Source organism: Elephas maximus, chromosome 13, assembly GCF_024166365.1.
Source record: "Elephas maximus indicus isolate mEleMax1 chromosome 13, mEleMax1 primary haplotype, whole genome shotgun sequence".
Taxonomy (NCBI): Eukaryota; Metazoa; Chordata; class Mammalia; order Proboscidea; family Elephantidae; genus Elephas; species Elephas maximus.
In genome coordinates, this window is record NC_064831.1 from 59,098,596 (window position 1) to 59,170,684 (window position 72,089).

The following is a 72,089-nucleotide window of genomic DNA, read 5'->3' on the forward strand; positions in this document are numbered from 1 at the left end:
AGAGAAAACTGACTTGTAAACAAAACATAAAATACAGTAATTTAATGAAATAATGGCTATAACATAGTATGATAGAAATATAGGATAAAGGAAGGTACAATACATTCAAATTAGAGGAATGGGGGCCAGGAAGGGTTCCCAGTGGGTATGACATTTGCGACTTGAAATACAAGACTTTTGAGGCCTAGAGGTTGTGGGGAGGACCCTCTTCCTTTAGGTTGGAAGATCATGAGCTGTCATTTATTTACAGTTTACTGAGCACCAAGAAGGTGCTGTGTGGGATAGAGAAGCATAAGAACTTTCCACAATGGGTGGTAAAACACATCCCTAAGGAAAGAAGTCACGTAGTATTAAGAGATACTGTGTGATTAGGTAACAGAGCAGTCTGTAGCAGTCAGAGAGGAAGCAGAGATGCAGCCTAACTACCACTTCGAAAGTATTTCGTTGAAGTCAATAGTGGAAAACACGAGCTGCAAGATATGTGTTATTTCTACTTCACTCCTCCAAGCTTCTAGATTTTCTAAAGGTGTTTTTATTTTGAATCACATGAGCAATACAAATGTGCAAGGGTTCCAAAACTGAAGTGCCTGGCACGCCTAGGGTGGCTGGCTCAGGTATAGGTCTGACTCCATTTTGTGACTTCTGCTTCTGCATTTCTGAGAATGTAACTTTGACTTCTTCATATGCATATGGCCTTAGGCCTCTGGCTGGGGGGGACCAGCAGACTGACCTCTTCCCATCCATATGCATATGGCCTTAGGCCTCTAGCTAGGTGGAACCAGCAGATCCTGGCCCCTGTCAATCATCTTGTGACCCCCCCCAACCCCAGCTAGCATGTACTTCTGCAATTATGTGAGTGTACTCAGTCCCCTTAACCCACGTATACTCTGTTAACCAATCCCAACCAAAGCCTTGCTTTGAGCTATTCCGCCTTCCATTTTACTGATGGCCTGTCTACCAATCAGAATATCGTAAGCTAAGTTCTTGATTCAACTCTGTAACTATACCTGTGTGACTGCAGCTTTTCGGAGAGCCATTTTCACTTTGTGAGATCTAACATGTCCGTGACTCTAGCTGCCTTTGCTCTCAATAAAGTTCCTTACTTTCATTTTAAATAGTATGCATCGTCACTTGATGACACACAATATATAATATAATCTTATTTAGGAAAATTCGAGAGGTAAGACAAATAGAGTAAAAGTAAAATTCTCCCTTCACAATACCTCTGTTTTCGCCCCAATCTCTCTTCTTCCCAGAAGCAAGCATTGTCATCAACCTACTGTGTTTCCTTTCTGAATGATTTTTGGTGAATTTATGTAAATATATAACTGTGCTGTGATTTTACATAAATAGATATGTGTTTTTCTGCACTCTTTTTTGACACTCGACACCATTTTTGGAGATTTTTCTAGGGTGGTAAATAGATGAGCCCTGCTGGTGCAATGGTTAAAGTGGTCAGCTGCTACCCAAAAGTCTTGGCAGTTCGAACCCACCAGCTGCTCTGTGGGAAAAAGATGTGGCTGTCTGATTTCACAAAGATTTACAGCCTTGGAAACCCTATAGCGAGCGTCGCTGAGTCAGAATTGATTTGATGGCAGCGGGTTTGGTTTTTTGGTTAGTAAATAGCTATCACAGGGTGTTGGGTGCTGATGAGGCAATTTTTAACTCATAGCAACCTCATGTGACAGAGTAGAACTTTCCCATATGGTTTCCTAGGCTGTAATCTTTTTGGGAGCAGATGGCCAGGTCTTTCTCTCATAGAGCCACTGGTGGGTTCGAACCTCTAATCTTTTGGTTAGCAGCTGAACGCTTAACCACTGCGCCATCAGAGCTCCTCGATCGTAGTACATATAGAGTTAAAATTTATTCTTTTAAACTATAATTCCACAGTAAGGCTATTCCTTGGCTCTTTCACCATCTCCATTGTGCTAGACCACTAAAGCTCTACCTGAGTTATATAAGCAAACAAGAGAGCAAAAAACAACCCCAATCCTGGGCGTAACAAACAAACATCTCACTTGAATCTCTCACAGCCCCTCACTTAACCTGACGTGAGTCAGTTTACAACTCAGAGTCTCTAAAATGAAGGCAAAGCTGGAGAACCCTAAGGAAGAATTCAGTAATAATATCACAAGTATGTACTGTGGTTCCTACTCCTACCCTTCCCCAAAGGGACCAGAGTTCACCTACAGGTAGATATGAACCAAAAAAAAAAAGAAAGAAAGAAAATCCTGGTCCTCTGGGGTTACCAAACTCTTCCTAAGAACTATACTAACTTGTGGGGATCCAGAGTGCCACTGTACTTCATTCACTGGTGTCATGGATTGAATTGTGTCCCCCCCAAAATATGTGTCAACTTGGTTAGGCCATGATTCCAGTATTGTGTGGTTGTCCTCCATCTTGTGATTGTAATTTTATGTTGAGAGGATTAGGGTGGGATTGTTACACCACCCTTACTCAGATCACTTTCCTGATCCAGGTAAAGAAAGTTTCCCTGGAGTGTGGCCTGCGCCACCTTTTATTTCTCAAGAGATAAAAGGGAAAAAAGCAGAGAGTTGGGGACCTCATACCACCAAGAAAGCAGCACCAGGAACAGAATGCATCCTTTGGACACGGGGTCCCTACGCCTGAGAAGCTCCTCTACTAGGGGAAGATTGAGGACAAGGACCTTCCTCCAGAGCTGACAGAGACAGAAAGCCTTCCCCTGGAGCCAACGTCCTGAATTTGGACTTGTAACCTACTAGACTGTGAGAAAATTTCTCTTTGTTAAAGCCATCCACTTGTACTATTTCTGTTATGGCAGCACTAGATGACCAAGACAACTGGAGTGAGGTGATCAAAGGGATTTTAACCTGATTCCACCTTACAGTAAGCTCGATGGGACCCTGAACACATGCTGTGGTTACTTCTCCAATTCCTGAGAATACAGTGTTATACTGAGGCACTGGCAGAATCTTCACCTTGGTTTCCTGACCTTTTTAAAGAGGGTGATTATAGTAGAAAAGATTCAGTGGCAACCCATAGAGCTTTCCTCCCAATCAGGACCTTAAAACAGAAGTTATATGAATCCCTTGGAGAAGAGCTATAGTAAGTACCACCATCAAAGATTGCAAAGATGCATTTTAGTTGCCAGTTTGGTTGGTGATGAAAATGTATGATCTTGAAGAATGACTATAAACTCAATCAAGCAGTATACCCAACCACAGGTACCTTCCCAGGTGTGACTTCTTTTTCAGAGCACATCAACAGAGGCCCCGGTACACAGTAGCCACTGATAAGGCAAGAAAACCTTTTTCCCCTTTGCCTAAAGAGCAGACATACTATAAACAATTGCAGTGACTGCAGAACACCTGACTTGGTAGGCTGGCTCTCCGAGGGTCTGTGCCGCAATTTATCAAGCAGGGCTCATGATCATTTCACCAACCGCACTGATCCACTAGGTGGACGAGTTCTTGCAGATAGGACCTGAAGAACTAAAAGTAGTGGGTGTCCTACTTACAGTGATAAGACACATGGAAGCTGGAAGGTGGGATGAAATATACGACAGTCCAGTGATCTGGAAAATGTTAGGAGAACGCTTTCAATGAGAAGGAAAAGCAGTTCAACTTTTGCTACTGCTACAGATTGAACTGTGTCCCCCCAAAATGTGTTAGAATCCTAACTCCTATACCTGTGGATGTAATCCCCTTTGGAAATATGGTTTTCCTTGTTGTTCCAATATGGCAGTATCAGTGTAGAATGTGTCCTAAACCTAATCTCTTCTCAGTGATAATACGGAGCAACCTTCTTACAGGGGTGGGCAAGCAAGCACAAACAGGGAAAGTTAGATGCCACGTGGAGATTGCCAAGGAATTGAGAAATGCTGGGCCTAAGTTGAGACAAGGATTTTCCTCCAGAGCTGAGGGAGGGAAAGTCTTCCTCTAGAGCCAGTGCCCTGAATTCAAACTTCTAGCCTCCTAAACTGTGAGAAAATTAATTTCTGTTCTTTAAAACCACTCACTGTGGTATTTTTGTTACAGCAGCATTAGGAAATGACAACCAGCAACCGTCTGGATTTTACAGACGACACATTCCATTTGGGGTATACCATTCAAATTTATTTACTATGGGCCCCAAAGGGTGCCAAACTCAAATGGACTCTGAACATACTCTGAAAGACGGAAGGCCTTCTAGGTATACCAAGCTGCAGTAAAAGCTGTTGCTACTTGGCCCTTATCACTCAGTGGGTTCAGCAGTGTTTGAAGCGTCTATGGCAGAGCTGTAACAACCCCAACAGGAGAATCATAGCACAAACCCTGAGGGTTATAGAGAAAAGCCATGCTCTCTTTGGCAATTAATTGCTTTCCTGTTCAGAAAGTGATCTTAGCTTACTACTGGGCTCTTGTAGCAGTTGAAGTGCTAACTATAAAATACCAGACTATCATGTGACCCAAGCTGTCCACAGTAAACTCGATGTTTTCTTATCCACCTAGCCATAAAGCTGGCTGCCCGGTAGCACGCCATTATTAGAGAAGTATACACGTGTGCTTTTCACTTGTCTGTTTGCTCTCAGCTCCATTCCCCTCTTCCATGTTCTTCTCTGTTAACAAGGAGGCTAAAAGCCTACGAACTACATTTCCCAGACTCTCTTGCGAGGTAGCTTCCAGTTAGGTTTTGACAGTGAAAGGAATTACATGGGAGAAGGGAGAAGCCATATTTATTTTGTGTGTGTGTGTTTTCCTCTTCTTCTGGCTGCACCTTCAGGCAGCACTAGTAGTGGACAAGAGTGGCCTCCTAGGTACCTGTGTGGTTCTGAGATGGCAGTAGCAGTGGGCACTCAGGCAGTCTCAGTACAGAGTGTTCCAGGGCTCTGGCTGTGGTAGGAGCAGCAAAAGAAGCAGGTGTTTTCAGGTCTCAGGCTCCTTGTAGGCTTCCTGCAACATCATAGCAGCGGTGGTTCCAATGGTGGCACTGTCAGCAACTGGTCCTCCAGCAGCATCACCTGTGCAACGATCATGGGCTCTGGATAACACCATTCTATCAGTCACGTCCTGATGTATAACAACGAATATATATTTTCTCACAATTTCTGTGGGTTAGCAATCTGAGTGCAGCTAGAGGATGTCTCTGGCTCAGGCTGCAACGAAGGCGTTGGCCATGCTGCAGTCATTGCCAGGCTCACACTGGGAGGATTCGCTTCCAAGCTCACTGACATTATTGTTGGCAGTCCTCAGGTCCTTGCTGGCTGTTGGCTGGAGACATCAATTCCTCAACATATGGGCCTCTCCATGGGGCAGCTCCAACATGACAGCTGGCTTCCCTCAAAGTGAGTAGGAGAGTGAGAAAGCATGCTATGAGGGAAGTCACAGTCCTTTCATGACCTAATCTCGGAAGTGACATTCCAGTCCCTGGGTGATGCAAACAGTTAACACACTAGTCTGATAACTGAAAGGTTGGTGGTTTGAGTCTACCCAGTGGCATCCTGGAAGAAAGGCCTAGCAATCTACTTCCAAAAAAAACCCCAGCTTGGAAACTCTATGGAGCACAGTTCTACTCTGACACACATGGGTAACCAGGAATCAGAATCGGCGCCACAGCAACTGGTTTATTCTTTAAAAGTAAGTTAGGAGATCCAGTCCACACTGAAGCTTACATGTACTGAGTACTTACTAAGTGCCAGGTCCATACTTTCCGCTTCTCTCTGGTCTAAGCTCCAGGCCTGTCTGAGCTTGCAGTCCTCCTGACCTGTCCACCTAAGTACTGCTGCCAACTGCTCTGGCCCCATGCTGGGCACCCATCATATCTGAGAAGTTTATAGTTTCCCTTAAACTCTATCCTGGAAGTAGAGGCATGAGTCCTCTCTGCAACCCCTAAAGCCTACCAGAGGATGCCATCTGTAAAATGCAAGCCCTGTCCCACTCCCAGAAACTTCAGCCCAGGGTGGGTAAGGCACCTTACATTATCCTGGATCCTCCCCATCTCTATGGTTTATGCTGTTCTGTCCTCCAGTTTCTTGGACTTGTGATATTCAAAACCAAGCTTTTTCATTAAAAACACAAATAAAACAAACAGACAAGCAGCAAATGAAACTTTCCACCTACGCAACAGCTCTTACAAAAATGCTTTGATTTTCAATCCTAACATAAATTAAAAAAAAAAAAATCTAGTACCCTACTTGATTCTTTGTTCAAGATTCTAGCTGTTCTTCCCTGAGGCAAGTGCATTAAGAAGGTGACCTAATTTAAGTAAATAACGATAATAAAAAGGTGATCACTGATGTCTCAATGGAGGAAAGAAGGGTAATGGGAGAGGGAAACCCAGGGACCTCACTTAATACCTCAAAATCTTAGCCACTACAACATAAGCATTTCCCCAAATTAGATATTTTATGAGCATCATTTTAATACTTGCTCAGTTTTCTAGCCAACAAATATAATTTACTATTCTCTTACTTTGTATTTTGTTTCCTTTCATATTGTAGATAATCCATTATGGTTATCTTAGGACATAAAGTTTTTCCTGAATATATATAATTTATATCATAGTATTTATACTGTTAAGGCATTTGTTACATATTCCAAATTGCTTTCCACACAGTTGTAGCTGCTTGATTCTAGAATGCTGCCATATTTGATTAAGTACTGGTACCCAAAACAAAAACAAACCCAAATTAGTTGTTGTAAAGTCTGATTCTGACTCATAGCGACGCCATAGGACACAGCAGAACTGCCCCATAGGGTTTCCAAGGCTGTAATCTTTATGGAAGTAGGCTGCCACATCTTTCTTCCAAGGAGTAGCTGGTGGGTTCGAATCGTCAACCTTTCGGTTAGCAACCAACTGCTTCAACCACTGTAGTGACACTAAACCTTCTGCACCAACCTTGAAGAGGTTGTCTGTACTGGATGTCACCATTTCTTCACCTCTTACTTATTCCTCAACTCATTGTGGTCTGGCTTCCGCCCAAGCCACTCCAGTGTAATTGCTTCTGCCATGGAGCCAGTTGCTAAACGTCAGTCCTTATTCTGTTTGACTTCTCAGCAGCATGACAGTCCTGGACTCCCTATTTCCATGAAGCTCTCCTGCTTTTCCTCTCCCCAATTTCCACCTCCTTTGCAAGTCCATCCTCTTCTGTCTAGCCTGCCCATGTTTCCCAGGGATCTCTTCTAGGCCCAATGACTTTCTCACTCTAAAAACTGCCCCCAGGAAACTTCATGTATCCCCAATTCTAGATGCCAATGCCTCCTAAACCTCCACCTCTATCTCAGCTCTCTCCAGGACCCCACATCCATCTGCTCACTGGATAGATCAATCCAGTAGGAGGTCCCAAGAGCATCTCAATGTAACAACGTTGAACACTAAACTCATCATCTTCCTTCACCTCCATAAGTGCTCTGTGCTCCTCATCTCAGTCAATGGCACCACCATACACCCAGGTGCCCCACCCCAAAATGTGGGCATCGCCTCCTTCTCCTCCTCCCCACAGTCAATCAATCTCCCAGTCCTGTTAATTCTAGTTCTAAATGTCTCTCATGTCTGTCCACATGTCCCATGCTCTCTGCCACTACGAGTCCACCTCTTATTAGCTCATGCCTGGATTACTAGAACCACCACCTCACTTGGCTCCCTGCCTCCAGTCTTGCTTGCCTCCAGCCCAATCTTGATGCTTCAAGGAGAGTGAGCTTTCTGAAATGCAATCACAACCATTCCTGGCTCAAAATCTTGCAGTAGCTCCACACTGCCTCAGAATAAAATTCAACCCCTTTAAAAAGCCTTGCTGGCACAATGGTTAAGCGCGTGACTGCTAACTGAAAAGGCTGGTGGCTGGAACCCACCAGCGGTCCAACAGGAGAAAAAACCTGGTGATCTGCTCCCATAAAGATTACACCCTAGGGAACCCTATTTAAAAACAAAAACAAATCTGTTGTCTTTGAGTCGATTCTGACTCATAGCGACCCTACAGAGTAGAACTGCCCCATAGGGCTTTCAAGGAGCAGCTGGTGGATTCCAACTGCCAACCTTTTGGTTAGCAGCCACCGTAACTCTTAATCACTACACCACCAGGGTTTCCCTATGATACCAGGGAACCCTACAGAACAGTTCTACTGTCTTTTAGGCTCGCTATGAGTCAGAATCAACAACAAAGCGACTTTAAGAAACCCTGGTGGTGTAATGGTTAAATGCTTGGCTGCTAACCAAAACATCTAAGGAACCCACCTGCAACTCCTTGGATAAAAAACCTGGTAATCTGCTCCCACAAAGATTACAGCCCAGGAAACTCTATGGGGCAGTTCTACTCTGTCCTGTAGGGTTGCTATGAGTCGGAATCAACTCCGTGGCACGCAACAAGGTGATTGTAAAGGCCCTGCCTACCCCTCCCTCTCTCTCCTCGTTCTGCGGTCCAATTAGAATAAACTACTTTCAGTTTTTGGAGACCTCTAAGCTTTCCTCCTTCTAGGAAACCTAACCCGCTTCCCCCAAACTAACCCCCACATACAAGCACAGACACCAGCTGGGTGGCGGAGCTCCTTCTCCGTGCTCCACAGTGCCTATTACTTCCCCCATTAAAGTACTTCCACGCGGCTGTAACTGCCAAGTTATTCGTCAGCCTCGTCATTAGACAAAATGTTCCTTTGCCTTAGGACCGCGTTTCAGCCACGGCTGTATCCTCAGCTTCCGGGATGGCCCAAGCGCCACGGCCGCAGGCAGCACCACCTCAGGAGTCGTCGGAGCGCCTTCGCCTACACCTTTCGAAGCCCGCGCCGGAAGCAGCGCCTCGAAGGCCAGCGAGCACGCGCACGGGGGGCGGGGCGACGCGCGGTAGCTCCGCCCCCTGCGCGCGGCCCCCGGAAGGGACGGCCTTTGCCGCTTGCGCTCCCCTCCCCCATCCTCGCTGCGCTTGCGCACAGGGGACAACCGTTGCAGGGCGCCCAGGGCTGTAAGGTGGGATCGTCGGCTGCCGACACCCCAGTTTCGGCCCTGAGGTACCGGCCCGGTGGGCCCAGGACGTTCCAGTCGCATGGCGGAGTGCTTCGGACGACGCCCATGAAGTCCTTAGCCCTTCTAGTTGCGCTGTTGCTATGGCCTTCGTCCGTGCTGGCATATCCGAGTGAGTGACTGGTCTGAGGCGACAGCGACCCAGGGGACACACCTGGGGAACTTCCCGGGCTCTGGGGCCTGTCTGAAGCCCGGCTCTTCCTTTTCCCTCAGCTTCCCTGGTCGTCCCAAACCCCACTGTCCAGGGTCCTGGCCTACCTGCGCTCAGGTGTGTCCCTGTCTTACTCGCGACCTCCTCCGCCCCGAACCCGCAGACTGCCCGGCCAACCAGGAAGAGCAGTGACGCGGCCTTGGTCCCAAACGTGAGCAGGGATGCGCCTGTCTGGGCAGATTGTGCTCGCGGACACCCTGCTTGTTAGTTAACCTCATCGTCTTTTAGCAAATGTGCTGCCTAGGTGATGAAGCAGGAGCCCCCAAACCAACGGCCAGCGGCCAAACCTTTTGTATGGTTGGCCTGCTAAGAATGATTTTGACATTTTTAAGTGTAATATTTTGTGTCATGTGAAAAAGCATGAAATTCCAGTTCTGTTGTTCATAAATAAAGTTTTATTGCAACACAGCCACGCTCATTCCTTTATGTTTTGCCCATGGCTGCTTTCCTGTGCTGTAACAGCAGAGTTAAGTACTTGCCACAGAGACTGTTGTTAGTTGCCGTGCTTGGTGACCGCATGTGTCCCAGGGTAGAAGTGCTGCATACCTCTTCTTGGATGTAACATTTGTGGAAGCAGATCACCAGGTCTTTTTTCCACAGCGCCGCTAGGTGGGTTCGAATTGCCAACCTTTAGGCTAGCACTCTCTGGCCCTTTATAGAAAAAGTTTGTCTGACCCCTTTGGTAAAACCCAGAGAGCATATGGATTCTGGGTAGCCTTCTTATGGCACTCATGTGACCCTGTATGTAATTCTACAGAGCAGCCTCTGGATACACAGGATTCAAAGAGTTAAGCAGAATTACAAATTACTACTTGCCAAGGAACTCTTTGGTCTCTCCCCAGTAGTTGAAAACCAATAAGCCAAATTCAGGGATGCTAAAAGTTTAGTATATTAACAACAACCATGTGGACAGCTTGAGGTATTGAAGCATTTGAGTCAGGTATCTGGTATTTGAAATAGGACTGTGAGGCTTGTCCTTCTAGTCTGACTGTTGTTTAGTGTAGCATTTAGTGATGTTGGGATTTGGTTGAACTAACTAAATAACATTTAACAGATGTAGAAAAAAATAGTAACATAAGTATATCTGTTGTTCTTCAGTCGATTCGTACTCCTGTGGCCCTATAGGACAGAGTAGAACTGTCCCATAGGGTTTCCAAGGCTGTAAGCTTTATGAATCCCATGGAGTGGCTGGTGGGTTCGAACTGCCAACCTTTTGGTTTGCAATGGAGTGCTTAAACCACTGTACCACCAGGGGTCCTTAGTAGCATAATTAGTGCTTGCCAATTATATAGAGCTATATTTCAGAATTGTTAACAGGGCATATTTAAAAATTAGATTTAAAAAACAGAAAATAGAACACAACCTAAATAATCATGAATAGTGGTGGGAAAAGTGCTGGATAAAGTATCCTAGACAACTCAAGTTAGTCCTTTCAATATTAGCACTTGTCATGTTTAGCGGTTTTTAACAAAAATCTTTGTAAAATTTTTCTTCCTTGCCTTAAGAGACTAGAACGTCCTGAATGTGTTATCTCTTCTTGATGTCTGATGGCCGTTATTACTAACACCAGTTATCGCACTTTAGTGGTTGTGGATCAGGAGGCCACAGCTGACTATGAAATACGCAGATTTTAGTGAAGGTGTTGTTAATACTGTCACACAAAGTACTCTGGGACTCCTGCCCACCAGCCCCTGGATTCTCAGTTAACTCAGTGAGATTCCTGCCACCTGTTTCTTGCCCCTCTCCATAATTTCATGGCCTGTTCTTTTTCTCTGCACCCTCCTCCCTAAACTTTCCTAACGCTTCTAGGAAATGAAATGATACTTCTCAGAAAAAGGAATGCTTTTGTGTGGAAAGTATAGATGATATAAGACATAAGGGTAATATATACATGTCTAAGATCATAGAAGATGTCTTAGAAAATCTGTTTCCTCTTTTCCATCAAAGTGAATTAAGGGATATGTAAGGCAGTGTTAATATGGCTACTTTCTCTTTTTTTCTCTCTCCCTTCTTCTCCCTTTTTGTCTCTCTCATTCTATTGCTCTAAATCATTTTAACTGCTTTTTTTTTTTGAATAGGTGTGCAAAAGAAACTGGCTTATCATTTTGTTTGATTTAAATCATTTATGTAGTCTTTATTTTATATGGGTGTGATTCCAACAATTATTGGCAAGAGAGTCAAATAAAAAATGGTCTCTCATGCCAAAAATAAGTCAGATAGTTTTTCATAATGAAAGTAAGCCTTGATTTTTTCCTAGACTACTAAGACAGTTTTGAGGTTATTGTATAAACATCATAGGCATTTTGTATAAAGCAGCTACATTTTTTGAAAAATCTCAGTACTTTTTGTAACTTCCCATACACTTCTAATGGGCTCAACCCAAGTTTAGCTAGTACCAGTATAATTTAAATTCAGTTGATATGAATGAGATTTGGGTGTATGGAAAACTACACTCACCTTCATATACATACATCCTGGTGGTGCTGGATAAACACCCTTTTACTATAACGTTAAACGTCTACGCATTCAGTTAATTTCCTTGTATGTGATCTTTCCATAATTTTAGTTTTAAATATTTTCCAGTTTTCAAAACATGCCCTTTAATGTATCTGCACTGTACAACTTAACTTTGATTCTTAATGAGACTTCCTTTTGCTTTAAAAAAATTTACAAACTCCAAAGTAACATGAGGAGCCCTGGTGGTGCAGTGAATGAGAGAGATCGGCTGCTAACCGAAAGGTCGCAGTTTGAATCCACCAGATGCTCCTTGAAACCCTATGGGGCAGTTCTACTCTGTCCTGTAGGGTTGCTATGGATCAGAATTGACTCGACAGCAACAGGAACACAATAGTAACGTATGTAAATAATATTAGAATAGGAGCTCTGGTGGCACATGATGTAATTTGCCTTTTATAATTTAAAGTCATTTAATACTCATGGGCCTGAAGCTAGGTGTTTGGTTTAAGTCAGGTATCTGGTATTCCAGATAGGACTGTGAGTCTTGTGCATCTAGTCCACCAAATACCCACTGCTGTCCAGTCGATTCTGACTCATAGTGATTTTATAGGACAAAGTAGAACTGCCCCATAGGGTTTCCAAGGCTGTAAATCTTTAGGGAAGCTGACTACCACATCTTTCTCCCATGGAGCAGCAGGTGGGTTCGAACAGCCCACCTCTCAATTAGCAGCAGAGATCTTTAACCACTGTACCACCAGGCTCCCCCTTTTTTTAAATACATGGTGAATAAATTTTTTTTTTTTCAGGTCATCTCTTTGGATGTTGTTGTCGTTAGGTGCCATTGAGTCCGTTCCGATTCATGGCAACCCTATGTACAACAGAACGAAACATGGCCCTGCGCCTTCCTCACAATTATTGCTATGTTTGAGGCCATTGTTGTAGCCACTGTGGCAGTCCATCTCGTTGAGGGTCTTCTTTTTTGCTGATCCTCTATTTTACCAAGCAAGATGTCTGTCTCTTTGGATAGATTAGAACAAACAGTTAATGGTATAGGATTTTTTAGGCCAGGATAACAATACCTCTTAACTTATTTCTCTAGAGTGATACTAAAGGCTCAATATGTGAGCCTTTGGCCTCCATCTTTGTCCTTAGGATAGACTTTGTCCATATGGGCCACACAGGGCAAGGGAAGTTCAAAGGCAGCAACCAGGACCAATTGTTCAAACATATCAGCAAATAAATTCAAAGAAAAAGCAGAATTCTTTTATTTCAAGTACACTTTAAAATTCTCTTGATTTTGGTGTTGCAAATTTATGTTGTTTCAAAGTCCAAGGGTGTAGCAGTTGGGAGGGTCTCTCAAACTTGTGAATGGAATATCATGACAGACTTCATTTATGTTTGAGATAATGAAGAGCATGTCATCTAATATGTGAATGTCCAGAAGGCGGCCTCTGGGAGAGTAGCAGGAAGTCCCATTTCTGTTCTTTTGACCATAAAAAAAAAAAACCAAACCCATTGCCATCGAGTCGATTCCAACTCATAGCAACTCTAGAAGACAGAGTAGAACTGCACCACAGAGTTTCCAAGGAGCACCTGGCGGATTTGAACTGCCAGCCTTTAGGTTAGCAGCCGTTATGCTTAACCACTATGCTTAACGACTACTAAATATTAGCCTTTAAATAGATATATTTTAATCTGATAATATATGTGGAAACCCTGGTGGCATAGTGGTTAAGTGCTATGGCTGTTAACCAAGAAGTCGGCAGTTTGAATCTGCCAGGTGCTCCTTGGAAACTCTATGGGGCAGTTCTACTCTGTCCTATAGGGTCGCTATGAGTTGGAATCGACTCAACAGCAGTGGGTTTGGTTTTTTTCGTTTCGATAATATATATACAATTACACTCAAGCAAAAGTCTTCTTTTTACCTGAATAAAATGAACCCAGTATAATATTAGTTATTAAAAAAGATTTCCTTTTTTTAAAAGCTTATTATAAATTTGTGACTTTCTAAAAAAAAAATTTATTTTACTTTAATTTTTTCTGAGTCTTAAATGTTCATCTCTTGGCCAGTTGGAGCCACCGTGAACTGCCTTTTGTGTTCTTTAAAAAAAAAAATTGTAAAAATATATGCAACATTGCCAATTCAACGTTTTTCAGTTGTACAATTTAGTAATATCAATTACATTAATATTGTTGTGCAACCATCACCCATAATCATTGCCAAATTTCCCATCACCATAAACAGAAACTCACTGCTTTCCAGTCATATATATATATGTTCTTTAAGCACAAAGACCAGATATATCCCATGGAACTTTTTTGTTTTTATATGAAAGTTTTAAAATGTGTCTTTCCCTCTTTACTGAACCATCAGGTTTCTTCCCATTATTTGCAACATTTTGGTACTACTTTTAACTTACCAGCTATTTATTCTTATATCAAACCATGTGTTTAAATTACAGTATTATTTAACTTTAAAACCTTAGTTTTTTTAAAACCCAAATTTATTTAAGCACATGATTATGTAGCACTCATTTTACACACACATTTAGAGTTCCATTTTGACTTACATTGTTTTGGAGTGTATCTCTTTATATTGTGTTATGCACACTTGGAATCAGAGACTACTGCTATCAGCATTTTACTAGTTTGAGTGAAGAATAGAAACCTCACCTACATTTATGTCCTTTTACCCTCCTGCATTTATAATTGTCTTGAATGTTTCTTTTACATACATGGAGAACCACATCAGACAGTCTTGTAATACTTGCTTCAACTGTCTAACGTAAGTTAGAAAACTCAAGAGCAGGAAAGTCTATTGTATTTACCCATAGTTTTGTTCTTTCTGTTATTCTTTCTTCCTTCCTTATGTTCTAAGATTCTATCTTTTATCATTTCCATTCTGTTTAGTGAATGCCATTTAGCCATTCTTTTAGGGTAGGTATTCTGGCAATAACTTATTTGTCCTTTATCTGAGAGTGTGCTTTGATTTCCCTTTCATTCCTGGAAGATATTTTCCCTGGATATAGAATTCTAGATTGATTGTTCTTTTCCTTAAGAACTTGAAAAATGATTGTGACATTTCCTTCTGACCTCCATGGTTTCTGATGAAAAATCTGCTGTCATTAAAAATTGCTTTTCCTCTATAAGTAAGGTGGTGTTTCTCTCTCATTGCTTTCAAGGTATTTTTTCTTTTTCTTTGGTTTTCAGAAGTTTCACTATGCTGTGTCTGGGCATGGATTTTTTTGGTTCATTCAGTTCGAAGTTCACTTAGCTTCTTGAACCTATAAGTTCATATCCTTTGCCAAATTTAGGAAAATTTCAACCATTATTTCTTTGAATATTTTTTCAGCCTTATCTTCTTCTCCCCTTCCAAAATTCTGATGGCTATTAGATCATTTTGTTATAGTCTCTTAGGTCTCCAAGGTTCTGCTCAATTTTTTTTTTTAGTCCATTTTTCTGTATTGTTCAGAGGGGTAATTTTTATTGTTCTGTTTTCCAGTTCATAGAGTCTTTCCTCTGTCCGCTGTCCATTTTCCTGTTGAGCCAATCCACTGAGTTGTTTGTTTTTAATTTCAGTTATTGTATCCTTTAGTTCTAAAATTTCAGTTTGGTTCTTCTTTATATCTTCTTGGCGCTTTGGTGGCACAGTGGTTAAGAGCTCGGCTGCCAACCAAAAGGTCAGCAGTTCGAATCCACCAAGTGCTCCTTGGAAACCCTATGGGGCAGTTCGACTCTGTCCTATAGGGTCACTATGAGTCAGAATTGACTTGACAGCAGTGGGTTTTTCTATCTTCTACTGCTTTGCTGAGACTTTCTATTTTTTCATTTGTTTCAAGCATGCCCATAATTGCTTTTTGAAGTATTTTTATAATGGCTGCTTTAAAATTGTTGTCAGATAGTACTTACATCTGTGTCATCTCAGTGTTGGTGTCTGTTTGTTGTCTTTTCTCATTTAAGCTAAGATTTTCCTGGTTCTTGGTGTGATGAGTGATTTTTCAATTGAAACCTGGACATTTGGGATATTATATTGTGTGACTCTGGATCTTATTTAAATCTCCTGTTATAGTAGCCTCCTCTGATACCACTTCAGTGGGGAAAGAAGGAGTTGCCTTGTTAGCACAAGGTAGAGACGAAAGTCCTGGTTTCTCACTCACCCTTCTCTTACTTGGTAGTGGCACTTCTCTAGAGTAAGAGAAAGAGAGGTTGGGGCTCCTTATTACAACTTGATGAGGGTAGAAATCTACATTCCCCACTTAGCCTTTGCTGGAGGGAGTGGGAGTGTGGCCGCAGGTTTTCTGTGGTGTTTGGTTGGAGTGGAACAGTTATTGTTCTTGAATCTTGGCCTGAGAAGTGATAGTTTCTAAGCTGCATAAAGGGAAAACAAAACCACTCCCTCCTCTTCTTTGATAAAAGAATAGAGAAAAATAGAATTAAAAAAAATATATAATTCTAAATTTGGCAGCTTTTATTCCTGGTCCGCTGACTAGAGAGAGCAGGCTTTTCTTGGAGTGTTTTTTTTTTTTTTTTGTCTGTACCCATTGGTGTATCTGAGCTGCCAGCTGCTCCAGCACCAGTCTGGGATATATGAAGCAAAAAGGAAACCCAGGGAGCTCACTGGTATGTCATTATTTAGATCTTGAGGTCTCTAGCTGGCCTGCCTTCTATCTACCTTTTATAGTCTTCTTATGTTTGTTTTATATATAATGGCCAGGGTTTTTAGCTGTACTTAGTAGGAAGTAATAGGGAGAAGTATGTCTTCTCTGTCTTCTTGGAAGTGGAAGTCCTTTTAACCATTTTATTTGGGGCTTTTGGAAGAGATGATGAGTTTTACAAGTAAACGAAAGTAGAATGTACATAGACGTTATATGATGACCTGTTTCTATTTTTAATTTTGGTCAAAATATGTTGGAATTAAGTTTACAATGCATTGGTCTATATTGCTTTCCTGTTTGTGTGTAAAGTACAGGTTACTGGAAACATGAGATAGAAGTCTTAATTGACGCTCAGGGAAATATCAGACATCTGTCTACCTTATTTTGTCTGTAGCGCCATGTTGGCTCCGTGTCCTCTTCTACCTACATTATTTTAATAGAGTTTTTTTCTGACTAGTGAGTCATGAAACTGTAGATAGAGAGAATATAAATAAATTCAGTATTTTGAGAGTTTATCTAAAATTCTTTAACTTTTCATTTTTTATAGCTAAATAACCAGCGTACCTTAATTTACTAGTGACATTGTTTTTAATTCACAAGTAGTTTGATGCCAGACTTCAAGTTTTTTCCTTTTAAAAGTCTTTAGATAAATACATATGTTTATTAACTTAAATACATATGTGTATTAACTTAAAATTATTTTAGTTACAGATCCATAGTTAAGAATGACGGAAAATATAACCAAGTTAACGCCAAAATATAATCCGTCCTTAAGAATTATCTGAGAACTATAGCACTTAAAAATGTTTTAATGAAGTAATTCTATTGGCCCTACAATATTGTATAGGTTTTATAATAACCAATTTTTCAGACACCAGGTATTTGTTTTATAACACATTTCAAGTGCAATCCCATGTTTACATTTTATATATATATATATTTTCCTTCTTCAGTATGGGTCACAGGAAGTTTATTAGCTGAAGTGCAAAATTTCAAATTCTACTTGGATTTGGATATGCCATATTTTATTTTCCAGTTTTGTATTCTGAGATAACTATACAACCACCACAGAAATGAAACACACACGCAAAAACTTAAAAAAAAAAAAAGTTTAAAAAAAAACCCTAAAATGTTCTTTTGAAATTTTAATCATATCAGACAAGGAAATCCCCAAAGAAATTTTAAAATGTCCCATTTTTATTATAACCCTACATTTTATTACCCTTTGAAGTATAGATATTTTATATAAAAGTCCCCAAATTTGGAATTATGTACCTTTAGAAAATTATATTTTGCTCTGTTTTATCAAAGAAAAGGTGAGAGTGGTTTAGTTTTCCCAATACGCAGCTTAGAAGCAATTGCTTCTTTGGCCAAGATTCAAGGTGACACGTTTTTCCTTTTCTTAAAACCTTAGTCTTGGAGGAGGAGCTAGATTTTATTACTAGTTTTTAATGTTAGTATTTTAATTACTATTGTTACATTTTAGTGTAATTTTTGGCATCCTGTCACTTCTTGGAAACCCTGGTGTCGTAGTGGTTAAGAGCTATGGCTGCTAACCAAAAGGTTGGCAGTTCAAATCCACCAGGTGCTCCTTGGAAACCCTATGGGGCAGGTTCTACTCTGTCCTTTAGGGTGACTATGAGTTGGAATCGACTGGATGGCAACGGGTTTGGTTGGTCACTTCTTAGGAGCATAGAAGCTAATTTTTTCCATTTTGGGTATAAGGTTTTTCTGAAAAAAAAAAAAAGTTAAAACAGTTTAATTCAGTATAACAGTTTAACTTTGTTGTCATTGCTGAGTGCTGTAGAGTTGGCTCTGACTCATAGTGATTCCGTGTGGCAGAGTGGAACCGCCCCATAGGGTATTCTTGGCTGTAATCTTTATGGAAGTAGATTGTCAGGTCCTTCTGGGTGGGTTAGAACGGCCAACCTTTTGGTTAGCAGCCAAGCACTTTACCGTTGCACCACCAGGGTTCCTTATTTTAGCTTTACTGATTAGGGATTTTTCCTGAAACAGATAAAGATATAGTATTTTTTAAAAAGCACACTCATATATATTCATTGTTTTAAGCAGGCATTGTAAAAAAAAATTTTTTTTTTTACATCTCATACCAATTTAAATTTTATGTGTGCAATTAGATATTTTAACTGTTTGCTTAAAGTGCATTGTTAAGACCCTGAGACTACACAAATATTTTAAAAACTCGATTAGTTTACGATATATTTGTATAGATAGTAAAGCACTAAATTTTCTCGGGGCGGTTTGTTACGCAGTTTCTTTAAAAATAAAATACACCAATTAATTTACGTGTTAGAACCATTATTCATAGTTAAAAATGACTGACGAGATCTAAAAGTTATATTTGAATTTCTAAAAATTTACACCATCTTTGGTCACAGAAACCATAGTGTCTCAGCTGAGATAAGGAGAACTAACCTACTCCTTCCTACCTCTTTGGCAGAAGAAAAAAATCTTATGAATTCTATATTGAGATACATAATCTTAAATTTAAGAACTTTTATTTTAATGTTCCTGGTTCAAAGTAATGAAATTATGCTATCATGAAACTGGGAAATATAATTCTTGGCTTATAACTTTTTAATTAGATCTACTTATTAAAATGAAGATAACATCGATTGGTAAAATCAAGTTTTTGTAAACTCTAATTCTTTAACAATGTTTTTTTAATCTCTGGTAATTTCCAGTAACCATAATGCAAAACTGAGTTACACGCATGACGTTTTAAGCATGTATCATATAAAGTGCGTAAATCACAGGTGTAACCAGTGCCCAAATCAAGACACAGACTATTACTAGCCTAGACTAGTTCCTCAGCACGGTGTATGTATATGTATATATTATTGTGGTAAAAATATATTATCGTAAAACATTTGCCATTTCAACTTTTTTTGCATGTACAGTTAGGTAGCATTAATAACGTTCATCATGTTTTGCAACCGAATTTTCCATCACCCTTAACAGAAACATAGTGCCTCCTAAAAGCAATAACTCCTCCTCATTCTCTCATTCTCTCCCTCCCACCCCAAGTAACCACTGATAAACTTTGGTCTCTATACATTTGCCTGTATTAGGTAATTTATGTAAGTGGAATCATATTATATTTGTCCTTTTGTGACTGACTTATTTCACTTAACATGTTTTCAGGGTTCATCTGTGTTGGAGCATATATCAGGACTACATTTCTCTTTATGGCTGAGTAATATTCCATTTATGTATATACCACATTTTGTTTGTGCATTCATCTGTTGATGGACATTTAGGTTGTTTCTATCTTTTGGCTACTGTGAATAGTGCTACAGTGAACACTGGTGTGTACATGATGTATCTGTTTGCATCGCTGCTTCCAGGTTCCTTGGATATACACCTAGGATTGGAATTGCTGGGTCATATGGTAGTTTTGGAAACCCTGGTGGTATAGTGGTTAAGTGCTACAGCTGTTGACCAAAAGGTCTCCAGTTTGAATCCACCAGGTGCTCCTTGGAAGCCCCATGGGGCATTTCTACTCTGTCCTACAGGGTCACTATGAGTTGGAATCCTGACTCCACGGCAACGTGTTTTTTTTTTTTTTTTTAATGGTAGTTTTATGTTTAACTCTTTGAGGAAACACCGAACTGTTTTCCACAGTGGCTGCACCATTCTACAATCCCATTAGCAATCAACGAGGGTTCCAATTTCTCTACATTCTTGTCAACACTTGTTGTTTTCCATTTTTCTGATCACAGCCACCCTAGTAGGTGTGAAGTAGTATCTTACTGTGGTTTTGATTTGCATTTCCCTAATGACTAATGACACAGAGCAACTTTTCCTGTGCTTGCTGGACATCTGTATATCTTCTTTGGTGAAATGTCTATCCAAGTCTTTTGCCCATTATTTGATTGGATTCTTTATTTTTCTGTTGCTTAGTTGTAGGAGTTCTTTATATATTCTGGATATTAAACTCTTATCTGATACATGTTGTGTTGTTGTGTGCTGTCGAGCCGATTCCGACTTATAGCGACCCTATAAGATAGAGTAGAACTGTCCCATAGGGTTTCCAAGGAGTGGCTGGTGGAGCAGAACTGCCGACCTTTTGGTTAGCAGCCTGAGCTCTTAACCGTTTCACCACCAGGGCTCCATCTGATATATGGTTCCCCCAAATTTTCTCCCAATCTGTAGGTTGCCTCTTCACTTGTTGATTAAAGTCCTTTGATGCCCCCAATTTTCTGATTTTGATGAAGTCCAATTTACCTATTTTGTCTTTTGTTCCTCATGCTTTTGGTGTCATATCTAAGAATTTATCAAAAACTGCATCCTGAAACATTACCCCATGTTTTCTTCTAAGATTTGAATGCATTTTGTTATTACATTTATGTCTGATGCATTTTTGAGTTAAGTTTCATATGTAGTGTATGGGTCCAGTTTCATTCTTTTGCGTGTGGAAAACCAGTTGTCACGGGACCATTTATTAAAGAGACCATTCTTTCTCTATTGAACAAGCACCCTTGTTGAAAATCAATTTACTATAGATGTATGGGTTTATTTCTGGATTCTCAATTCTACTCCATTGTTCTGTATGCCTATCATTATACCTATTCCAGACTGTTTTGATAACTGTAGTTTTATAGCATGTTTTGAAATTGGAGAGTGTGAGTCCTCTTACTTTGTTCTTCTTTTTCAGCATTGCTCTGGCTATTCAGGGCCTCTTGCTATTTCATGTGAATTTGAGGATCAGCTTTTCCATGTCTGCAAAGAAGGGCTTTAGAATTTTGATGGGGATTGTGTTGATTATATAGGGTGCTTTGGGTAGTAATGACATCTTAACAATATTAAGTATTCCAGTTTATGAACACAACATCTCCTACCATTTATGTAGGTCTTTAATTTCAGTGATGTTTTATAGTTTTCACGGTATGAGTCTTTCATTTCCCTGGTTAAATTTATTCCTAGGTAGTTTATTCTTTTACATGCTATCGTAAATGGAACTGTTTCCTGAATTTCCTTTTCAGAATGCTCATTGCTGATGTATAGAAATCCAACTGATTTTTGTGTGTTGACTTTTGACACTGCCATTTTGCTGAATTCATTTATTAGCTCTAACAGCTTTCTTGTGGATTCTTTGGGGTTTTCTATATATAGGAACAGATCATCTGCAAAAAAGAATAGCGTTACTTCTTGTAAATGTGATATTTTAATGCATGTAAGTATTTAAAATCTTGCATAAAAACTTCAGTGACTGAAATTTTCTAAATTTCTTACATTTACAAAAATGGGCTTATCCAGAAAGAATCTATGTATAGAAAAGTTATTCATGTAACCACACAGTGAGTCATTAAGGTTAACCAAATGAAATTCTTGTACATGACAAATCAAACTCCTTATATTTTACAGTCTTCTCATAAAGTGTACTAATAAAGAACAGATTTCCCTTATCCTCTAGTATTGTAACGCTGCTACCAAGAAAGAACCATCAGTTAAAATACCAATACTCTCAAGTCAAAATTAAAGAATTTAAATAGAGAATTTATCAGATAAGTGTGTTTGTAATGACAAAACAGTTTTAAAAATTACAGATAGTTCCAAGCAAGATAATTTAACTATTCATTAGTTTGGGTAGAATGTAGTCCGATGGTTGTCGTTGTTGTTAGGTGCCGTTGGGTCTTCTCCGACTCATAGCGACCCTGTGTACAGCCGAGTGAAACACTGCCTGGCCCTGGGTATTCCCAGTGATCGTTGTTAGGCTTGAGTCCATTGTTGTAGCCGCTGTGTCAGTCCATCTCGTTGAGGGTCTTCCTCTTCTTTGCTGGCCCTCCACATAATCAAATTATACAAAGGCAATTTTAATGTTCAACTTTGTCATTCAGTCAGTACTTTTACTCTAAATTTTAATATTCATAAACTGCTATTTATTGACAGAACCAGTAATTATGCTAGTTTTAATCAAGATTTCTGGCTAAGGTAATCATTGTCTGGCTTATATTACAAAAAGGAATGCAATTATAGTTTAAATGAGGGCTTAAAAGTTCAGGTGGTTATACCATAAATTTTAAGGAGCCCTGGTGGTACAGTGGTTAGGTGCTTGTCTACTAACCGAAAGGTCAGCAGTTCGAACCCACCAGCCACTCCGTGGGAGAAAGATGTGGCAGTCTGCTTCCGCAAAGATTACAGCCTTGGAAACCCTATAGAGCAGTTCTGCTCTGTCCTATAGGGTCATTATGAGTTGGAATTGACTCTACAGCAATGGGTTTGGCGTTTTTTTAATACCTTAAGTTAATGTTAAAACTTAATTGGAAAAGATCAATAAAAATTATGTCTTTAAATATATATCTTCTAAGTCTGTTGACTGAAATGACCTAAGAACAAAGTCACCCCACAATACAAGTCTTGATGTGCACATCTAGTCCTCAGATTTTAATCTCTAATATTGTTTTCCCCTAATCTAAACTATAAGGTCTTAACCTTTTAAATGTGCTTAAAATATACAGAATTCTGCTTTTTCCTTAACTTTATTTGCTTGTTGATGAATTTACCAGTTGTTACGGGTTGCTACCTTAACTTCTCTCCTTGCTTTATATGGTCTTTGAAAGGAGTGGAGGGACAGAGACCTTTCCAAAGACAATGTTAGAAGCCAACAACTTACCCACCAGGTCTTCTGTTTTCCAGGCCCAAAATAACACTGTTATATAAATCTATTTGCACCACTTAGTCATAGGAGATGAAATGAGAAAACAATTTCTTTGCATTGCTTACTCCTTAGATTAAAAAAAGAGATTAATGTTCCAGATTTTTGGATTTGTGGTTCCAAGACCAAGAAAATTTAATAATTTAAAAATGTATAAGGGGTATATCTAAAAAAAAAAAATTTTTTTTAAGCTGATCAAATATATAGGGTGTTTTTTTTTTTTTTTAGTATGCTTCTAGTTAAGAAAATACATTATATATAATCTGGAAGGCTGTTAAAAATGTGTAGGTTGGCAAAACTCCTCAAACTGATCCATAGATTCAACACTAGCCATATCAGAATTCCAGCTGGTTTTTTTTGCAGAAATTGGCAATCTGTCCAAAATTCATATGGAATTGCAAGGGACTCAGAATAGCAAAACAATCCTGAAAAAGAAGAACAAAGTTGGAGGACTCACATTTCCCAATTTCAAAATTCACTGTACAGTTGCAGTAAAGATAGCACAGTGCTGGCATAAGAATAGACAGATCATTGGAATAGAATTGAGAGTCCAGAAAGAATTCTTACATTATGGTCAAATGATTTTCAACAAGGGCACCAAGACAATTCAATGGAGAAAAAATATTCTTCAGCAAATGATTCTGGAACACCATGGAAAAGAATGAAGCTGAAACCCTACCTCACACCATATCCAAAATTAACTCAAAATGGATCATAGACCTAAAAGTGAGAGTTAAAAGTATAAAACTCTTAGAAGAAAACAGAGATAAATCTTCATGACCTTGGATTTGGCAATTGTTTCTCAGATAATGACATCAAAGCAGAGGTGTCAAAAGGAAAAATATACAAATTAAGTACATAAAAATTTTGTGCTGCTAACGGTACCATTAAGAAAGTGAAAATATCACTCACAGAATGAGAGAAAACATTTTAAATTATGTATCTGATAAGGAACTGGTATCCAGATTATATAAAGAATTATTACAACTAAATAATAAAAAGACAAATAATCCAATTAAAAAATGAGAAAAGGGTCTGAGTAGACATATTTCCAAAGAAGACATTGAAAAGCCAATAGGCACATGAAAAGATAGTCAACATCGTTAGTTATTAGGGAAATGCAAATCAAAACCAAGATGAGACCACTTCACAACAACTAGGATGGCTATCATAAAAAAGACAGACAATGACAAGTGTTGTGGAGGAGGTGGAGAAATTGGAACCCTTATACATTGCTGGTAGGAATGTAAAATGGTACAGCTGCTTTGGAACTTCTTCAAAAGGTTAAACGGAATTACCAAATGACCCAGTAATTCTGCTACTAGATGTATAAAACCATCTAGAGGTATACCCAAGAGAAATGAAGACATTTGTCCATACAAAAACTTATACATGAATGTTCAGTACTCACAGTCACCAGAAAGTAGAAACAACCCAAATGTCCATCAGCTGAGTGGATAAAACATACCATGGAATATTTTTCAGCTATAAAAAGAAATGAAATACTGAAACATTATGCTGAGTGATAGAAACCAACCACAAAAGAACATGTATGATTCCGTTTATATGAAATTCAAGACTAGGCAAATCCATAGAGACAGAAAGTTGATTAGTGGTTGCCTCGGTCTAGAGGGTAAGAGCAGTGAGGGAATGGATTTCTTTTTAGGGTGATGAAAATGTTTTAAACTTAGATTGTAGTGATGGTTGGACAACTCTGTGAATATACTAAAAAGCATCGAATTGTATACCTTAACTGGGTAAATTTTATGATATCTGAATTATATCTCAGTAAAGATGCTAAAAAAATATAAAAGATAAATTATGAAAGTATTTTAAAATTATTTAAGATTGTGATTTACTTACGCTAAAGATTATGTCAATAAAATGTTACTTTAGAGATTGGTAAAATCCAATAAAAGAAAAAAGTACTCAAATTCGTTAAATTTATGTGATAAACTTGTATTGAACCCGTTGCTGTCAATTCCGATGTATGATAATCCTATTGGGCAGAGTAGAGCTGCCCCATAAGGTTTCCAAGGCTGTAATCTTTAAGGAAGCAGATTGCCACATTTTTCTTCCATGGAGTGGCTTATGAATTCAAACCCCGACCTTTTGATTAGCAGCCTAGTGCTTATCCACTGCACCACTAGGGTTCTCTAAATTTCTATTAAACCATTTAAAAAACCAAAATCAAACCCACTGCCATCAAGTCAATTCTGACTCAGTGACCCTATAGGAAGGCCATTAAGGAAGAAGCAATTACAAGAAGTATAGGGGCTTTCTGAAAATTGGAGCTGTTTAACTGCAATGTTTATGATGTTTTAGGTAAACTTCAGAGTTAGACATTTAGAAAAACATGGTTAAAGCTGTATCTTTTATTGTTATAAAAAGCTGCCTGCATTGCCTGAAAGAGGACTTTTTTTTATTGCCTGGATTTAGACTTTTAGCCAAAAAAAAAAAAAAGTCTTTATGCCAGCCGACCTTCTTTAAACTAAACATGAGGTTTAGTTTTCCTCCACAAGCATTCTCCACGTTCTTCTATAGAAATTTTTTTACTTATGATTATTTCCTTAAGATAGATTCTTGGAGATACAATTAAGTTGCATACCTACCAGCATTTTGTTCTTTCATTCAGCAAATAATTTTTGACTGTCTCCTATGGCCTTAGGCACTGGCTAGGACATGAGTATTTTTAATCATATTACCTTGAATGTGGCCAGACACAGATCAAGAGAGAGAGACCATGAAAATTTTAGTTTTTATTAGATTCACAGTTCCCTGGGGGGAAACACAGATGCCATCATGAAAGACCACTCAGGGGTGTACCTGGGGACAGGTAACAAGAAGATGGAATTGTGGGAGAGGGCTTCTGTATGGCAAGCAAAGTGGGGTTAGCTAGGTTTCCCAGGTTTCCTAGGGATTGGGCATTTTGAATAATTCCACGGGCTCCAGGCCATAGGGACTATCCCTAGTTGTTGGGTACCTGGTTCCGGGTCAATTAGGGTAGGTGTACGGGGGCCCAGGAGTGTGAGAGCCTGATAAGAGGAATGATTGAGGAGTGAACTTAATCACCTCTGCAAAAAAGGGCCAAGAACTTAATCAGCTGTTCAAAACCAGGTCAAGACAGCATTTTTTAGATATTATGTATATTATAGTACAAAGGGCTGTGGTGAGCAATGCAGACATGGCCACAGCTCTCAAAGAGCTTACGGTATGTAGCAGTCTTCAGTTAACAAATAAGTTCTAATGATTCAGAGTCCTATAAAGAAAAGATCAGAGTGCTTTGAGAGAGACTAATGAGGGACCTGGAGATCGTAAAGGAACTTCTTTTACTAAGAAAGTACCATATATACATGCCAAGCCTAGGTTTTATCATTTAAAAGAATATTTCTCTACTTGTTGGGCAAAATAAAAATTGCTTTAATTGCATTTCTTTTGTTAACGGTGAATTTTAGCAAGTTTTCATGCTTATTGGTTTTTCTTCATTTCTTATACTCTCTGCTTCTTGCTTTAAAAAGAAAATCTATTTCTATGAAAAGGAAATACATATTTAGAATGTATTGTTTGTCGATGGAAATTTCATGTTTCATTGGTCATTTTAACTCATGATTTTATTATTTTCCTCAGAATAAACTAAAACTAACTAAATTGCCTTTTAACTCTGTGAAGCAGATTTATTATTATTATTATTTTAAATCATTGGCTCTCATTTCCCACTCATACTTTGTAATCAGAAAATATATTAAATTTGGCCAAAGTATTTTCAGTAAAACAACCAAACCACACCCGTTGCCACTGAGTCGATTTCGACTCATAGCAACCTTTTAGGACAGAGTAGAACTGCTACATAGGGTTTTCAAGGAACAGCTGGTAGATTCAAACTGCCAACCTTTTGGCTAGTGATATTTCCTGCAAAATCTCCAACTCGTTTAGCAGATAGCCATCCTGCCTTCTGGGGACACTGGAGAGCAGCATCACGGTTTCTCAAGCTGGAAGAGATTTTTACCTTTGCCACTTTCTAGGACATTGCTGTGTTTCGTTGGATCACTAACTGGTAAAAATAGAGGGCATGTTTCAAAGTACAGCAAGTGTAGACTGTAAGTACTCAGGCGGGGTAGTCTGATTTCTGCAAGAATTTGAACTTTGCTCTTCTTTTTAGTACCTCCTGAAGAATGGACAAAGCAGGTGTTCGTAGTGGCCAGGGCCATCTGTAGAGTATATGAGGCTTGGCTCTCCTTTTTACTACCTTTCCTGCAAATATTTTTACAAAGATTAAAATGATTGGCAGGAGCAGTCCTTATTAGTAGAATTTCAGAGGTCAATATGAAATATGTAAATGTTTAGGAGGACGAAAGCAGGAGGTGGGAGTTTGTGGGGAGAGGATGGATTTAACAACAGAACAACACGGAGTCGAAGGGTACATGAAGAAGGGAAGAAAAGAAGGTACATGGTCTGTTGCTAGGCAGTCAACAACAGGCATTTTAGTGTTGCCTGAGTAACAGGAGAAGGGCATAATGAGTACTTCAGGTTTTTTAAGGAAGGAACTAGTAGCAAATATCTTCTTCTCCTATGTTTTGACACCCTAACTCACTTAATAGCAGCCTGGTCTCCTAGTTATTACTTTAAGAAGAGACAAGCTGAATGATTTAAAAATTGTTTAGCAGACTATAACGGCAATGTCTTTTAAAAAGCACTTAACCCTTTGTTGGTTGCAGATTTTAGATTTGCTTATGAATAGTTACTCAGGATGGAAATCTTTCCAAAGCAGATTTTGAAAAACACTTTATTATGGAAAATTTAAAATATATACAAAAGTAGAAAGAATAGTATAATAAGTCTCCGTATATCTATGGCCAGCTTCAGCTATTATTAACTCACGATCAATCTTGTTACAACCAGAAGTACAACCAGAATGCTCTTTGGACATGTTATCAGGAGGGACCAGTTCCTCGAGAAGGACATCATGCTTGGTAAAGTAGAGGGTCTGCAAAAAAGAGGAAGACCCTTAAAGAGATGGATGGACACAGTGGCTGCAAGAGTGGGCTCAAGCATAGTGATGATTGTGAGGATGGCACAGGACCGGGCAGTGTTTTGTTCTGTTGTGCATAGAGTTGCTATGAGTCAGAACCAACTTGACGGCACCTAACAACAAACAACAACAACAATTTTGTTTCATCTATGTCTCTACCCACATTCCTTTTTCCCTCACCTCCTTATTCTTCCTCCCCTACCCCTGGGGCTTGGATTGTTTAGAAGCGAATTTCAGACTTCATATTATTTTATCAGTAAATATTTCAGTATAAAGCACTAAAATGTAAAGACTTACACACACACACACACACACACACAGAGAGCATGCCATTTTCACACCAAAGAGGTTAATACCATTAGATAACAGGACAGTGCTCAAACTTTCCTGATTCTCACTTCCTCTTCCCTCTTTCTGTCTTTATCAGTTTGCTTGATTGAACTGGGATTCAAATAAAACTTGTAATGTAATTGGTTGATATTTCTCTTAATTCTCTTTTAATCTATAGCCCCCCTGCCGTCTCTCTATATTTTTTTTACCCTTGCAATTTAATTGTTGAGGAAACTAGGTCATATGTCCTGCAGAGGTTCTGACAGTCTGGACTTTGCTGGTTGCATTTCCAAAGGTATAGTTTAATATCTTCCTATGTTGTCCCATGTATTAACTATATATTGCTAGTTAGATCTAGAGAGATCTATTGGATTCAGGCTTGGCTTTTTTTCTAAGACTACTACATAAGTTGTATTGTGTTCTTCAGGAGCCATGTAATGTCTGATTAGTTATCCTTTTATGATGTTAGCAGTCATTGATAATCATTGAAAAATGGTCATATCTAATTTTAAATGGCTTCTTCATGTATTAACTGGAATTTTTATAAATTGAAACTTTCCCTTACCTTGAACTATTTCTCCATATACTCTATTTCTGCATTTTTCTATTCTGTTTCATTCATCTGTGTAGTCATGTTCCATTGCTGTAATATTTTTCTAATAGAGGCTTTATATTTTAATAACTGGAAAAAAATTTTTTTTCTTTTTTTAAAGCTAGCCCCTGGTTTTCTTGGCTATTCTTAATCATTTGTTCTTCCAAATGAACTTTATAATAAATTTTTCTAGCTCTAGAAAAAGTGGTATTTTTATTAGGAGCACATTAAATGCATAAATAACACAGGGAGAATACAACATCTAAGCATCTTATGATGTTGAATCTTCTTGTTCAAGATCATGGTATATCTTTCCATTTGTTCAAGTTTGCTTTACGTCTTGCAAAAAAAGATTTTATTATATTCCTATATTAGTTTCCTATGGCTGCTATAATCAATTACCATAAACTCATTGAGCTAAAACAACAGAAACTTATTCTTTCACGGTTCTGGAGGCCAGGAGTTCAATATCAACTTCACTGAGCTAATATCAAGGTTTTGGCAGGAGTGTGCCATCTCTGGAGGCTTTGTGTTCCTTGTCTGTTCCAGCTTCTGATGGCTGGCTGTATTCCTTGACTTGTGGCTGCATCGCTCCGATCTCTGCCTCCATGGTCACATTGCCCCTCCTTGTCTGTGTGTGTGTTAAATTTGTCTTCCTCTCTCTTCTAGGAAAACCTGGTTGCGTAGTGGTTAAGTGCTATGGCTGCTAACCAAAAGTCAGCAGTTTGAATCCACCAGATGCTCCTTGGAAACTGCGCAGGGCAGTTCTACTGTCTCCTATAGGGTCGCTGTGAGTCAGAATCAGCTTGACAGCAACGGGTTTCTGGTTTCTCTCTTAAAAGAACACTTGTGACTGGATTTAAGACCCACCTGGATAATCTAGCATTATCTCCTCATGTCTTGATCCTTAACTTAATCACATCAGGGAATACCCTTTTTCCTTATAGGTAACATTTACAGGTCCCTGTGATTAGGTCTATTAATCAGGCTACTACGATTACTCATATAGGTTTTGGGCATTTCTTTTTGAGTTTATAATGAGATATTTTATCATATTATCAAAAACGATACCTTTCTTCTCGCGTCTTCTAACTGGTTTATGTTTGTAGGTATGAAGCCTACTCTTTTTGTATACTGATACTGCAATGTGTTATTTGCAGTAGCTTTCCAACTGATTCTTTCGTGTTTTCTAGATTTATACTTATATCATCTACACATACAGATTGTTTTACCTCTTTCTTCTGAATTTTCACATCTCCAATTATTTTCCCTTATCTAATTGCATTGGCTAATACCTCCAACATGAAGTTAAATAGTGTTGGAGGTAATTGTTTTTTGTTGTTGTTAGCTACTGTCGAGTCAGCCCGTGCTCATAGCAACCTCATGTGTAGAGTAGAACTACTCCATGGAGTTTTCTTGGCTGTAATCTTTATGGAAGCAGTTTTCCAGGCCTTTCTTGTGTGGAGCCACTGGATGGGTTGAGTTAGCAGCTGATTGCAAACCACTTGCTCCACCCAGGCTCCTATGGAGATATCCTCATCTTGTTCCTGACTTTACCAGAAATGCCTCTAGTGTTTCATACTAACTAAGATCCAAGATATACTTTTTAATGTTCTCCTTAGGAATTGAAATTTATATTTTAAATGAGAAATGTAAGCAGTTATCATTCTCGAGAATAACATATAGTGCTCTGTAGCTTTTAAAGTGATTTCAAATATTTAATTTTTTTGGTTCTGTGAGGTGAAAGACCAGATATAGTGTCTTCATTTTATACTCAGTAAATGTCCAGAGAAATTATGTAATTACTTAAAATCATGCTATTAGAAAGTGACAGAGCTAGGACCAGAATCAAAGATTTTATTTTCAATGCACTAAGCTGTACATTTTGTTCAGTATTTTCCTTTAGGAAAACTCTAGATTCAGGACAATACATTTTTTATAAGTATGAACCTACATTATAAGTTATCTTCCTTTTAAACATGTGACTTTTAATAGTTTACTATATTAAGTGGTTGGTGGTTTTTTCTTTTCTTTAAGGAGTGGAACATTATAGATTTGGCTAAAGTTTCCTTAACTACCAGCTTCAATCCCATTCCTCTCTTCACTTTTCAGAGGCAGCCGCCACATGAGTTTGGTGTGTTACCCTTCTAGTCCGTTTAAAAAAAACCTGCAATTCACACACACACACACACAATTTATGATACTATGTGAGTTTTTAATAAAATTATTACAAGGATAATACCAAGCTCCATCTTATGTTCTGTATCTTCCTTTCTTTATCCGTCATCATCGTATAGATCTTGGAGAGTGCAGGGCTCTTCTAATGTGACATAAAACACAGAATTCCGTTATAACGGCCAGCTCTCCAGACAAGTCTGATGTCTTTCCACTATTACGTTGCCTCACTAAACTGTTCTCATTACAATTTTTTAAAAGAATTTTTTAAAATTTAAAAATAAGCTTTGAATTTTGATTAAACTTCTATCTGATCTTTCTAAGTCATAACAGAACAGTTAGAGAGGAGAAACATGTAGCTATAAAGCAATTCTTGAGTATTTTGTGCTTGCCAAAAATCCAGATAAAAATGCCTCCTGAATAGAAAGTGTGTTATTTTGTTTAGCCTGCAGAGAGATGGTTCAGGTAAGAGTTATTCACGATAGATTTGCAAAAAGACTTCCTTGAATTAAGTTAATTTGAATCCATGATCATGGAAGAAAGTAGTAAGAAAATCAACTCAAAATTAATGTAATCCAAAATCCCAGCACTTAAAATCCTCCTGACTCAGGAGTAGGGGAGTTGAACAGAATTCCAGAATATTTTATTCAGTAACATTTTCTGTTTTCCACATTGGAAACAAGAGACTTCAACCCCTCAGATGCTGCAAAATACCAGTGTAAAGAGAACTGCATTTTGTTGTAAGAGTGAAATTGATGGTTTAGATCAGAAATTGGCAAACTTTTTCTATAAAGGATCAGATGGTGAATATCGTTTGCTTACAGGCCATGTGGTCTCTGTTGCAGCTACTCAATTCTGCTGTAGCAGCCAGGCAATCTCATGTGTTGCAGACGAAACTGCCCTCCATAGGGCTTTTTAAGGCTGTGACCTTTTGGAAGCAGGTCTCCCAGCCTTTCTTATGAGGCGCCTACATAAACAAATGGGCAAGGCTGACTGGGTTCCAATATAATTTTGTTCATAAAATCAGTTGAGCAGGTAGTGGCAAGCAGGCAGTAGTTGGATCTTTGCTAGGTTGGAAGTAGTGGTGTACTGGTAAATATGTAACAACTGGCTTTTGGGAGGAAGGGAGAAGCCCTGATTTATAGCGTTTGCCCATTTACACAGTGTAGATATTCCCACCATGGTAGAATTCAAGCTATCAACTCAATCTCACTGAAAGGTGAACAGAGTTGCACAGTAGCATACCATTATATAGCATTTCTACCAGAGACATAAATAATAAATAGTAAATAGGTAAATAGTAAAATAATGGGAGAAATAAAGTAATAAAAATGATTTTTGTTTTAGATATATTTGATTGAAAATTCATAAATTTCATTTTTAATGATGTCTGTGCTAAACATCTGGCTCAAAAAAATTCCTGAAGATTTAACAGTCGTTTCCAGTGAGCCAGTACAAACCCACTCCAGCGCCCCTGGGTTGGAGGACATAATCAAGAATTTTAGTTGAATAAGTTGCCTGCTGAATCATAGGTTATGTGGGAGAGTAAAAGCAAAATGGTATAGAGAATTGTGTTAATATACAGCTTTTGCACTAATCTTGCTCATCTGTTTTAATACAAACCTGAAAAAATAATTTTGCTCGGATAAGTGAGAGTTGACTCTGTGTCAAAGGTGCTTTTTTGCTTAGTTCTTTATCTCAACTTTTAAGTGATAGCACATGAAGTAAATTTAGTCAGTAGATTCTACAAATATGTCACAAATAATAATAAATGCTACTTACTCTTTATGTGATTTTTTTTTTCTTAAGGCATAACTGTGACGCCTGATGAAGAACAAAACTTGAATCATTACGTACAAGTTTTACAGAACTTACTACTAAGTGTTCCCACTAAGGAGGAGCCAGGCCATAAGCTAAAATCAAAGCCTCCAAATAATGTTTATTCCACAGGATCGAAGGTATCAAAATTTAAGGAGATAATTACACATGCAGAAGCTGTAAATGAGAATGATGTTTTAATCAATCCCATCAGTGAAGAAACTACAGCTTTCCCTACTAGCGGCTTCACACTGGAAATAGAAAGGAAAAAACGCACTAAAAGTACAGCCTTCTGGAGGATCAAGCCAAACAATGTTTCTGTTGTTTTACATGCAAAAGAACCTTATATTGAAAAAGACGAAGAGCCAGAAGTGGATACGAAACCAGCTAGGACATCAAAGACATTTTCACGTGTGACCGATTTTCCTAGGAGGTCAGCTTTCACCACGCGTATGCCACCGATCGCCACCACGAAGGAAAGCACTGACTTTGGCGAACCCACAGAGCCAGAAGATGTTCCTCAGCTCTCGGGTGCATTTGATGAAGAAAAGCTTGAAGCATCTACATTTGTGAAACAGCCACAGGGTTTGAATAATGATGACATTTTGAAAAAAATTTCAGATATTCATTCCCAGGTGCAACAGGCGCCTCTTCGTGACGACCTCAACAAAGAGTCTAGAGAGGACATTCAGGCCTCTAAAGATCACCTGAGACGAAGTATTGCTCTGGCTGCAGCCGCGGAACATAAACTGACCAAAATGTACCAATCGCAGATCTTGCCGCTGGGACAGACTGGTGATGAAGTCGGTAACCTTGAAACTGTTATTAACATGCTGTACAATTCTAGATCCAAGTTATCTGAATATTTTGATATTAAATATGTTCCACCAGAGATGAGAGAAAAAGCTAGTACAGTGTTCGCCACATTGAAAGAAGTATTATGTGTAGGTCGAGAAGAAACTCAAAGGCTTATTAGGAAGTTAATAAAGAATAATATAAAAATTTTAAACTTACTTGATACTCCATGACTGCGCACTCATTCACAGGAGAGAAATAAGCGTTTTACTGATTTCAAAGATGTAGAAGAATATTTTCTATAGTAGTTTAATATGCTAACATCTTTACCTGTCATGTGTTATGCAAAATTTTCATTTGCACGAAAAATCTAGTAATTTAAAATAAAATTTTGTTCAGTAGATTGTAGTTTTTCTCATTAATTTTAAAGGGTGTGAAGATCTAATTTTTTAACTGTTTAAGCTTTGACTTTACTTGAATAGATTAAATTCACCCGTTTTATAAGAGTTAAGAGACTGCGCACTCTAAAGCCAATTTTAAATAATTGCATAGAAATGTAAAATTTGGGGGAATCTGAGTTTTCTGTCTGAATAGCTTACTTGGGGCCTGTATCAGAACTGCTTTATTTGGCTATAGGCGTGCCTCATTTGAAAGGTGGATGACATATTAAGACACAACCCTGTTCTTTTGTCGTTACGTGCTTTTGGAATATCAGTGAGGGACTATAACCTCCCTTTTTTATTTATTTATACAGATACACAATGAAGCAAATCTATTATCAAGGAGTACGATTAACATAATTAAGGCTAATTGTGTAATATTATAGTTTTGGTGCAGGTAATTTTGTATTATGATTTGACCAGTTAAAAAAAAAATATGCATATACATATATATATTTACACATATATTTAACTCCCCATTCTCCTTTCCCCCAGCACCTAACCCATTGCTGTTGAGTGGATTCCGACTCATAGCAACCCTATAGGACAGAGTAGAACTGCCCCATAGGGTTTCCAAGGACTTGCTGGTGAATTTAAACTGCCAACCTTTGGGCTAGCAGCCGAGCTCTTAACCACTGTGCCACCAGAGCTTTATCTACCCTCCCCCTTCCCCCCCATGAGCCCCCAGTAACCATTAATTTTCTTTTATCTTGATGGATTTGTCTATTCTGGATAGTTCATATAAGTGGGATCATAAATTATTTGTCCTTTTGTGTAACTTACTTCACTTAGCATAGTGTTTTCAGTGTTGATCCATGTGATGGCATGAATCAGAACTTCATTTCTCTTTGTGGCTGAATGATACTCTGTTGCATGTATACACCACATTTTATTTATCCATTCATCTATTGTTGTGCACTTGGGTTGTTTCCATCTTTTGGCTTTGTGAATAATGCTGTAGTGAACGTGTGTCTGAGCCGCTGCTTTCAGTTATTTTGGGTGTATTTCTAGGAGTAGAATTGCTGAGACATGGTAATTCTGTGTTGGACTTTTTTAGGAACCGCCAAACTGTTTTCCGCAGTGGATGCACCACTTTACGTTCCCACCGGCAACGTACGAGTGCTTCAGTTTCTCCACAGCTTTGTCAGCCCTTCTTATTTTCTATTTATTGATCAAAGCCAGCCCAATGGGTATGAGGTGATATCTCATTGTGGTATTGATTTACATTTCCCTAAAGATGAATGACGTTGAGCATCTTTTCATGTGCTTAATGGTCATTTGTGTATCTTCTTTGGAGAAATGTCTGTTCAAATCCTTTGCCCATTTTTAAATTGGGTTGTTAGTCTTTTTGTTGTTGAGTTTTAAGTGTTATTTATGCACTCTGAATATTAAACTCCATATGGTTTCCAAATATTTTCTTCTGTTCTGTAGGTTGAATTTTCACTTTCTTGATAATGTCCCTTCATGTACAAATTTTTAAAATTTTGATGAAGTCCAATCTATCTATTTTTTCTGTTGTTGCTCGTGCTTTTGGTATCATATTTAGAATCCATTGCCTAAAAGGTCCTGAAGCTTTACCACTATGCTTTCTTCTAAGAGTTTTATGGTTTTAGCTCTTATATTTAGATCATTGATCCATTTGAATTAATTTTTGTATATGCTGTGAGGTGTAGGCCCAGCTTCATTCTTTTGCATGTGGAAATCCAGTTGTCCCAACACACATTTGTTGAAGAGACTATTCTTTCCCCACTGAATGAATTTGGTACCCTTATCAAAAATTAATTGGCCATAGATGTATGGATTTATTTCTAGATTCTCAATTCTAATCTATTGATCTATATGTTGATCCTTATACCAGTACCACACTGTTATTATTACTGTAGTTTTGCAGTATGTTTTGAAATTGGGAAATGTGAGTCCCACTTTGTTCTTTTTTTTTCAAGATCATTTTTATTTTTCTGGGCCCCTGGCAATTCCATATCAGTTTCGGAATTGGCTTTTCCATCTCTGAAAAAATGGCTGTTAGAATTTTTATAGGAATTGCTTTGTGTCTGTAGATCATTTTGGATAGAAGCAGTAGAACTGACATCTTAACAATATTAAGTCTTCTGAGCCATCAACATGGGATGTCTTTAATTTGTTTAGAGCTCTTTTAATTCCTTTCCGAAGTGTTTTGTAGTTTTCAGTGACAAGGTCTTTTATCTCTTTGGTTAAATTTATTCCTAGGTATTTTATTCTTTCTGATGCTATTATAAAATAAATGGTTGTCTTAATTTCCTTTTCAGATTGTTCTTTGCTGGTGTATAGAAACACAACTGAATTTGTTTATCTTTGGGCTTAGTGATCTTCAAGGTGTAGAATTAAGGTTATTGATTTGAGATTTTTCTTTTTTAATGTAGGTGTTTATAACTATAAATTTCCCTCTGACATTGCCTTTGTTGTATCCCATAAGTTTTGGTATTCTGTACTTTCCTTTTTATTTATGTTTAAGTGTATTCTGATTTCCCTTGTGATTTCTTCTGTGACTCATAGGCTGTTCAATAGTGTGTTATTTAATTTTCACATTGTTGTGAATTTTCCAATTTTCTGTCTGTTACTGATTTCTAGTTTCATTCCATTGTGGTATAAGAAGATACCTTGATTTCAGTCTCTTTGAATTCATTGAGACTTGTTTTTTGACCTAACATATGGTCTATCCTGGAGAATGATCTATACGCACTGGAGAAGAACGTGTATTCCACAGCTGTTGGGTGGGGTATATATGTCTGTTAGGTCTAGTTGGTCTGTAGTGTTGCCAAAGTCCTCCATTTTTATTAATCTTCTGTCTGATTGTTCTAGACAATAGGGTATTGAAGTCTCCAGCTGTTAGTGTTGAACTGAATTATTGTTCACTTCTGTCAGTGTTTCATATATTTTGGGGCTCTGTTGTTAAAAAAAAAAAAGGTGCATGTATTTATAATTGTTATCTCTTTTTGATGAATTGACGCTTTTATCATTATATATGTCCTTAATTTCTTTATTAAGTTTTTGACTTAAAGTCTATTTTGTCAGATATTAATATATCCACTTGAGTTCTCTTTTGGTTACCATTTGCTTGGAATATTTTTTCCCCTCCTTTAACTTTCAACTTATTTCTCGATTAGAGAGTTTAACCCACTTACATTTAAAATAATTGCTAATAAGGAAGGGCTTCTGCCATTTTGCTGTTTTCTGTTTGTGTTATATCTTTTTGTTCCTTATTTACTCCATACTGCCATCTTTTTGTTAATTTTTCATATTGAACAATTTTTATTCCTTTCTCCTCCTTTGTGTGTGTATTTTTAAGGTATTTTTGTTGTTACCATGGGGTTTACGCTTAACATCCCAATTTTATGATGATCTAGTTTGAGTTGACACCAACTACAATGGCATACAAAATCTGTTTCTATAGTCTTTGTCCCTGCTTATGTTGTGGTTGTCACAGATTGTATCTTTATACATTGTGTATCCAATAACATAAATTTATAATAATTTTTAAAGCATTTATCTTTTAAATCGTGTATGAGTTGGAATTGACTCAACGAAAAAGAGTTTGGTTTGGCTTTTGGTTTTATGATATAAGGGTTACAAACCAAGTATACAATAAAACTGGCTTTTATGTTTGCCCATGAAACTGCCTTTACCAGAGGTCTTTATTTTTTCATGTAGATTTGAATTACTGTCCAGTGTCATTCCAACCTGAAGGACTTCCTTTAGCATTTCTTGTTGTTTTGGGTTGCCATCAAGTTGATTCTGTCTCATAGTGACCCCAAGTGTGCACAGTAGAATTACTGTATAGGATTTTCAAGGCAGTGACCTGTTGGAAACAGATCGCCAGACCTGCCTTCCATTGTGACTCTGGGTGGGTTCTAACTGCCAACCTTTCAGCTAGTAGTCTAGTGCTTAACTATTTGCACCACCCAGGAACTCCTTAGCTTTTTTTGTAGTACGACATGTCTAATGGTAACAAACTCCCTCAGCTTTTGTTTACCTGGGAATGTCTTATTTTTTCTTCATTTTTAAAGGACAGTTTTGCTGGATATAGAATTCTTAGTTGACAGTTTTTTTTTTTTCTTTCTTTCAGCCCTTTAAGTATGTCATCCCATGGCCTTTTAGCCTCCATTATTTTTGAGGAGAGTTTGGTGCTTATTTTATTGAGGGTCGCTTGTATGTGATGATTTGTTTCTGTCTTGCTGATTTCAAGATTACTCTTTTTCTCTGGTTTCTGAGAGTTTGGTTATAATGTGTCTCAGTGTGAATCTTTTTGGATTTACCCTACTTGGAGTTCATTGGGATTCTTTGATGTGTAGATTCATGTCTTCTATTAAATTTGGGATGTTTAAGTATGGTCAACTGATTTTTTTTACAAGGGTGCTAAGTTCATTCAGTGGGGGAAAGAAGAGTCTCTTCAATAAATAGTGCTGGGGAAGTTGGATTTCCACGTGCAGAAAATTGAAACAATGCATGCCTTGCACCATACACAAAAACAAATTCAAACTTAAAGCACAATAAAAATTATTAAGAAAAAAATTCAAAATGGAGTAAGGACCTGAATGTGCAAACTAAAACCATAAAATTCTTAGAATGAAAAGGAGAGGTAACGCTGTCAAGCCTAGCTTTTAACAATGGATTATCTAATATAATAACAAAAGCACAAACAGCAAAAGACAACATAGACAAATGGGGGGGCCTCATAAAAATTAAAAACTCTTGTTCATCAAAAAATTTTGCCAAAAAAGTAAAAAGAAAAACTACTGACTGGGAGAATATCTTTGGAAACCAAATATCCAAAAGGAATCTAATAATCAAAAATATATAAAACTTAACAACAAAAATACAAATAACCCAATCATAAAATGTGCAAAGGACTTGAATAGACATTTCACCAAAGAGGACATTCAGATGGCCACCAAACACATGAAAAGATGCTCGGCATCATTAGCTATCAGAGAGATGCAAATCAAAACCACAATGAGATACCATTTCACTCCTACTAGAATGGCTAAGATTAAAACAAAACCAAAGTAACAAATGTTGGCTAGGATGTGGGAGAATTGGAACCTTTACCCATGGTTGGTGGGAATGCAAAATGGTACAACTCTTGTGGGAAAGAATGTGGCAGTTCCTCAAAGAACTAAAGATAGAACTACCATATGATCCAGCAACTTCACTCCTAGGTATATACCCAAAAGACTTGAAAACAGAGACTTAGAGACTTGTATGCGTGTTCATTGTAGCACTATTCACAATAACTAAAGGTGGAAACAACCTAAATGCCCATCAACAGGTGAGTGGATAAACAAAATGTGGTACATAACATATAATAGAAAACTACTCATCCAACAGCAGAAATGAAGTTTTGATACATGCTACAATATGGATGGAGATGGAAGACATTATGCTAAGTGAAATAAGTAAAAAAAGGACAAATATTATATGACTGCACTTATATAAAAAGATCAGAAAAGGCAAATGTATAGAAACCAAAGTTTATTAATGGTTACCAGGGGTGGGAAGGAGGGGAAAAGGAGGTCTTAATGGTGATAGAAATATCACATTGATTAAGGGTAGGGTTGCCCAGTCAATTATTGTAATTGCTGTCAGTAAGTTGCATACCCGTAAAAAGTTGAATTCGCAAAAGTTGTGTGATAGATTATTTACAACAATGACCGAAAAAAAGAAAGAGTGACTATTGAAACTGCTTATGTACAACCACAAACCTTATAGGATTTGGTTTGGAGGTTTAGGGTCATGGTTTCATAGGGCATCCCAGTTAATTGGCCTAACAGCATGTTTAATACTTACGTTCTACCTAGTAGTTCATTGTGTAGTGCCTGGGGTCTTAAAAGCTTGCAGATGGCCACCCAAAGCCTGACACTTGGTCTCTATTCGTCTGGAGCAACAGAGAAAGAAGAGTCAGGAATAGAAGGAAGATATGGAATGTGTGGCTAATTGCCTTCATGAACGACTGCCTCCTTTGCCATGAGACCAGAACTGGATAGTGCCTGGCTATTCTTCTATAGAAGAATCCTGATCAAAAGGGGAAAATGCAGAAAAGAATTTCAAATTTTCATGGAATCCAGACTTCCTGGAACCATGACGGTTGGATGAACCCCTGAAACTATTGCTCGGAGATAATCTTTAACCTTAAACCAAAAATATCTCCGAAGTCTTCTTAAAAAAGCAAACAATAATTTAGCTTAACTAGTAAAAAATGTCTGCCTTGAACATCATGCCCTTTTAAGAACTATATACCGTATTTTTACACATAGAACACACGTCTTCTGTATTTGCTTGCCAGCTGCGTCCTGCCTCTGCAAGGTATTTTTGTAAGCATGCTATGCTAATGTTTTTTTTTAGAGCAACATATGGAAGAGAATTGGCATGATGGCATTTATGAGAGCACCTTTTAGGGGGAGGGCATGGCTGACAAACTCAGAAGGCATGCATTATTTGCATAAAAATATGGTGTATGGGATCAAAGTGACAACAGCAATTTGAAAGAGTAGATAGGAACCTTAGGGGGCAGTGAATTTATGTTAATGGGGGAGGAACAACTTAGAAAAGGAAGGGGAGAATGGTTGCACAACTCAAAGAATGTAATCAGTGTCACTAAATGGTATATGTAGAAACTGTTTAATTGATGTATGTTTTGTTGTATATATTCTCAACAACAACAAAATAAATAAAATAAAAATGGGGAGACGTTTAAGCCATTATATCTTCAAATATTCTTTATGTCTCCTCTCCCCTTCTTCTTAGACTCTTATAATGCATATGTTGGTACACTTGATGGTGGCCCAGAAGTCCCTTATTCTCTGTTCACTTTTCTTCATTCTTTTCGCTCCTCAGCCTCAAAAGTTTCAGTTGTCTTGCATTCAAGATCACTGATTCTTTCTTCTGCTAGCCCAATTCTGCTGCTGAACCCCGCCAATGAATTTTGCATTTCAGTTATTGTACTTTTCAGCTTCAGAGTTTCTGTTTGGTCCTTTTTAATATAATTTATATCTCTTTATTTGATACTCTCATTTTATTCATGCATGATTTTCCTGATGGCTTTTAGTTCTTTGTCCGTGTATGCCTGTATCTCGGAGCATATTTAATACTGTTGTTTTATTGAAATCTTTGTTTAGTAAGTTCATTATCTGGGTTTCTTCAGGGACAGTTTCTGTCACTTTCTTTTGTTTTTGTTTTCAATGTGCTGTCCTTTTTCTTTGTATGCCCTTGTTTTTAGTTGAAAACTGGACATGTAAATATTTTAATGTGAAGGCTATTATTACCATCTCGCATTCCTGTGGTACATTTGTTAGAATTGATGAACCAATATTGACACATCATTATTAACTGGTGTGCATAGTTTACATTAGGGTTCATTCTTTGTGTTGTACAGTCCTGTGAGTTCTGACAAATGCGTAAAGTCATGTGTCTACCACTGTAGTATCATACAGAATAGTTTCACTACCCCAAAACGCCCTGTTTTCCCACTTTTTTGTTACTCCTTCCTTCTCTACATCCTCTGGCCATCACCGAACTTTTCTCTATCTCTGCAGTTTTGCCTTTTCCAGAATGTCATACAGTTGGTATCATGCAGCATGTAGCTTTTTCAAACTGGCTCCTTCGCTTAAACAGTTGCCAGTGAGTCAACTCTGACTCATGGCAACCCCATGTGTATCAGAGTAGAACTGTACTCCATAGTGTTTTCACTGTGTGATCTTCCAGAAGTAGATCACCAGACCTTTCTTCCAAGGCGCCTCTGGGTGGGCTCAAACCTCCACCGTTTAAGTTAGTAGCCAGGCATGTTAACTGTTTACTCAGGGACTCTGGCTCCTTCATATAGTGGTGTGTGTTTAGGGTTCCTCCATGTATTTTTGTGGCTTGATAGTTCATTTATTTTTATCACTGAGTAATATTCCAATATTTCACCCATTAAAGGACATCTTGGTTGCTTCCAGTTGTTGGAAATTAAGAATAAAACTGCTGTAAACATTTGTGTGCACATTTTTATGTGTACATGCATTTTCATCTCATTTGGATAAATACCTAGGAGTGCAATTGTTGGACCAAATGGTAAGCCTATGTTTAGCTTTGTAAGAAACTCCCAGGTTGTTTTCCAAAGTGGCCATACCATTTTGTACTCCTGCCAGCAGTGAATGAGAGTTTTAGTTGCTTCACATTCTTGCCAGCATTTGGTGCTTTGGATTTTAGCCATTTTAATAGGTATGTAGTAGTATCATATTGTTGTTTTGATTTGCACTTATCTAATATTTTTTTTAATGCACTGGGTGGGGTGGAGAATGACACATGATGCTGAGGTCTTTTCATATGCTTATTTACCATCTGTCTTAGTTATCTAGTGCTGCTATAACAGAAATGGGTGGCTTTCAAAAACATAAATTTATTTTCTCACAGTTTAGAAGGCTAGAAATCCAAATTCAGGGTGCCAGCTCTAGGGGAGGCTTTTTTCTCTGTCAGCTCGGAGGAAGGTCCTTGACTTTTTGAGCTTCTGCTCCTGGGTGATCTGCATGTGGCTTGGCATTTCTCTTCCCCTATCTCTGCCTCTAGCTTGCAGTTTTTAAATCTCTTTTACATCTCAAAAGAGATTGACTCAAGATATACCCTACACTAACCCTGCCTCGTTACCATAATAAAGACAACCCATTCCCAAATGTTATTATAACCACAGACATAGATGTTAGGATTTGCAACACATATTTTGGAGGAATATAATTCAATCCATAACATCCCACCATTCGCCCCCCCCAAATTCATGTCCTTGCCACATTCAAAACATATTCACTCCATTACATCATCCCAAAAGTCTTAAATCAACTCCGAGTCCAAAATTTGATCTTCTAAATCATCTAGATCAAATATGGGTGAGACTTCAGGTATATTCCATCCTGAGGCAAAATTCCTCTTCCCATTACAAATGGGAAAACTAAAAAAAAAGAAGGGATAACAGGCACCAAGCAAGTCCAAAACTCAGCAGAACAATTTACATTAGCTCTGAAAGTTTGAAAATAATTCTCTGTTTGTGGGGACAATCCAAGCAATGGCCCTACCCTCCAGACTCTGGGTGTTGGCCATGCCCTTTGGATTCTGGGTAGAGGACCCTTAACCCTGGGCTTCAGCTCTGCTTTCCAGGCCCACTGGGACAGCAACTCTGCTCTCTCAGCTTTGGGTGGCCCCATTCTTCAAGTCCATCTGAGTGATGACCCCACCCTAGTGGCTCCAGCAGGCCCCATTCTTCTGCCCTTTGGGCATTGCAGCCCCTTCCCCTCAGTTTCGGGAAGTGGCCCCATCCCCCTGGCAGTCCTTAACAGTGGTCCCACAGTTTGGAACTAAGTTGGCAAAGTTCTGATTCTTTGAAAACTGTGAGTCTGTGGCCCCACTCTTTGAAACCAAAATGGCTCTGCTTCCCATGCTTCTTTCAACAGTTCTGATGATTTCCAAAATCTTCCAGGGGTGGTCCTTTCCTTGGAGGACAACAGATGTAGTTCCTTTGGCCTGTTCACTTCCTGTAGAATTTCAAGAGACAAACAGTATTCTTTCCTTTTGTTCTTTCTCTGATCCCTTCAGTCTAAGCAGATGGGTTTTCTGCTGTGGCAGTTAGTTAGATCCATCAGCCACAGCCTAATCTCTTTAACAAAACATTGTGTATCCATGTCCCTGGTGAAAATTCTAGGATGCATGTCCTTAGTTTGTACGACAGAATTTTCCCAATCTTTAAGTTTTGTTTTCATTTTGCACAGTTCATTTTTAAGTCCATGTCTTTTCTCTTGCATTTTACTATAAGTGGTAAGGAGAAACCACACCATCCCTTTAAACCTTGCTTAGAAATCTCCTCAGCTAAATACACAAGTTCTACCCTCCACCAAAGACTCGAACATAATTCAGATAAGTTCTTTGCCACTGCATAAAAAGCATCACTGTTCCTCCAGTGTCCAACCACATGTTCGTCATTTTCCTTTAAAGCCTCATCAGAAGCACATTTAATGTCCACATTTCTAGCAACGTCCTGTGGCTGGTACCATATGTGTTCTCTAAAATGACAGGGACTTTCTCTATGGCTCTCTTCACTTCCTTCTGAGCCCTCACCAGAATTACTTTTGATGTCGGTAATTGCACTAACAATCTCTTCAAGGCAATTTTGACTTTTACTGTTGTTGTTGTTAGGCTGCTGTTAGGTGCCATCAAGCTGGTCCAACTCACAGCGACCCTGTGTACAACAGAACAAGACACTGCCCAAACCTGCACCACCCTCACCATCCTTGTTATGCTGGACCCCATTGTTGCAGCCACTGTGTCAATCCATCTCATTGAGGGTCTTGCTCTTTTTCCCTGACTGTCTACTTTACCAAGCAGTATGTGTCGCTCTCCAGGGACTGATCCCTCCTGATAACATGTCCAAAGTATTGAGATGAAGTCTCATTATTCTTGCTTCTAAGGAGCATTCTGGCTGTACCTCTTCCAAGACAGATTTGTTCATTCTTCTGGAAGTCCGTGGTGTATTCAGTACTCTTCATCAACACCGTAATTCAAAGGCATCAATACTTCAGTCTTCCTTATTCATTGTCTAGCTTCGCATGTATATGAGGCAACTGAAAATACCATGGCTTGGGTCAGACACACCTTAATGTTTAAAGTGATATCCTTGCTTTTTAACACTTGAAAGAGGTATTTTGCAGCAGATTTACTCAATGCAATGTTGATTTCTTGACTTCTGTTTCCATGAGCATTGATTGTGGATCCTAGTAAAATAAAATCTTGACAACTTCAATATTTTCTCCATTTATCATGATGTTGCTTATTGGTTCAGTTGTGAAGATTTCTGTTCCCTTTATGTTGAGAGGCAATCCATACTGACGGCTGTAATCTTCAATCTTCATCAGTAAGTGCTTCAAGTCCTCTTCACTTTCAGCAAGCAAGTTTGTGTCATCTATGTATTGCAGGTTGTTAATGAGCCTTCCTTCAATCCTGATGCCTGGTTCTTCCTTATACAGTCCAGCTTCTCAGATTATTGCTCAGCATACAGATTGAATAGGTATGGTGAAAGCATACAACCCTGATGCACACCTTTCCTGACTTTAAACCATGCAGTATCCCTTTGTTCTGTATGAACAACTGCCTCTTGATCTATGTGCAGGTACCTCACGAGCACAATTAAGTGTTCTGGAATTCCCATTCTTCGCAATAGTGTCCATAATTTGTTATGATCCACACAGTCGAATGCCTTTGCACAGTTAATAAAACACAGGTAAACATCTTTCTAGTATTCTCTATTTTCAGCCAGGATCCATCTGACATCAGCAATGATATTCCTTGTTCCACATTGTCTTCTGAATCTGGCTTGAATTCCTGGCAGTTCTCTGTCAATGTACTGCTGCAACCGCTTTTGAACTGCTTTTACTATTAGGCACCAAAAACTCTTTTGGCCTCTACCCATTACCTAATTCCTTAAGCTTCTGCTCCTGTGTGATGTTCATGGGGCTTGATATCTCTTTTCCCCCATCTCTGCTTCCAGCTTTCATTTTTTAAGTCTGTTTTACATCTCAAAGGAGATCGATGCAAGATACACCGTACATTAATCCTGTCTCTTTAACATAACAAAGACAACCCATTCCCAGATGGTATTATAACCACAAAAAAAATTATAACCACAGGCATACCCAAAAAAACCACAGGCAGAGATGTTAGTATTTACAGTACATATTTTGGGGGGACATAATTCAGTCACTAACACCATCTGTATATCTTCTTTGGTCAAGTGTGTGTTCAGATCTTTTGCCCATTTTGTAATTGTGTTGTTTGTTTTCTTATTGTTGAGTTTTAAGGGTTCTTTGTGTTACATATATGTTTTGCAAATATTTTCTCCCAGCCTGTGGCTTGTCTTTTCTTTCTCTTGACAATGTCTTTAGCAGAGCAGAAGTTTTTACTTTTAAGGAAGTACAGCTTAAAAGTTTTTTCTTTTATGGATCGTGCTTTTGGTGTTGTATCTAAAAAGTCATCACCAAATCCAAGGTCACCTAGACTTTCTCCTATGTTATTTTGTAGGAGTTGTCTGATTTTGCATCTTACATTTAGGTTTATCAACTATTTTGATTTAATTTTTTCTGAGAGGTGTAAGACCTGTGTCTAGATTCTTTTTTGGCATGTGGATGTCAAGTTGTTCCAGCACAATTTATTAAAGGACTATCCATTCTTCATTGAATTGCCTTTCTTCTTTTGTCAATATCATTGTCTTGATCACTGTAGTTTTATAGTAAGTCTTGAAGTCAGGTGGTGTCAGTCCTCCAGCTCTGTTCTTCAATATTATGTTGGCTATTCTGGTTCTTTTGCCTTTCCATAAAAACTTTAGATTCAGTTTGTCAATGTTCACAAAATAACTTGCTCAAATTTTCTTTGGGATTATGGTGAATCTATAGAATCAAGTTGGGAAGTCTGTACATCTCAATTGTAGTAATTTTGCTATCCATGAACAGGGTGTATCGGTCCATTTATTTAGATCTTTGATTTCTTTCATCAGAATTTTGTAGTTTTCCTTATATACTGTACATACTTTGTTAGATTTATGCCTAAGTATTTCATTTGTTGCTGTTGTTAATACAAATGGTGTTGTGTTTTTAGTTTCATATTCCAATTATGCATTGCACGTTATATAAGAGAACAATTGACTTTTGTATATTAATCTTGTATCCTCCAACCTTGCTATAATCACTTATTAGTTCCAGGAGCCTTTTTGTTGTTGTTGATTCTTTGGGATTTTCTACTTAGACAATCATGTTATCTGTGAACGAAGACAGTTGTAGTTCTTCCTTCCAAATCTGTGAATAGGAGTGAGTGATGTGAGGGGAAAGGGGACATCCTTGTCTTGTTCTCAGTATTAGTGGAAAGCATCTAGTCTCTCAACATTAAGTATTATGTGAGCTGTAGGTTTTTGTAGATTCTTTATCAAGTTGAACAAGTTTCCCTCTATTCCTAGTTTGCTGAGAGTTTTTATCATGAATGGATGTTGGATATCATCAAATGCTTTTTCTGTATCTATTAACATGATCATATGATATTTCGTCTTTAGCCTTTTGATATAATGAATTGTTCTTGTTGTCAGGTGCTGTCGAGTCAGTTCCGACTCATAGTGACCCCATGTACAATAGAAGAAACATTGCCTGGTCCTGCGCCATCCTCACAATTGTTATGCTTGAGCCCATTGTTGCACCCACTGTGTCAATCCATCTCGTTGAGGGTCTTCCTCTTTTTCACTGACCCTCTACTTTACCAAGCATTATGCGTCTTTCTCCAGGGACTGATCCCTCCTGATAACATGTCCAAAGTACATCTCAAGGAACATTCTGGCTGTTATTCCAAGATACACTTGTTCATTCTTCTGGCGGTCCATGGTGTATTCAATATTCTTTGCCAACACTCTAATTCAGTGGTGTCACTTCTTCTTTGATCTTCCTTATTCATTGTCCAGGTTTCACATGCATATGAGGCAATTGAAAATATCACAGCTTGGGTCAGGCACACCTTAGTCCTCAGAGTGACATCTTTGCGTTTTAACACGTTAAAGAGGTCTTTTGCAGCAGATTTGCCTGATGCAACATGTTGTTGGATTTCTTGACTTCTGCTTCCATAGACTTTGATTATGGATCCAAGTAAAATGAAATCCTTGACAACTTCAATATTTTCTCTGTTTTTCATGATGTTGCTTATTGTTCCAGTTGTGAGGATTTTTGTTTCCTCTGTGTTGGGTGCAATCCATAGTGAAGGCCGTAGTCTTTAATTTTCATCAGTAAGTACTTCAAGTCCTCTTCACTGTCAGCAAGCGAGGTTGTGTCTCCTGCATGTTACAGGTTGTTAAGGAGTCTTCCTCCAATTCTAATGCCCCATTCTTCTTCATATAGCCTGATTTCTTAGGTTATTTGCTCAGTATACAGATTGGATAAGTGTGTGAAAGGATACAACCCTGACGCACTCTTTTCTACGCTATCCCCTTGGTCTGTTTGAATGACTGCCTCTTGGTCTATGTGGAGGTACCTCATGAGCACACTTAAGTGTTCTGGAATTGCCGTTCTTTGCAATATTGTCCGTAATTTGTTATGATCCACACAGTCGAATGCCTTTGCATAGTCAGTAAAACATAGATGAACATCTTTGTCTTAGTTACCTAGTGCTGCTATAAGAGAAATACTATAAGTGGATGACTTTAACAGAGACATTTATTTTTTCACAGTCTAGTAGGCTACAAGTCCAAATTCAGGGCATCTGCTCCAGGGAAAGGCTTTCTCTCTCTGTCAGCTCTGGAGGAAGGTCCTCGTCATCAACCTTTCTCTGGTCGAGGAACTTCTCAGGTGCAGGGACCCTCTGTCCAAAGGACATGCTCTGCTCCCAGCACTGCTTTCTTGGTGGTATGCGGTCCCCCTTACCTGCTCGCTTCCCTTTCCTTTTTATCCCCCCAGGGAAATTCCCTTTACATTGGATCAGGGATGTGACCTGGGTAAGGATGTTACATCCCACCCTTATCCTCTTTAACATAAAATTACAATCACAAAAGGGAGAACAACCACACAATACTGGGAGTCATGGCCTAACCAAGTCGACACATTTTTGGGGGACACATTTCAATCCGTGTCACTCCCTCTCATGCATTATAACATTGCTGACATACATTTCATTCATCCATAAGCTATAATTCACTATATATTTGCTATTATTACTTAAACAAACTCTTATTTATTGGAATAGTTAAGAATAAGAAAAAGAAAAGATTTTATTTTACCTTCTAGTGCTATTGTAACAAGATACCACAAGTGGATGGCTTTAAAGAACAGGAATTTATTGTCTTAACAATTTTGGAGGCTATGAGACTTGAGTTCTGGGCATCGGCAGGGGTATACTCTCTGACTAGAAGTCCAAATCAGGGTGTTGGTTGTAGGGGAAGTTTCTTTTCGGATTCTGGCATCCCTGGACATATCTTGGCATTTCCTGGCTTGTAGATGGATCCTCATGTGATCTCTTCCCCTACGTGTGTCTCTCTGTGTCTGTACTCCCCTTTATTAGGTATCACTCAGAAAGGATAAGGTTTAGGATCCACCCTACTCTGGTATGTGACCTCATTACTATAGCAAAAGAGAAACTGTGTTTCTAAACAGGGTTACATTCACTGAGACAAGGGTTAGGACTTCCACACATGTCTATTTTGGGGGACAACTTAATTTATTCCTTCTTGGGTACTTTTTCTTTCTTTATGTAGATTCATGTTTCTGACCTACATTATTCTCCTTCTCTCTGAAGAACTTGCTTTAACCTGTTCCAAGGCAGGTCTAAAAAAAATACTTATTGACATCGAGTCGATTCTGACTCATAGCAACCCAACAGGACAGAGTAGAGCTGCCCCATAGGGTTTCCTAGGCTGTAATCTTTAGGGAAGCAGACTGCCACATCTATCTCCCACAGAGTGGCTTGTGGGTTCGGACCACCAACCTTTAGGTTATCAGCTGGGTACTTTAACCATAGCACCATCAGGGCTCCCAAGGTAGGTTTAAAACCAAACCAAACCAAACTCGTTGCCATCTAGTTAATTCCGACACATGGGGACCCTCTAGGACGGAGGAGAACTGCCCCGTAGGGTTTCCAAGGAGCGGCTGGTGTATTCGACTGCCAAACTTTAGGTTAACAGCCATAGCTTGCCATAGTTCTTAATGACTGTGCCACCAGAGCTCCAAGGTAGGTCTAAACCAAAAAAACCATTGCTGTCGAGTCGATTCTGACTCATAGCGACCCCATAGGACAAAGTAGAACTGTCCTATAGAATTTCTAAGGAGAGCCTGGTAGATTTGAACTGCCAGTCTTTTGGGTAGCAGCCGTAGCTCTTAACCACCACCGCACCACCAGGGTTTCCAACGTAGGTCTAGTGGTGATAAATTTCCTCAATTTCTGTTTGTCTGAAAAAGTCTTTACTTCTCCTTTACTTTGAAGAATAATTCCACTGGGCACAGAATTCTAGATTGTGATTTTTTATTTTATTTTAAAATTTTAAATACTTCACTCTCCTCTCTCCTTACTTGCATGGTTTCTGAATAGAAGTCCAATGTATTTCTTAACCTTGTTCTTTTATAAGTAAGGTGGTTTGTCATCCGCCTCCCTCTCCCATGACTTCTTTCAAGGTTTTTTTGCTCTGTTCTTGATGTTCTGAAGTTTGAATATAAAATGCCCAGGTGTAGATTTTTCGGTATCATCCTGCTTGGTATTCTCTGAGCTTCTTAAATTTGTGGTTTGTTGTCTGTCAACAATTTGGGAAAATCCCAGCCACTGTTACTTCAAATATCTCTTCTGTTCCTGTCTCTTTTTTGTCTTCTTTTGGTATTCCGATTACCACTTTTTGTAATTTTTCTACAGTTTCTGGACATTTAGTTCCTTTTTTTTTTTTTTTTTTTAAGTCTTTTTTCTCCTTGCTTTTCAGTTTAGGAAGTTTCTATTGACATATCTGCAGGATCATTGAGTCTTCCTTCAGCTGTGTTCTGTCTAGTGATGAGCCCATCAAAGGCATTCTTCATTTCTATTACATTGTTTTTTATTTCTCCCATTTCCTTTCGAGGATTTCTTAGAGTTTCCATCCCTCTGCTTACGTTACCCATCTGTTCTTACATGTTGTCCACTTTTTCCACTAAACTCATTGCTGTCCAGTCAATTCTGACTCATAGTGGCCCTGTTGGACAGAGTAGAACTGCCTTAGGGTTTCTAAGAAGCAGCTGGTAGATTCCAGGTGCTGACCTTTTGATTAGCAGCTGAATGCTTAACCATTGCGCCACCAGGGCTCCTTTTTTACCCCATTAGTACCTTTATAATATTAATCAGTTTTTTTGTAATTGCTGATCTGATAATTCTAATATCTCTACCATATCTGAATCTGTTTCTGATATTCACTCTATCTCTTCGGACTGTGAGTTTTGCCTTTTGGAGTGCTTTGTAATTAAGTTTTGTTGAAATCCTGACATAATGTATTGGCTAAAAGAAAGTGATGTATTTTTCCATTGTAACCCGCTTATAAGTCATCTTTGATGTTAATATGGTGGTAAGGTGTAGGCAGAGGAGAAATATTCCATAATCCTATGATTATGTCTCCATTTTTTATTGAGCATGTTCCCTTGGGTTGTAACCTTCATAAGTGCTTCTCTGCTTTTTCTTCTTCTTTTTTTTTTTTTTTTCTACCTTTTAGGTAAAAGAAGAAGGCTACAGGGAGCTGGAGTTTGGTATTTTCTTTCCCCCATGTCCAAGGCTAGAGGGGGTTGGAGTTACGTATTTCACTTCCTGCTTGATGGCTCCCATTGCCGTCAAGTCGATTCCAACTTATAGCAACCCGATAGGACAGGATAGAGCTGCCCAAGAAGTGGCTGGTGAATTTGAGCTGCTGACCTTTTGGTTAGCAGGCAAACGCTTAAGCACTGTGCCACCAGGGCCCCCCCTCGATGGTTATGCCCTGATAAAACTCATGTTGCTTAGGCTCTGACGATGTAATTTCCTTTCAAGGCAGGCACAACTACTTCTGTGAAGGAAGGCTTGATTGAAGATGAGAGGAAGCAGAAATGAAAGTGAAGTTGTAGTCAGGGACCAGATTTTGAAGTGCTTTATAAATTGTGATTCGTAGTTCGTAACTTATCATAAGGGCAATGAGAATATTTTGAAAGATTTTAAGCATATTTTGCAAGTCACTCTGACAGGCTGCAGTGTAGGTAAAGGATAGGAGGGAGCAACCCTGGGAGTAGAGGCTAGTTAGGAGACTGCTATAGGAATCTGGTGAAAGCAATGATGTCGTGGACTTGGATGGCAATAGAGGAGATGAAAATAAGAGGTTGAATTTCAGAGGTATTTAGGAATTAAGCATCAATAGAACTTAGTAATTGATTAGACATTGAATATAAAGAAAGGAGAGGAGTCAGGAATGACTTGTACGTTTCTAACTTTAGCCACTGGGTAGATAGTGGTATACCGTATTTTTTTAAATAGAATTTATCACAATTATAATTTTATAGTTATTTGTATAGTTGTTTAATGTTTGTCTCCCCTCTCTAGACCGTAAGCTTATAACAGCAGGGGCCATGGGAGTTTTTTCCACTGTTGTAATTGCAGCACCTAGTGCAATGTCTGACCTGTAATTACACACTCAACAAGTATTAATACATTACAGTTCACTTCAGAAAAGAAGTGTGTTTCTGGGGAAGATGATTTTAGAAATGTAATTTTTGGATATGTTAAGTTTGAGGTGCCTATGAGACATGTCCTAGTTGGTTATTTTGGTCTGGAGCTTAAGAAATAGTTTTAGGGATAAGGATTTGGGAGTTATCTGAATATAAATGGCAATTTAAGCCATTGAAGTTGAGAGATTCTCCATCGAGGGTGTACTGAGAAGAGAGAAGGCCTAGAACTAAGACTTAAAGAACTCTAACTTAAAGAGACAATTAAGGAAATGGAGCTCCCAAAGCAACTGGGTAAAAATAGAGAAATAGGAGGAACACCAGGAAAATTGTAGTTAAGAGGAAGGAGGTGACACTGCTTTAAATGAGAAGTCAAACAAGATAAAGACATAGAAGTTCCCATTGAATTAATACAAAAGCAGTTTTGGTAGAGGTGTTGGTGAGTAAGCCATACTGAAGAATAAATTGAGGTAAGAAAATGTAGACAAGTCTTGAAATATTCATCTGACTAGAATGAGGGAAAAAGGTGATAGCTGTAAAGTAAAACCCAGGGAAAATATTACTTCATTTGTTATTTTCAGGTAGGCGAGACTCAGCCATGTTTAGGAGCTGATGAGAAGGAGCCGGTAGAAATGGAGAGGTTCAAGACGGAGTGGGAGTGGGTCAGTGGAGCAAAGGGTATCTAGAGGACTTTTACTTTACATGGGAAGAGTGACATCTCATTTATTGTAATAGAAAGGAAAAAAGGAAGGATGGATTCAGATACAGGTAAGCTTGTAGGAATGATAGCAAAAAATTGAGGGGATTCTAGACTGGCTTTTAATTTTTTCTTTCAGTGAAGTAGAGGTTGAAGATATCTTTAAAGAGTGAGTGAGTTAGCAAGTTTAAATGGCATAGGATGTGTGAATGGCCTAGTACATGCATGTTTGATACATGGTAGATTTATGTTACTTACAGCTTTAGAGAGAAGCCCCGGTGGTGCAGTGGTTAAGTGCTCAGCTGCTAACCCAAAGGGCAGTGGTTCAAACCCAAACGGCCCTCGGTGGGAGAAAGATGTGACAGTCTACTTCCAAAACGATTACAGCCTTAGGAACCCTATGGGGCAGTTCTACTCCGTCCTGTAGGATTGCTATGAGTCAGAATAGGTTCGATAGCACATAACAGAAACTTAGCTTTAGAAAGGTTTTGTATGATTATATATACATGGGTTTGCTATGAGTTGGAAACAACTAGACAACAACTAACAAGAACAACAACAACAAATACAGGATCAGTGCATTATAATTTGAGAACGTTTAAAATATCTCCTCCATAGTCTGCCAAGGTGCTTGAAACTCCACTAAGGGAAATAATTTACTTTGGGCGAAAGTATTGAACGTTTTGTATGTTCACATTTTAGTGGTATATCTTATTTTAATCTGAAACCAACTTCTACTTGATTTCAGTTGTTGTTAGTTCTTTCTCCTATCCCTTTTGAGACTTTCCTGCAGATTCAGCATTCATACAGTCCCTAGGACCAGTCCTGACTCTAAGCAGGAAGAATATAAGATGCACCAACCCAACATTTTCGGAATACGTATCAGTAGTTACCCTGACTACCGGACCAGCTTTGACCTTGTGCTCTAGTTCTGAGACCCATATTTCTTCCTTATTCCTGAGACTTTGTCCCCACCTCATTCCCCTGTTTTAATAACCGGGTCCTTGTGCTTGAATTTCTGATTTAGTGAATGCCACTCCCTTTGCACTTCTCTAGTCCAACCCCTGTTCAGGGACTAGAATTCTGTCTGATCCTAGCTCAGTGGGTTGGCCCTGACTAACAGGCCTATCTGCTGCTTTCTGCCTCTGTGTGTATTCTCTCCTTTTACATCAATATTCTCGAACAGTGATCCTCAAACTATCAGCATGAACACCCCGTGAGAACTTGTTAGAAATGCACATTATTGGTTCCCACTCTCAGAGTTTCTGATTCAGTAGTTCTGGGGATGGGATACAGCAAGCTGCATTTTAATGAGCCCTCCAGGTGATTCTGATGCACCCTAAAATTTTAGGATCACTACACCACAGGCACCTGCTGCTTTCTAGAGCCTCCAATTATATGGCATTAAACCACTCAGATGCACAGCTATTTTCTGCTTTCTCATCCACTTGCTCTGTCTGGCAGACTTCATCTTCAGTGTGTAGTTGTATCCGCCCCTCAGTGCCCACTTGTGAGTTGAGTCTAGTCTTTGACCCTCCCTATGTAGAATTAGAAAAGCTATAATATGTAGTCAGAGGTTTGGTAGACAAAAATGTATACATATCTTAATTCTACCCAAAGAGTAAAATCACAAATTAACATGTATATATTCCATTAGATTAATAATCCATTAAGTGTTTGTTTCTTTATGGAACTGCATTAATAGACAGTTATTGGTCAGTGCCCTGATTATGCTTTGTGCTAAACACTAGGGATAAAAAAATGATAATTTCTGAGTCAAGCACAGTGATATAAATCAATGAAATACACTCTGTAGAAAAAAATACAATAATGAGATCCAATTTTACACAGTGCAAGTTTGTTTTCTATAAACTAAGCCTTATATAATTTAACAGTAAATGCTCTAAAATATACATCAGTAAAACTAAAGAATTTAGATTTCCTTAATCAGATAACAGATGGAGTTAGAAATATGTGTAAAATTAAGAGCAAATGGGTTTTATCTTTGGTCATGTCCTACTAAAACTTTTTTTTTTAACCATGCCTTGGCTAAAGATGTGAAAGACATCAATTTTATAGGTTTCAAAGCCTGGAGGGGGTAGTTAATATATTGAGCAACAGAGCCAGAATTCAGAATGGTTTTAACTGGCAAGACTAAGGGACTGAAATAAAAATAGAATTTTGATTGAATTAAATGTAAAGATCATGGAACTCACACAAAAGGGCAGAGATCTTACCTCAAAGAATTTTATGGGAATGAATTCTGGAGCTTGAATTAGCTAAAATACGAGCCAGCTTCTAGGAAAACAGATGGGATCTAGACTAACTTATAAATAAAGGAGAAACGTTATCCAAATAACTTTTCCTAAGCGAAAGATGAAAAGAGATTCCTTTATTAGCATCTTTTTAATAAAAATTGTGGAATTTAAAATGACTTCAGTTTTGTTTTTCTTACTATATGAATAAAAAAAATAATGCCTGTTAATTATTGGAAGTTTAAAATGTAAATAAGCAAAGAAAATAAAAACCAGCAGGATTGTTTCAGAATCACTCACATGGGATACATAATTCATATTTCTTATAGGGTTATATATAAACACAATTGTCCTGGGTGAATAAAGTAGATGAAATAAGTAGAAATCTTAAAATTTTGGAAAAAACTTAAAAACCTCCCACGACTCCACTCTTACCTTGGTAGCATCATTGAATGACTTCTATCAGAGAACGCTAATGAGCTGTACACGTCTCACTTATTGACCTATACACATTTTGACCTATAAAAAAAATTGTATAGGCTGACAATCATATAATTTCCGGTATCCTAGTAGTATGTAATTCACTTATTGGCAATGATTATGGATGTGTCTCAACACCAGGGCTATGTGTTGAATTTTTAAGTAATTATTAAAATTACTCCTTTATTTGTCAAATTCTTAATTCTACAAAAAATAGTAATATTTCACAATCAGATTGGATGGAAAGAAAAGATACTGACGCATGTATTTGAATGGATACCAAATTAAAGTAATATTTAGTAACATACCTATTTTTGATTATATTAGTTCTTAATGTTAAAAAGTCCAAAATATTTATTCTTCTGTATTGGAATTATATGCATTCAAAGATTTTAAAATATTTTGTAACTATCAATGATCAATACTCTCTTTAAGGTAGATAGATTAAAATCAAAGTTTCAGAGAATATGAAAACTGAAAGGAAGTTTAGAAATGATCTAATCCAACCCTTTATTTTGTGGTTGAGAAAAATTTAGGTTCAAGGAATTAAAATGATTTGCCCAAGTCACAATTCTAAGTGATGGTAGAGATGAGAGAGTAGTCTAGAGAGCTTGTCTTCTGCTCCCCAGGCTTGTTGTTGCTGTTAGGTGCCAGCAAGTCAGTCCGACTCATAGTGACCCTATGCACCACAGAACGAAACACTGCCGGTTCCTGCCCCATGCCCACAATCATTGCTATGCTTTAGCCCATTGTTGCAGCCACTGTGTCAATCCATCTTGCGGAGGGTCTTCCTCTTTTTCGTTGACCCTGTACTTTACTAAGCATGATGTTCTTCACTGGGGACTGATCTCTCCTGACAACATGTCCAAAGTATTTAAGACGTAATCTCGCCATCCTTGGTTCTAAGGAGCATTCTGGTTGTACTTCTTCCAAGACAGATTTGTTCGTTCTTTTGGCAGTCTATGGTGTATTCAATATTCTTCACCAACACCACAATTCAAAGCTGTCTATTCTTCTTCAGTGTTCCTTATTCATTGTCCAGCTTTCGCATTCATGTGATGCGATTGAAAATACCATGGCTTGGGTCAGTCACATCTTAGTTTTCAAGGTGACATCTTTGCTTTTCAATACTTTAAAGAGGTCTTTTGCAGCAGATTTGCCCAGCGCAACGGGTCTTTTAATTTCTTGACTGCTGCTTCCATGGGTGTTGGTTGATTGTGGATCCAAGCAAAATGAAATCCTTGATAATTTCAATCTTTTCTCCATTTATCATGATGTTGCTTATTGGTCCAGTTGTGAAGATTCTTGTTTTCTTTTTGTTGAGATGCAATCCATACTGAAGGTTGTAGTCTTTGATCTTCAAGTCCTCTTCACTTTCAGCAAGCAGGTTTGTGTCATCTGCATATCGCAGGTTGTTAATGAGTCTTCCTCCAATCCTGATGCCCGTTCTTCTTCATATAGTCCAGCTTCTCGTATTCTTTGCTTAGCATACAGATTGAATACGTGTGGTGAAAGGATACAACCCTGATGCACACCTTTCCTGATGTTAAACTACGCAGGATCCCCTTGTTCTGTCTGAACAACTGCCTCTTGATCTATGTAGAGGTTCCTCATGAGCACGATTAAGTGTTCTGGAATTCCCGCTCTTCGCAGTGTTATCCATAATTTGTTATCATCCACACAGTGGAATGCTTTTGCATAGTTAAGAAAACACAGGTAAACACCCTTCTGGTATTCTCTGCTTTCAGCCAAGATCCATCTGACATGAGCAATGATATCCCTGGTTCCACGTCCTCTTCTGAATCTGGCCTGAATTTCTGGCAGTTCCCTGTCAATAGACTGCTGCAGCCACTTTTGAATGATCTTCCACAAAATTTTACTTGCATGTGGTATTAATGATATTGTTCAATAATTTCTGCATTCGGTTGGATCACCTTTCTTGGGAATAGGTATAAATATGGATCTTTTCCAGTTGGTTGGCTAGGTAGCTGTCTTCCAGATTTCTTGGCATAGACCAATGAGCTCTTTCAGCGCTGTATCCATTTGTTGAAACATCTCAATTGATATTCCATCAATTCCTGGAGACTTGTTTTTCACCAATGCCTTCAGAGCAGCTTGGACTTCTTCCTTCAGTACCATTGGTTCCTGCTGCCTCTTGAAATGGTTGAATGCTGATCAATTCTTTTTGTTGTAATGACTGTCCGTATTCCTTCCATCTTCATTTGATGCTTCCTGTGTTGTTTAAATTTGAATTTTTTCTTTAGTTCTTTCAGCTTGAGAAATGCTGAGCGTGTTCTTCCCTTTTGGTTTTCTATCTCTAGGTCTCTGCATATGTCATCATAATACTTTACTTTGTCTTCTCGAGCCACCCTTGGAAATCTTCTGTTCAGCTCTTTTACTTCATCATTTCTTCCTTTTGCTTTAGCTACTTGACATTCAAGAGCTAGTTTCAGAGTCTCTTCTGACATCCATTTTGGTCTTTCTTTCCTTTTTTTTTTTTAATGAGCTTTTGCTTTCTTTTTTTCTTTCTACCTAGGCTTAATGTCCCTATTTCCCTGAAATAGGTTCCGCCTCCTCCAATTTTTTTATACTATAAACATAACATTCAAGAACTTTTTTATTTAAAAAAAATTTTTTTTAATTGTGCTTTGGATGAAGGTTTACAGAACAAACTAGTTTCTCATTAAACAATACACATATTGTTTTATGACATTGGTTAACAACCCCACAGCATGTCAACACTCTCCCTTCTCAAACTTGGGTTCTGTATTACCAGCTTTCCTGTCCTCTCTTACCTTTTAGTCCTTGCCCCTGAGCTGGTGTACCACTTTAGTCTTGTTTTGTTTTATGGGCCTGTCCAATATTTGGCTGAAGAGTGACTCTCAGGAGTGACTTCATTACTGAGCTAAAAGGGTGTCCAGGGGCCATACTCTCAGGGTTTCTCCAGTCTCTGTCAGGCCGGCAAGTCTTGTCTTTCTTTTTGAGTTAGAATTTTATTCTACATTTTTCTCCAAATCTGTCCAAGACCCTCTATTGTGATGCATTTAAGAAATTTTTAATAAGAAAAACATTCACAACAACTCCACCACTTCAATACAAATATTTTTCTTCTCTTCTTATCATTACATAGATGAATACATTATTGCAAAAGCCAAATTATATTGCTTATATTACCTCACTGTTTTTTAATCAAAAAAAATTTTTATGCTGCTACCTAGACTTTCCAAATCATTTTAAATGTTTGGATAGTACTGTATTGAGTTTGCACATTATTATATGTATACTTAATCAGTTCCTAATTATTAGAAATTTAAGTTCCTAATTTTTTTAAATAATAGAGTTGTATTAAATAATTTTTACCAGTGTGACTTTATAAGTGAAAAAAATTTCTTAGGATTAAATCATGATTTATAGTATGCTTTTCTAAGTTATTTTCCTATTTGGTTGTACCAATGACTTCCACTAGCATAAGAAAAAGGTTTAAGACCTCCTAATCATATTTTTCCATTTCTATAATAACCGATATACAGCAGAATATAAAATATTTGAAAAATATAAGGAAAAAACCCATCTCATATTTGCATTTTCACTGTTGATCTTTATACACATACATGATCATCCTTTTCAAACTTTCATTCACAGATAACCTATAGAACATAATAAAGTTTTACTTCCTTACCTGGAAATATGCACATGTGACATGAGAAATGAAAGAAGGAAGGCATGAAAAAAGGGAGGGATGGAAGGAGAGGGTGAGGAAGGAAAGGAAGATACCCCAGTGAAGGAAGATAAATTATAAGCCATTGTTAAAATGCCAGCAATGGATGTTCTGCCATGGTTCTCTTGTTCAGGAAATAAAATGTAATCAAGACAAATAGCTAATCCGAGCAAATAGGCTTTCACTATGCATTACTGAAAACTTAAATAGTGAAGTTGCTTAGCAAAGAGAAGAAAACTAGAATTTTTCTTAATTCAGTGAAGAACAAGAATTTTGACAAGTGAATGACAAGTTATGCTTCTTCCCGTGTGAGTAATTCTATAAGATGGAATAACTGTGATTAGTTTCATAAACGTATTAGTGTGTAATAGCAAAACTTAATCCAGAATAGAGCTAAACAGAATGTTGTTAAATGTCTAATAGTATTCCGTTCTTTTTTTTAATTAAGTTTTTTTGCTTAAGATAGCAATTTCAAAATTTGAATAGGAAAATAATTCAAGACAATGTATAAATAGTATGAGATGTTAATTCATGTATCTCTTAGTTTATCCTGTAATGTAGACAGCTAAATTTATTTGGAAATTCATAGCAAAACTATAAAAATTTTTGCCTCATTTGTTAGGCTTTTGGGCTGCTCTATAAAAATGTAATTTTCCAGATAACTAAAGTTTATGCCTTAAGCATAGATTTTTCTTTTACTTTGGCCATTTTAAAGCCATTTTTTTCTTAAGCAGAGCATGCTGAACACCTTCTGCCTTAAGAAAGTATGCTGAACAGAAGTTGGTCTTTCCTTGACTTAGGACTCAGTCATCTTTTGAACAATGTATTATGTGAGGTTATAGGGCAACGGTATCTGCAGCTAGTAAAGTATAAAGGCTATTACCACCACACTAAGTAGCTCCAGTATGCTTTACTTTTTGAGAGTATTTGTTTTTAAAATATTTTTTTAGTTTTCTCCCTCCGTGTCATATAGTGCATCATCCTCTAACTCCCTCCCTCTTGGCTGCTTCGATAATGGGTGTCTTGGCAGATCTTCTAGAAAAGCAGAACCAGTAGGATAACCCAACCCCACTGCTGTCGAGTAAGATACACACACACATATATTTTTAAGGAATTGGCTCATGTGATCGCAGAGGGCTGGCAAGCCCAAAATCTGTAGGTCAGGCAACAGGAAGAAGAGAGAGGGAGTTGTGGCAAAATGTCTATTTATAGCCTGGAGGAAGAACACACCCTAGGGAAACTTCTTTTTTGCTCATAAGGCCTTCAACTGATTGGTTGAGGCCCACCCACATTATGCTTTACTTAAGGCCGACTGATTTAACCACATGTAATTTACTTTGTAAAAGCAACGAGACTAGTGTTTTACCAAACAACTGGGTACCAAAACCTAACCAAGTTGACGCATAAAATTAATCATCACAATGGGCTAGGCTAGGAAACCAGATAACTGAGTGAGTTAAAATTATGCGTGAAATTAAAAACAAATGGTTCTATCTTTGGTCATGTCCTAGTAAAATGTTTTTAAAAACTCACCCCTTAGCTAAAGATATGAAAGACATCAATTTTATAGGTTTCGAAGCTAAGAGAAGTAGTTAATATATTGTGCCCCAGATCTAGAATTCATAATGGTCTTAATTGGCAAGAATGAAAGGTAGAAATAGAAATAGGATTTTGATAGAGTTAAATGTAAAAATCATTGAGTTCATAAAAAGGGCCAAAACCTTTCCTGAAAGAATTGGATAATTTGAGATAAATTTAATAGTGGTGTGATTTATAAAGATGTAGTCAGTGTGTAGAAAAACTTCAAAGGACAGTGTTGTTCTACAGGGCTAGTAATAGTAGGGGTATCATTACCTCTCCTCTGTCTGAAAGGTTAAGGTAGGGAGCAGCGACCACAACCTGGAGACAAAGAAAGCATATGGAGAAGTTCACCTAACAGGAACTGCAAGTCCATAGTGACACCTCAAGAAAGGAATTGTTCCCACTCTTCTTCCTGTGGTGCTTTTTGATCTCCAGTTGATTCCAGCTCTACATTGGCTAAGGGACCTTTAATGTAGCCTATACGGTTCAGCCTCTTGGGGCCCAGAGCAGGGTGGAAAAGGGTGGGGAATGGATCTGGAGATGCAAACAGGATATTCAGTAATCCACTCCTTTGGTCCCTCAACTCTACTCTTGTCCTTTGTCTGGGTGAAATGTTCATGTCTCTACCATAAGAGACCCACAAAATCCCATCACTATATCATCAAAGGGTGAGTTAGTTCCGTCATACCCTCACCTGAAAACTAAAATGTCCCCACCAGTGATTTTCACCTAAAGTAGAGGGGAAAAATGGGGACAATTGACATAACACATAGCTGCTATAGACCCCACTTCTACAGCTGGTCACAAGGTCTAAGTTGGTGATCACAGCTGCCTTCTTCCACCACCCATTCAATGTTCCCTTGCCCTCTGCCGTATCTTGGCTGGACAGGATTCTTTACCTGGTAGCAAGACCCAGAACTGCTTCCTGTTGCCACAGTCTTCCACAGACCAAGACTACTGGGCAAGCAGGTGGTAAGGTATGCCCTAGTGAATCCATCCGGTTCAAACAGAATGCTTCTTGCCTCCACTGTGTGGCAGCAGCCCAACATCCCCCCGGTAATTGGGATAATAACCCAGGCCAGTACAATGAGCCCCTTTTCTGTCAGTTGCTTCAGCAGCACAAGGAGCCAAAATGGCCAGATTCTAATTCACTGGGACCATGACTGTGTTTCTTTGTTAAAATATTCTTCCCTTGAGCATTAGGACCGCCAAACCCAAGGTCATTACTAGGCCCAAGGTAGTAAAGAAAAGAAGCAACAATTCTTTTGTTTTTTTATTGTATTTTAGATCAAGTCTTACAGAACAAACTAGCTTTTCATTGAACAGTTAGTGCACATATTGTTTTATGACATTGCTTAACAACCCCACGACATGTCAACAATCTCCCTTCTTGACCTTGAGTTCCATATTACCGGCTTTCCTGTCCCTTCCTGCCTTCTAGTCCTTGCACCTGGGCTGGTGTGCCCCTTTAGTCTCCTTTCGTTTTATGGGCCTGTCTAATCTTTGGCTGAAGGGTGAACCTCAGGAGTTACTTCATTAATGAGTTAAAGGGTGTCTGGAGGCCATATTCTTGGGGTTTCTCCAGTCTCCATCAGGCCAGTAAGTCTGGTCTTTTTCTGTGAGTAAGACTTTTGTTCTACATTTTTCTCCAGCTGTTTTGGGGACCTTCTATTGTGATCCCTGTCAGAGCAGTTAGTGGTGGCAGCTGGGGACCATCTAGTCGTACTGGACTCAGTCTGGTGGAGGCTGTGGTAGTTGTGGTCCATTAGTCATTTGGACTAATCTTTCCCTTGTATCTTTAGTTTTCTTCATTCTCCCTTGCTCCGGATGGAATGGGACCAGTGGCGTATCTTAGATGGCCACTCATAGGCTTTTAAGACCCCAGACGCTACTCACCAAAGTAGAATGTGGAACATTTTCTTTATAAACTCTGTTATGCCAGTTGAGCTAGATGTTCCCAGAGACCATGTTCCCCAGAGCCCTCCGCCTAGGAATTTGGTCTCTCAGGAAGTTTGGCTGTGTCTTTGGAGCTTCCATGACAAGTTCTGCTAGCTTCTCCAGTACTGTGTACTGTCCTACCCTTCACCAGAGTTACCACTTCATCTATTGTCTATTTAGTGTTTTCCCATCCCTACCCCTCCCCTCCCTCATAGCCATCAAAGATCGTTTCTTTTTGTGTGTAAACCTTTCCATGAATCTTTATAGTAGCGGTCTCATACAGTATTTTTTCTTTTGTGATTGACTTATTTCACTCAGCATGATGCCTTCCTGATTCATCCATGTCGTGAGATGCTTTGTAGGTTCATCATTATCTTTTATCATTGTGTAGTACTCCATTGTGTGTATTTACCATAGTTTGCAACAATTCTTTAGGTGAGTTACTAAGAGGGGACTGTCCCACCTCCACTCACACATTCTGGGTATGGGGAGATGGGCACCATGTATTGGTTGCTGGCTTAAGGCCTGTATCTTATCCTGTAGTACAGCAACCCAACTTTGCAGGATTACATCTCTCAGCTGACATCTAAATGTGTTTTCAGCTTTTCTAAGGTGCTGATTGCTTTTGGGTAATATGGCACTTGGTAAGATCAATAAATTCTCTGTGTCTACACTAAGTGCTGCCCATTACTGCACTACCTTTGCCAAAATGTATCTCCTGCTTTGAGTAGATGTCATTTGGCAATGCATGACCAAGTGTAGCTAGGGATGATGCCAGTCCATGAACTGTTTATTACCAGTCCCCTGTGGAACAAGTACAGAAATAGTAAGTATTTAGAAATTTATGGCATTTTAACATTGCTGTGACATTCAAGCACACAATTTTTTTTTTTTAGCAATTTGTTTTATTGTATTTTATAAAATTATTGATTCATGGGCGGAGCGAAGATGGCGGAATAGACAGACACTTCTGGCCAGCCCTCTTTACAACAAAGACCCGAGAAAACAAGTGAAACAAGTATATTTATGACAAGCTAGGAGCCCTGATCCAACTCATAGTGACCCCATATGAGATGAAATTGCCTCGAAAGCACTGGGTTTGGTTTGGTTTGGTTTGGTTAGAAGCCCTGAGCATCAAAGGCAGGCTTAGAAAACGAACTGAGGTGAAGCGGGAGGAAGAGATGGTTCCAAAGCTGAGAGTAGTTACGGGACCTGAATCGCGGGGAGCCCTCAGGCACCATTCCCAGAGCGTCTGCGGCAGGCTGGTACTAGCGTTTGGCCGCAGTTTCCTCAGGGAGAAGCAGCCAGCCACACAGCCTACTCACACCTCTGGAACCAGAGAAGAACGGCACTCTTGGCAAAAGCTAAGTACTTGCATATATTTTACTGAGCCCCCCACCCCCAAGCTGGCTGACTTCCCTGGGCCTGAGATAGGACCTGTTGAGTGCCTAGAGCCATTCTCCCGGCCTTGGAGAAGGAAAAAATTTGCAACTGGGGGAAAAGATAATTTGCCAGCTCCATTAACCGGGGGAGCTCAGGACAGAAGCAGCTCCTGTCCAGGCATAAACATTCCATGGACTTTGAGTACCTTTCCCCTCTGCATGGACCTGTGTGGGCCTATTTCGGGAGAATTGGCCCTTGTTGGCAGACTCCAACCATTTCAACTGTGTGGCAGAGAAGTGGGTGTTTGATGTTTGACATTGCTTTGCCTGTTAAACAGGGTCCTTACCTACCCACATCAAGGGCCGAAAGACTAGTAGGTCACCACCTGCGACAGGGGTCCAAAGATAACTGGTACTTCCCAGTCCTTACAACTAAAAACATTGGGTGCCCAGGGTCTGTCCACAGAACCCACCCACCTGTACGCTCTAGGGAGCAGGGACATGCTTTCCTCAGAGACACATGGGGGATGATTCTCAGCTCCCTGCCTTATTCAGAGTGTGATCCCCTGCTGGAACCAGATACCAGCACCTACACCAATCACCCCTGCCCCTCTAAGACTGTAGGACAGAGTCTGTACCACGCACTTGATGATCAGCTACCTGGACACCTGAGCTGAATTCATACAAGAAAACTGAATGGACTCCTAGACTGATATACCTGATAACAGCTCTAGCTATCTGGGGACAGGACGTCAGAGCTCTGAAGGCAAAAATAATCAAGCTAGCTCACTCAAGCAACCCATTTGGGCATATCAAAGGAAGAAGCTATGACACAGTAAGCAAACATAAAATAAACAAATACAATAACTTATGGATGGCCCGGAGGCAACAGTCAATATCAAGTCACGTAAAGAAACAGACCATGATCGCCTCAACAGGCTCTCAATACAAAGAATCCAGGGATCTTCTAGATGAAAGTGTGTTCCTGGAGTTACCAGAGGCAGAATACAAAAGATTAATATACAGAATCCTTCAAGACATCAGGAACAAAATGAGGCAATATGCAGAACAAGCCAAGGAACACACAGATAAAGCAATTGAAGAAATTAGAAAGATTATTCAGGAACATAATGAAAAGTTTAACAAGCTGTAAAAATCCATAGACAGACAGCAATCAGAAATTCAGAAAATTAACAATAAAATTATAGAAATAGGCAACTCAATAGAAAGTCAGAGGAGCAGAATTGAGCAAGTGGAAGGCAGAATTTCTGAACTTGAAGATAAATCACTTGGCACTAATATATTTGAAGAAAAATCAGATAAAAGAATTAAAAAAAATGAAGAAACCTTAAGAATCATGTGGGACTCTATCAAGAGAAATAACCTACGGTGATTGGAGTACCAGAACAGGGAGGGATAACAGAAAACACAGAGGGAATTGTTGAAGATTTGTTGGCAGAAAACTTCCCCGATACCATGAAAGATGAGAAGGTATCTATCCAAGATACTCATTGAACTCCACATAAGGTAGATGTTAAAAGGAAGTCACCAAGACATATTATAATCAAACTTGCCAAAACCAAAGATAAAGAGGATTTTAAGAGCAGCTAGGGATAAACGAAAAGTCATCTACAAAGAAGAGCCAGTAAGAATAAGCTCAGACTACTCGGCAGAAACCATGCAGGCAAGAAGGCAATGGGATGACTTATTTAAAAAACTGAAGGAAAAAAATTGCCTGCCAAGAATCATATATCCATGAAAACTGTCTCTTAAATATGAAGGTGAAATTAGGACATTTCCAGATAAACAGAAGTTTAGGGAATTCATAAAAACCAAACCAAAACTACAAGAAATACTAAAGGGAGTTCGTTGGTTAGAAAATCGATAATATCAGGTACCAACCCAAGACTAGAACACTGGGCAGAGCAACCAGAAGTCAACCCAGAGAAGGAAATTAAAAAAAAAAAAAGGCACATTAAAAAAAACGCTCAAAACAGGGTAACAGTGATGTTATTATGTAAAAGAAGACTACATTAAAACAATAAAGAGGGACTAAGAAATGTAGTCATAGATCTTCCATATGGAGAGGAAGATACAGCGATACAAAGAAATAAAAGTTAGGTTTAAATTTAGAAAAAATAGGAGTAAATTAGAAGATAACCACAAAGGAGCCAAACTGTACTACATCAGGCACTATTCTAAGCTTTACAAGTACAAAAACCTTTAAAATCTACCAACAACCCTTTGAGATACATGCTAGCTTCTATCTGGTTTTATAGATGAAGAAAGAGGCACAGAGAGGTTAAGCAAGCTCCTCAAGGTCACAGAGCTGGTAAATGTGGAGCCAGGATTTGAACTTGGTCAGTATGACTCTGGAGTTTACTCTCTCAATCATTTTCTTATACTGTCTTTAGTATGCATTAGCATAATGGGTAACTTTATTACCCCATTTTGCAGATCAAGAAACTGAATCTTGGTGAGATTAATCAAGATCATAAGGCTATTAAGGAGCAGAGTTGAATTTTGCTTAACTCCAAAGCCCATGCTCTTAAACATCAGCTAAACTGCCTTCCTGTCACGACAGGAAGTCCCCCAACAAACTAATAAAGTGAAAATCTCCATCAGGAGAGCCCAAGAAGCTGTTTTTTTTTTTTTTTTTTAATGAGGTAAGATATACATAACATAAAATATGCCATTTTAACCATTTTTAAGTGTACAATTCAGTGGCATGAATTACATTCACAATGTTATGTAACTTTCACCAGTGTTTATTTCCAAAACTTTTTCATCACCCCAAACAGAAACTCTGTACCCATCAACCAAAAACTCCCCATTCCCCTCCCGCTCCAGTCCCTGGTAAGCACTCACCTGCTCTGGTCTCCACGTATTTGTCTGCTCTAGATATTTCATATAAGTGGGATCATACAATAACTGTCCTTTTGTGTCTGGCTTACTTCATCTGGCATAACGTTTTCAAGGTTAATCCATGTCATAGCATGCGTGAGAACGTCCTTTGTCTTTATTAATATTTCATTGTATTTTTTTTTTTTTACACCACATTTTGTTTATCCATTCATCTGCTGATGGACTCTTGGGTTGTTTTCCCCTTTGGCTACTATGAATAATGCTGCAGTGAACATTGGTGCACAAGAAAAGCTGTGTTTTTAACAAGCACCCAAGTTTAAGAGACACTGAGATCGGTGGTCAAGATTAAAGGACTTTGGAATCAGACAGTATGAAGTGTGGGACCCTGGGCACATCACTTAACCCCTTTAACCCTCAATTCTTTCTTCGTTAAACTGGGGGTAATATTTTTAATTATAGCTGGCATTTATCCACTGCTTACTGCTGCCAAAGCCCAGAGCTTCACATGCATTGTTTCATTTGCTTGAAGTACCCATCTCCTCAGATCGTGATGAGAATTAAATGAGTAAAGTGCTCACACAGTGTCTGGCTCAGTAAACACCCACTGAACATTAGCCAGTACTGTTATTCTTTGACTCTTTTGTGTCTGCCTCCTCTCTGGATTTTTGACGATGAATGCAACACCATTCCTCTTTGAGTTGTCATTCCCAGCATAGTAGACTATATGATTGTCCAATTCAAAATGGCCAACACCAGTCCATTTCAGCTCACTAATGCCTAGGATATCGATGTTTATGCGTTCCATTTCATTTCTGATGATTTTCGATTTTCCTAGATTCATACTTCGTACATTCCAGGTTCCGATTATTAATGGATGTTTGCAGCTGTTTCTTCTCATTTTGAGTCGTGCCACATCAGCAAATGAAGGTCCCAAAAGCTTTACTCCCTCCACGTCATTAAGGTCTACTCTACTTTGAGGAGGCAGCTCTTCCACAGTCCTCTTTTGAGTGCCTTCCAACCTGGGGGGCTCATATTCCAGCACTAAATCAGACAATGTTCCGCTGCTATTCATAAGGTTTTCACTGGCTACTGCTTTTCAGAAGTAGACTGCCAGGTCCTTCTTCCTAGTCTGTCTTAGCCTGGAAGCTCAACTGAAACCTGTCTTCCATGGGTGACCCTGCTGGTATCTGAATACTGGTGGCATAGCTTCCAGCATCACAGCGACACACAAGCCCCCACAGTATGACAAACTGACAGAGTGTTTCAAGATCTATCCTGAACTACAACGCTGTCAGTGATAGGATAATATCCATACGCCTACAAGAAAGACCAGTTAATACGACTATTATTCAAATTTATGCACCAACCACTAGGGCCAAAGATGAAGAAATACAAGGTATTTATCAGCTGCTGCAGTCTGAAATTGATCAAACATGCAATCAAGATGCATTGATAATTATTGGTGATTGGAATGCGAAAGTTGGAAACAAAGTAGAAGGATCAGTAGTTGGAAAATATGGCCTTGGTGATAGAAACAATGCCAGAGATCAAATGATGGAATTTTTCAAGACCAACGACTTCTTCATTGCAAATACCTTCTTTCACCAACATAAATGGCGACTATACACATGGACCTCGCCAGATGGAACACACAGAAATCAAATTGACTACATCTGTGGAAAGAGACAATGGAAAAGCTCAATATCGTCAGTCAGAACAAGGCCAGGGGCAGACTGTGGAACAGACCATCAATTGCTCATATGCAAGTTCAAGCTGAAGCTGAAGAAAATCAAAGCAAGTCCACGAGAGCCAAAATATGACCTTGAGTATATCCCACCTGAATTTAGAGGCCATCTCAAGAATAGATTTGACACATTGAACACTAGTGACCAAAGACCAGACGAGTTGTGGAATGACATCAAGGACATCATCCATGAAGAAATCAAGAGGTCACTGAAAAGACAGGAAAGAAAGAAAAGACCAAGACGGATGTCAGAGGAGACTCTGAAACTTGCTCTTGAGCATAGAGCAGCTAAAGCAAAAGGAAGAATTGATGAAGTAAAAGAACTGAACAGAAAATTTCAAAGGGCCTTCTCAAGAAAACAAGGTAAAGTATTATAATGACACGTGCAAAGGGCTAGAGATGGAAAACCAAAAGGGAAGAACACACTTGGCGTTTCTCAACCTGAAAGAAATGAAGAAAAAATTCAAGCCTCGAGTTGCAATAGTGAAGGATTCCATGGCGAAAATATTAAACGATGCAGGAAGCATCAAAAGAAGATGAAAGGAATACACAGAGTCATTATACCAAAAAGAATTAGTCGATATTCAACCATTTCAAGAGGTGGCATATGATCAGGAACCGATGGTACCGAAGGGAGAAGTCCAAGCTGCTCTGAAGGCATTGGCGAAAAACAAGGCTCCAGGAATTGATGGAATATCAATTGAGATGTTTCAACGAACAGGTGCAGCACTGGAGGTGCTCACTTGTCTATGCCAAGGAATATGGAAGACAGCGTCCTGGCCAACTGACTGGAAGAGATCCATATTTATGCCTATTCCCAAGAAAGGTGATCCAACCGAATGTGGAAATTATAGAACAATATCATTAATATCATACGCAAGCAAAATTTTGCTGAGATCATTCAAAAGCGGCTGCAGCAGTATATCGGCAGGGAACTGCCAGAAATTCAGGCCGGTTTCAGAAGAGGACATGGAACCAGGGATATCATTGCTGATGTCAGATGGATCCTGGCTGAAAGCAGAGAATACCAGAAGGATGTTTACCTGTGTTTTATTGACTATGCAAAGGGATTCGACTGTGTGGATCATAACAAACTATGGATAACACTGCGAAGAACGGGAATTCCAGAACACTTAATTGTGCTTATGAGGAATCTTTACATAGATCAAGAGGCAGTTGTTTGGACAGAACAAGGGGATACTGATTGGTTTAAAGTCAGGAAAGGTGTGCAGCAGGGTTGTATTCTTTCACCATACCTATTTAATCTGTATGCTGAACAAATAATCCGAGAAGCTGGACTATATGAAGAAGAATGGGCATCAGGACTGGAGGAAGACTCATTAAAAACCTGCGTTATGCAGATGACACAACCTTGCATGCTGAAAGTGAAGAGGACTTGAAGCACTTACTAATGAAGATCAAAGACCACAGCCTTCAGTATGGATTACACCTCAACATAAAAAAAACAAAAATCCTCACAACTGGACCAATGAGCAACATCATGATAAACGGAGAAAAGATTGAAGTTGTGAAGGATTTCATTGTACTTGGATCCACAATCAACATCCATGGAAGCAGCAGTCAAGAAATCAAAAGACACATGGCATTGGGCAAATCTGCTGCAAAGGACCTCTTCAAAGTGTTGAAGAGCAAAGATGTCACCCTGAAGACTAAGGTGCGCCTAACCCAAGCCATGGCATTTTCAATCACATCATATGCTGGACAATGAATCAGGAAGACCAAAGAAGAGTTGACGCCTTTGAATTGTGGTGTTGGCAAAGCATATTGAATATACCATGGACTGCCAGAAGAAAGAACAAATCTGTCTTGGAAGAAGTATGGCCAGAATGCTCCTTAGAAGCAAGGATGGTGAAACTGTGCCTCACATACTTTGGACATGTTGTCAGGAGGGATCAGTCCCTGGAGAAGGACATCATGCTTGGCAGAGTACAGGGTCAGCGGAAAAGAGGGAGACCCTCAATGAGGTGGATTGACACAGTGGCTGCAACAATGAGTTCAAGCATAACAATGATTGTAAGGACGGCGCAGGACCGGGCAGTGTTTCGTTCTGTTGTGCATAGGGTCGACATGAGTCAGAACCAACTCGACAGCACCTAACAGCAACTCCTCTGAATTAGAAGGTTCTTGCAGCTACATACGTGTGTCCTAGCCTTTTCTGGTCTCTCCAGGGCCTGGCTCGTGGCAGGTGTCCAGGAGATTGCATAAATCTGTTGACATGAAAGCCAAAAGTGCATCATCTGCTAGGCTTCAGGGTCCCCATGATTTGTAAGCTGCAGGAGCCTCTTGCTCTTCATTTTGTTCACACCATTCCCAGGTTCTCCCATGAATCTCAGCAGCACATACTTCAGTGATTACGTTTTTACTTTAGGGATAAGGGGCAGGGTAGGACAGATTTGTGGAAACTTTTGCAGATGACAATGGAAATCTTGGGTAACGTGGACAAGTCACTTTCACAGCATAATATAAGATGGGGGGCTTGACGTGATGATGTCCAAGGCTCCTGGGAGTCCATGAATGGTGACCTTTCCTGTCTACATTTGAGTTCTCACGCAGACTTCTTTACCCCTGGTGTGGTGGTATTTCTCTGGCAGCCAGTCACCTCACCTATAAAATGGGAATGATCATGCCCTTCTTACATCACAAGTGGCTGTGAGGATCAGACCAAATGGCCTCATGCTCATGAAGGCTTTTGTCAACTGGAAAGCTCTGTACCCGTGCAAGACCTTGGCCAGGGAGGCATTTTGGTCCTCAGTAAATGAGTCCCAGTGGAGACTCCCTTATTCCAGGACTCTAGACCTTATCTTCCTTAGATTCTCTCTTTCTGCTCCTCTTCTCATTCACCTAAAGTGGGCTATGCTTTCTTAACTCACATCTGAATCTCTCCCAGACACACTTTCCTTATCTTCATCCCTTGCAAATTCTTAGCTGAGCTTTTAATTTTTCTGCGTAGATTGGATTTTTTCTGGCATTTTGCATCTGCCCCTAGTGCTGCCCCGTATTATCTGACAAGTTTTATTCACCAGTCCTGGGCAGAGGCCATCG

General features: G+C 38.9%; 1 protein-coding gene across 2 annotated transcripts; it reads left to right on the forward strand.

Annotated features, from left to right (window-relative positions):
• The first annotated feature begins 8,897 nt into the window (after window positions 1-8,897).
• Window positions 8,898-33,959, forward strand: SPESP1 (sperm equatorial segment protein 1). 2 transcript variants are annotated; one of them, XR_007519901.1, is made up of 2 exons: window positions 8,898-9,085; window positions 9,187-9,522. XR_007519901.1 is itself a non-coding variant. In XM_049905819.1 (2 exons), the coding sequence occupies exons 1-2, from the start codon at window positions 9,022-9,024 to the stop codon at window positions 33,945-33,947; spliced, it is 1,101 nt and encodes a 366-aa protein (XP_049761776.1). In that variant the 5' UTR covers window positions 8,898-9,021; the 3' UTR covers window positions 33,948-33,959. The 2 variants fall into 2 exon arrangements, 1 of the variants encoding a protein (XP_049761776.1); XM_049905819.1 differs by lacking the exon at window positions 9,187-9,522 and adding an exon at window positions 32,911-33,959.
• The last annotated feature ends 38,130 nt before the right edge of the window (window positions 33,960-72,089 follow it).

Coding starts and splice junctions, on each gene's coding strand:
- SPESP1 (XM_049905819.1), top strand. CDS start 9,022: ATGAAGTCCTTAGCCCTTCTAGTTGCGCTGTTGCTATGGCCTTCGTCC. Junction 9,086..32,910: donor GTCCGTGCTGGCATATCCGA/GTGAGTGACTGG, acceptor TTTTTTCTTAAG/GCATAACTGTGACGCCTGAT.